The sequence below is a fragment of the Medicago sativa genome, chromosome 8 (assembly GCF_051527215.1).
Source record: "Medicago sativa cultivar Bolivia chromosome 8, Bolivia_mono, whole genome shotgun sequence".
NCBI lineage: Eukaryota > Viridiplantae > Streptophyta > Magnoliopsida > Fabales > Fabaceae > Medicago > Medicago sativa.
In genome coordinates, this window is record NC_140756.1 from 31,533,659 (window position 1) to 31,603,205 (window position 69,547).

Sequence of the window (69,547 nt, forward strand, 5' to 3'; positions counted from 1 at the left end):
ATATTTGAAGTAAAGAGAGATAAGTAAATTGTAATCAACTAAACCACGCTGCTGTAATTCTCATAATTGTATAAGCATATCAACTAGGTCGAATTATCCATTCCTATTGACCTTACCAGTTCTGATGCTTCACGACCCTCTTGAGACTCTTTGAATCAGAGAATGATTCGACTAGCTCATCTTCGATTGTTCTTGCTTTGAAAACGATAATTAAACAAGAACATAAGTTTTCTACCAAAATTCTTAAAGTATTTTTAATCTAACAGATTAGTCCATGAATTATCATTCTCATTCCCATTTTTAAAGCAACTAAAAGATTAACTCGATGGTTTAACAATAGTTATTTTACTACTTACTATAATTTTATGGTTGGTGGGGTCAAATGAAGAGGTAGTTAGAGATTAAGTTGAACGTCTATGTCACATAAGTACTTATGAGAAGGTAGAAGGCTACAAAAAAATTTGATAAGGTGGGATGCATGTTTAAACCCATAATTTTCTATTTCTCTGTATTCAATGCGTGTGATTTTTGCTGTTAACATTTTCCTTTCCAAAGCACTCTCTCCGGTCACATTTAGAATCAAAACAAAACTTTTTAGGTTCATTGAATAACTAATGTATTTGGTGTATAATTGTGACTATATCCATTAATTATTCCATGAACCTAAAAAATTGTTTTTTACTTATAAATGTGCCCGGAGGGTGTGCTACATTAGAGTTTTGTTAAATAACGATATGGTATACATAAAATTAATTTAAAATGTATGATTAAACATGTCCTTCGTCCTTACATTTTCACCATACAAAGTAAATATGCCCTCCACTTTGTAAAATTTTTGCTATTAGTCCTTCTATTAAGTCCAAGTTAAAAAAAAAAAAACAACTATTGAGACGTCAAGTACTTTTGAACATTTAAATGTCATCACCCATAGCGAGATACCCGCTAAGCTAAAAGATCAGGACAGTTTTTCCATACCATATTTACTTTGTGATGATCAAGGGGGCGTTTGTTTGAGGGTTACAAAATTTATTTCCAGGTATTTATTTTCTCAGGAATGTGAAGGTGAAAATTTTAGTTCCAGGAAAATATAGAAAAAAGTGTTTGGTTAATTTTTTAATTCCTGAGAATGTTTATAAAATAATTCCTGCAAATGTTCATAAAAAAATCATTTTGCTATCTAGGCGCTAGCGTGAGTATTTTTCCCTACAAACTTCACGATATTGAACACCAAGGGGATGATGAAAATATCAATAATCCTCAATAGGACATTCCTCGCTATTCTGAGTGCCATATTTTGAAGGTGAGAAAAACACAAGAAGGGGGGGTTGAATTGTGTTTTGAAAAATTCTTCGTTTCTCCTAAAAACTGAACACACTGATCAGAAGCTAAGTGAGACAGCTTCTGAAGTGATGATCAGAATCTAAAATGCAGCGGAATAAAAACAGAGAGAGAGAAGAAGAACGACACAAAGCAATTATACTGGTTCCTTCCACAATCCAGAAGTAGTCCAGTCCCCCTTACACTTCCAAGGAGATTTCACTAAGAGTAATATCTGATTACAATTGCTCAAGCACACAAGCAAGAGACTTCCTTTGCTCAAGCACACAAGCTAGAGACTTCCTTTGCTCAAGAACACAATCAAGAGACTTCCTGCTCAAGCACAACTGCAAGAGACTTCCTAACTAAACAAAATTACACAGAAAATTGTTTAAGGTTGAACACTTGATATACAATCAGAGGTGCTCACAATATAAATCAGATACAGACTCAATGGACTTAAGAATTTCTAAGATATGACTTTGAGACACAGAAATTCTAAGTGAATGCAGAACAATTTCAGCAGAGGTTTGACACTTGTAAAGATGTTGTGAGTCTTTCGTTCAGCGTTCTTGCATTACCAAAACTCTAAGTCTTCACACCTTTATATAGAGGTGTGAAAGAGACGTTGTGAAATTGCCAGCACACCAAAGAGTCGTTGTTGAAGCTTGATCTTTCACCAATGATATTTTGCCTGATTTGGTTGTTGTCCTATGAAGAACAAATTTAAAATACATTCCTTATCCAAAGGAACATCTTTGCAGTCGAAGCCGTATTCTGAAGCTGTTTTCTTGTCTTGTAGCGTGGACACAAAACAGAGTAGTGGAGAAGGTGGTTGTACAGTTCGTACAATAGTACAATGTCAACGCTTTCGTCCAAATTGCAAGCACATGCCTTAAAACACCTTTGAAATGACCGTTGCAATGTTCCACTAATTTTCTGCTGTGTTTTCGAATCCAATAGACAGCTTTTGCAATGTAGATTCTTCAATCTTGAATCTTCTGCAAATTCAGTTGATCTTCAGCTTCTGGTGAAATGACTTCTGATGAGGCAGCTTCTGATGATGCAGCTTCTGATGAAGCAGCTTCTGCAGCTTCTGATGGTGCAGCTTCTGATAATGTGGCTTCTGGACCTCTTGTCTTCAGGAGCACTATTTCTTCAGGAGCGCGTTTACTATCTTCAGGAGCAGCTTGACTTCAGGAGCGCTTTCCACTTTCAGGAGCGTATTGCCTTCAGAATCGTCTAAGCTTCATTTTCATTTGCTCTTTATTTGCTCATTCAGAACCAATTAATGATGTAACTTTTTAACTATGGTCCTGTACACTTGAACAAATATTAGCTAGTCCAATTTACAATTTTTAATACCTTGTTATCATCAAAACTCTTTGAGGTTCATTGTTAAACACATTTTGTTCCAACATATTTGATGTCAAGAAAAGGCACAACACATTTAACTTTGAAGATAAAATGGTTGAATTTGAACAAGACAGAATAACATATGACAAATTTCTATGGTATTGAATAAGTTTTGATTTTATACGATTTTTGGTTGACAAAATGCTATTTTGGTATTTTAGATAACTTGTAGGTGAGACAAAAAGTTGTGATGTGGTTTGTTGAGCTACAAATTTTTTAGTTTTTGTCATGTTCCTTGCCTCCAATTTGTTCCGTCCCTAAAACAATTTTACAAATCAAACACTGTATAATTGAAGTTGTTCTATTACATCCTTCATTTTTCAGCAAATGAAACGCGCCTAAAGAGGTTATCCTTTCCCCAAAGGGTAACCTTAAAAACCCTAAGGGACAAATATCAAGTGTAAGACATTAAACAAGTGCATTATGGGAGGAAATCCACATTTTTATGTGCTAGTAAAATATTTTGTACTTTTTGCGGTTGATGTATAGATAGAATCCACAGAAAAGCTGGAGAACGGTGGCCAAAAGACCAAAACCCCAAACCAATCCAAGACCTGTAAAAAAACATGCATGGAGCATTACACCAGTCGTACATGGAATTATGACTGTAACACTCCCATCACACCTCCAACCTTCAAAACAATTTCATCCTTACAAAACCTAGAGGTTGTTATCCGATACACGGCGCTACGACCATAACACCTCATCAGCCATCCGAAATATAAAAAAATGTCACCTCACTCAACCTTCACTACCTAAAAAATCCCAAACACATCCTTCCACCCTAAAAAATATCTATCTACATTTAAACCTAACCCATAAACCTAATATGGTGTCCATTTAGATTGTCCCAAAAGAATTGTCAATATATTATAATTACTTTTTGGCTCTGTTTGGTAAAAATAGCATATAAGATATATTAAAAAAATTAAGCATCTTTGCTTGAGACAAGATAAAGATATATTTTAAACTTCTTCTTAAATATTTTCTATTAAAATCCCTTATATGAAACTATGTGGAATGGACTCCTTCAATTTCAGTTTAGTTATTTTTCTTGTATGTCCTAAAAAATGAAACTCCTTCAAGATTGAGGTCCAGTCTGGTCCGGTTTAGCATTATTATAAAGAAAGTTACATTGCTCAGCTCAATGAATATATGATTATTTTAATCATGCGTAGCATCACAAAGAAATAAGAAATGAACAAATGTTTCCATCAACAAAAAAGAAAAAGAAATAGCCGGCTAGAACTCCACATGGCACTAATTCATATTATGTGACATAAACAATTAATTAAATTCCTTTTTGTCGTTTGTTACATCATGCATCATTTGAACACAAGAAATGGAATCAATGAAAGTAGAGTTCTTATAAATCCGGTGTGAGGGAATTGGAGAGCAAAACAAATTATATATCACCTTAATTTTTTTTAATATTTATTTAATTTTTAACTATATGTTTGTATATATAATAAGCATAGAGAATTAGTGGGTAGAGTGATTATTTTGGAGGATAACATGAAAGGTCGCGTAAATCGATTTGAATGTGACACAGAAGAGGAACTCTCTTTTTTCAGGGAATTGAAGAAACACCAGAATGAACATATTCCTAGCCTCTTGCTATGTGCTTCTGAAGACTATGAATGTGACACTAAATATGTTGGTAATGGTATGTACTCTTGAATTAATTAATGTTATTATGTTGTTATTTTCTTAGGTTTATTTTAATCTGTTCTTAGATTTGATATATTTTCCCCACAAGTTTTGTTTTAGTTTTTTTGAGGGAAGTTTTAATCTGTAGTGTGTTGTTTCATACATGCGAATAATGCATATGATGAGTAGGAAAATTGTGTTGAGACGAGGGAATTGTACATGAAATATGGCTTGAAAATAAGTATGAGTTAGAGATATATTTTTACCTTATCAGTCAAATTTTACAGGTTGAGGTTGAGGTAGGTATAACTCAAACTTTGCATGAGAAATAGTTATATGCTTTATTTAATATTTTGTCTTGATGATCAATTTTACATGTATATAATTTTTTTTAGACAAATTTTACATGTATACAATTTTTTGTTGTTGGTGGTGTCGGGTTCGAACCCCGGACCTCGCATATATTATGCATTGTCCTTACCAACTTAACTAAACTCACTAGGACATATACAATTTTTTTTACTCATTTGTATACAATTCTAATAAAGAAATGATATTTGAACAACCACTTTTAAATTAAATAACTTTTGTGACAACTATCTCTGATACTTTTTGATTGAACTTTTATTCTCTCTCTTTTTCTCTTTCTATTATTATTGTCCAATAAGAATAGAGAGAAAAAAAATATCACTAAAGTTCGTTAAAATTGGTTGTAGAAAAATCATTTCTCATTCTAATATTTTTTTTGAAGAAGCATTTCTCATTCTAATATTACTTTAAGGAATGTTGATTATCATTTTAGAAATTCTAACCTGTTGTTTTTAAAATCGTTTTTTAATTCAGACTTTGTGTATGTGCTCATGAACAGAAATTTGTTTTATGTTAATTTTTGTTACTTAAATTATGGAAGAAAAATAATTATTGCAGGAAAGTTTTCACTCTATAGAATTCCTTCAGGGAGGAATGAAAATGGACTTGAGCTTCTGGAAACAAAAAACAAAAGCGACTTTGATTGGTGAGTTTCATATAGTTTTGTGTAGATATATGTTAGTTGACTATTTGCTGTGGTCGGCAAAGCGACCCAGTCAACAATCATATTTTAGTGACTGTTTGATCAAGATTAATCGATTTTAATTAGAGCTTGACATTTTAGAAATTATAAATAAAAGGCAAGTATGTCATTTCTTGACTGTCCAATCAAAATCGAACGGTCACTAATATCTTGAGTGTGCGAAAGCGGAGAAAAGGTGACAACATTGAATTCGATTTCATGTATATTATGAATCATGGTGAGGGTCCGAAATCAGAATGATCCCCGTAATTTTAACAAACTTGCTACGGTACCAAACATATATTTAATCATTTTGTCAAAAAAAAAAACATATATTTAATCATCATACATTATACACTGAAAAATATATTATTGCTGAATGAATATTTGCTTTATTAAATAATTTATGTATAACATGATCATTATTTGCATGTGCTGAACAGGTTGAAAACACCACCAGCAACTCCTTTGTTTCCATCCCTAGAAATGGAACCCAGTCCCAACCTCGTCACTCAGAAAGAGCTACCTATTACTCAGTCTATCTCAAGAGTACGTCTTTGAACTCATTATAATGATGCGTGAAGAATTATATCATCAATTGAATATTTTAATTTAGACATAAAACTACCTAAATGAGAAGTGAAGAAAAAAAGTCTGCCAAAATGATTTTTTTTCTTTATATAAAAAAGAATAAATAAGAGTGTTATAATTTTTAAACAAATAAAGATTTGATGCACCTTAAATCAAATAATATCTCATTTACTTAATTTGAAAAGAAATTCAATTTTAAGCATCATCCATGAGTAATGTAACAATCTTTATTAGATGTTTTTCTATGTTTTTTTGACCAAAATGTTTTTCCATGTTTTTTTGGTGAATAAATGTTTTTCTATGTTTAAAACAACTACAATGCAACAATCTTTTTGTAATAATCTAGGGAGCCGAACTTCACATTTGAGTTAAAGTGGGGGAGTCTTACTGTAACTACAACTTAAATGGTAAAAGGTTGCTGAAACATTTGATACGTTAGGATGCAAAGTTGAATCTAGAGTACTTATCTTCTCGACACTTAGTGTAAAATAAGGGAGTCCAGGCTGCTAGAAAAGATTCTACTTGTCAAAATATATTTTCCTATATTTTGTTCTCAATTTTATTTTATAGTTTAATTTCTCAGTTATACTTTTGAATTTTTGTTAGAATATGCTTTACATGTTACTAAAATTCAAAGTGAATGACATAAATATTGGTTTCTTACAACAGGCACAATTTGCAAAGAGTGATGTGGAGGCACTAAAACCAAAGTCAAATCAAACCAACTCAACTAAATCATCAAAGCTTGCTATGAGATCCATAACACCAAGTCATAACAGATTGAGACCAAACATCATTAAAAATACAAATGAACAAAAATTAGTTACTCACCCTACCATCATCAACCAAATCAACAATGCCAAAATAGAACATATTGCTACCAACAACACTAAATATCCTAATCCCCAAAAACAAACAAACAATGTTGATTTCCTTGCTTTGAATCAAAAGAAAAACATTGAAGCAAATGAAACACCTAGAAAGCCTAGGGCTAGAGGTGTATCACCATCATTGAAATCAAAGGGTTCAAATATTGTGATGGAACTCTCAAATGAGACACCAAAAAATCTTAGGACAGATGATAAAAGGTCAATTTCAAGTACAAGAGGAAGAAGTGTTATAAGAGGGTCTATAGTTGGAGGGTTTCAAAATCAAGATCCTACTCCAAAAGCATGTAGACCATCAAGGTCACCTTCTCCAAGCATGTCTAAGAATGGTTTGAACCAATTTGAAAGAACACAGAAGAATGTGAAGACACAAAAAGAAGCGTTTACTTTAGCTGCAGGAAATAATGAAAGTAGATCACATTTTAAAGGAAGTAAAATGGTAGAGAAAGTGGTGAATGCAAGAAAGTCTGGTATGAATCATGCAGAGAGAGAATCAAAACTAAAGCCGGTTAAAGGCCCGTTTGTTTTAGATTCTTGAAAAATGGATTTTCCTTTGTATTTTTAAAAATGGATTTTTTTTAAAATTTACTTAAAAATAGTAAAGTTATTTCAAACTTATTTGATATAAGTTAAAAAGGAGATTTTGATATTCACTAACTTAAATATTCATTGTTTGAGATTTTACATAGTAAAAATCACATATTTTTTCAAAATGACATCTTTCAAAAATGATTTTTATGAAAAGCTATTTGAAATAGGTTTTTTTTTTTTAGAGATTTTATCAAAATTTTAGTATCAAAAAAAATTATAACCAAATAATGAAATACTTAGAATGACATTTTAAGATAAACTATTCAAACGGATTTTTCATTTGAAGCTTTCCTTGAAAATTTCTTTGTTAAAAAAATTATAACAAAATCACATTACACTACCAAAATCTATTTTGAAAAAAGTTATAACAAACGGGCCCATAGGGTATGATTCTCTTGTCTTTTATCATTTTATCAAGTTCTTTTCTTTTTTAGGAAATATGAATTACGAACTATGAAGCATTAGTATGTACACGGATACATGTCACATGTCGATATCAGTATTAATTTAAGAAAATAAAATATGGGAACAAAATTATATGTATTGGTGTTATGTGCAGACGACTTTGATATAAAATGTTGGTGCTACATAGATTAGTAATGTATATTATTTGCTAAAAAACTTGGTTAAGCACACTTTTGAATTTTAATTTTTAAAAAATTACGATCAAATTATCTATTGTTTCAATTTATGACACAGGAAAAATAAGGCAAGAATACATATTACGAAGGGGTACAAACAAGTGAAAAGGAACTTTGATATTGCGTTGAAGATCATATCCTGGTTATAAGGGAAATGTTAACAATACACCATCTTTATTAATGTAACAAAATGAGAACATGGCTCATTTTGAGAATTTTTTTTTCTTCTGATAAGTAGTTCCTTTTCCTTATTAAAGGTTTCTTTTTTTTTTTTTTTGTATGGTTGTTCCCCATTATTATTATTATCTTTCGATTAGACATAACAGTTTCTTTTAATATTTTTTTTTCTTTCGATTACCACATAGCAGCAGTTCAGTTTCATTTTTATTTTTATAGATTAAGCGGCCCTTGCGGTTAGAATCAGTTTCTTGGTGCACGCTTATTGCGTGTTAGAATATTAAAGTCTGACCTTTAAAATTGTTGATAATTATCATACTGATTCAGAAGATAATTTTATCACTAAAAACTTTACTTTTTAGTGTAATTTTGTCAGTCTCTTTGTTTCACCTAGATTATATTACTTGAAGTTAGGGGTGTTTGCGGTGCGATTTGGTTCGGTTTTAAGGCTAAAAGTCATCCGAACCGCAAGATAAAAGAACATGCGGTTTGGTTTGGTTCGGTTGACTTTTAAAATAAAATCTGAATCAAACCAAACCAAACTAATGCGGTTTGGATTGGATCGATTGGTGCGGTTCTTTTTAGACAATAATTTTTTTTGTTTCCAAATCAAATTAAAAAGTTAAAACACAATATATTTTCAGCAATGTTCCAAACTACGTAGACCAAATTAAAATAAGGACAAAAAGTAATTCAACTTTGTACAAAAGACTAGAAGTTTTATCATTCTCTAAGAGTTCAAGTAGCAAATAAATACATTTTTGAAAGAAAAAACAAAGAAGAAGCTTAACAAGAGAAAAAATATGTCATTTTACTAAAGTTTCCATTAAGTTTATATGAGTATTGCTCTAGGTGATATATGTTTAATTAGTGTTTTTCTTATATTGCGGTTTGGTTTGGTTGGTAAAATCAAAACCGCAAACCGAACCAAACTATTTGAGTAAAATAATGATCTGAATGCATTCGAACCAAATTGCGGTTTTTTGCGGTTTCGGTTTGGATTGGTTCGGTTTGCGGTTTTTCTATTGGATTGGTTGGGTTTTGAACACCCCTAGTTGAAGTTATTTAGTCTGACTTTTTATTTGCTAAAATCATTACTCTATATTATAACATTACTTTGTTTTCTCACTTTAATTTTTGAAACATGTTTGCTATTTTCAATTTGTTTATTTTAGTTGTTCTTTTAACATGAATATAATCAAATATGAAGGTTAATGTTATGCCCTAATGTTGGACCTAAAAATACTTATTCAATTCTTCTTTTCTTGCATTACAAGTCATTTGAACTGTCTCTGATCAATTGCATCTTTCTCTGCATTTTATTTCAATGTTATTTGCAAAATTCATGAAAAAGGGTATTTTAGTCATTTCCTGCATTCAACTCATTTTAATCCTTGAAAATTGTTTGAGTCTTTTAAATTGGTTTGTATAAGTCCTTGTTTCAATCTCATGTCAAAATTCATTTCAGAAAGTATCAGTTGAGTCATTTTTTTAGTCAGTTTAGCCTCTAGGGGCATTTTAGTCATTTCCCATGTTAAAACCCTGTTTAAATTCTAGAAATTGTCTCTGAGTCTTTTATTTCGCTTGTATGAACTCTTGCTTTAATCCCTTGTTAAAAAATCATTTTAAAATTGCACTTGAGTCATTTCGAGTCATTTTAGTCCCTAGGGGCGTTTTGGTCATTTCACATAATATTTCTGATTCATTTTAATCTGCTTTGTGTTTTTAATCGTCTCGCTTTACGTTAATTTTCAATTTACTTTTTCAATTCAATTTTAGTTTTAATTTTCATTTTGGTCCTCGTACTTTTGTTATTTACATTTTAATCCTTTTTAAGTGTGTTAAGTCCAAGTGCCACGTGTCCAAATGCTATTAGTCCACAAAAGTTTGTTAGATCCAAGTGCCACACGTCCCATTCCAATTGGTCCAAGGCTTACCACATCACCTATAAATGGGTCCAAGTCAAGGTCAAAGGGCACATTCAATTCTTGCAAAAAATCATAAAAAAATCAAGTTCTCTTCTCCCTCTTTTTTTTTCCTCACGTGTCTATTTCTTTCACCACCATAACAACCTTCTCTCTCCACCCTAACCAACCTAAACCACCACTCTAACCACCCTAACCAACACAAACCACCACCATCTTCATCACTCAACTTCCATAACCACCAATATTCATCACAAAACAAATCATCATCAATCACCATTCTTTCAACAATCACAATATTTTGCATCCCTTCCATCACAATAACAGCCATAATTCGATTCCCTTGCCCAAATTCATTCCAAATCACGATAGCATTATAGCACTGCTTCTGCGTTTTTCTTCTTTCATCAAGAACAACTCGAAGGCAACAACTCGGCTTCTATCTCATAAGAACAGGAACGAATCGACGCCAATTCAATTCAAGGAAGCAGAACCGAACCAAAGAAGGAGAAGGAAATCGAAGCAAAGGACCTGAATTAGAAACTGAAGAAGCACAGAACCGAACCAGTGAGAGGAATCGAAATCAAAACAGATCGGTCTGAAGCAAGAAGAGTCCAAGTTATTCCGTTCGAAGATTTCTTCCTCCGATTTGAAACTAGAGGTATCTCACTCTTTTATCCTTCTCTGTCGCGTGTTCGTTATTGCTTGCTGTTCCTCTTTGCTTTCAAAATTTTCGAAACTTAATAGGTAGATCTAGAGCATTCGTGTTGTATTTTGAAAATTCTGAAGCTGGATTTGTATTCTATGAGAAAAAGGATGTGTGAAACTACAAAAAAAATTTGAATCGGAGCATCTTCGTGTTATTCCGGCGGCGGCGCCGCCACCTTAGGGTGGCCGGCCACCGCGCCGGTGTAAGGTTGAAGATGAAGATCATCTTCATGTTCCTTTGTTTTCCAGAAATGTTTAGAGAGAGGGAAGAGAGAACAACACGTTAGAGAGAGAAGGAGATTGGCTAATGAGCTTTTCTTTCACGTGCTCTTGTGTTAAGAGGATCTTGTGCCAATTTTTATCCCATGCGCGTAACCACACCATAATGCCGTGCTCCCTCACTGTCCTGGTTTGTATGATGTTAATCATATGGTTCCTGTACACTCTGATATGGACCTGGACCCTTATGCTTTGGGCTTAGGGCCTGTTGTGTTGAATTTCTTCTTGCTGAATATTTTGTTGCTATTTTGACGCTGTTCGATACTTCTTACACCCCTGTGACCTTTAAAATTGCTTGGAAGAATTCCAAATGAATTTCCGTTGATTTTCTTGTTACTCCTTGATAAATTTTGGTGTATCTTGTATGTTGAATCTTGATCACAACATGTGGAAATATTTTGATCCCTTTTTAAATCCATATGTTAATTTCGGTTCAAATTTTGATAGAAAAATTCCAGAAGGTTTCTTTGAAATTGTTGTGATCAAGTTTCAGCATTTGACACTTGTTTGTGGAATGAAATTACCTATTGAGATGTGCTTCAGAAATATATGTGTTTGTGTATTGTTAATTCGTACATTTTTTTTATGTTCTTTGTGAAAATTGTGATGTTATTTCGTTCTTAACTTTTGATGCATAAATGTGGCCCTGAGTGTGAAATACTTGGAGTGAATTTGACTCTTAGATATGATGTATACCTACTGTTTTTGAATGAGTCTATGTGGATTTTGTGCTTGTTAAATAATGTGAAGCATACTTGTGAATTGAAGCGGATAAAGAAAGAACTTGCAACCTTTATATTCTTTGGTATAGTTAATGACCTTAATTCTCATGTTTTGTCCTCTTGAACTAAGTCACTCAAAATTTCTCTAATACCATGAGGATTTAGGCCTATAACCTTACCTTAGAATGGCATCAAAAGTCAAGTTTCTTTTACCACTTTTAGTTAATGTTGCTTGTTACTTCATTCTCAAGTTACATTTACTTTACTATGCTTTTAGTATATTGGTTCTATTTCACTTATGCTACTAACCTTTTCTTGTTTCATGTCCCATTTCCATAGCATTTCATATCATATTTTCGTCTTTTATTTCTTGCACTTTTATTTCTTGCAATTTAATTTTTGCCAAGAATTAGGATGTAAAGACCTAGGACTTTTGTATTTTACTTCATGCAATTTTAATTTCTTGCAAGACCATAGAATGTAATTAGGGCATGGTGTAATAAGGACAATGGACTCTAATAATGTACACCGACACAAGCACCGACACATGCACACACACCACTTTAGATATATGGTTAGAATATGCATGTTTAGATGTATGTTTAGGATTGTATGTTTAGATGAATGTTTAGGCTTTATACTTAGAAAAAATCAATTTCCCAAAAAAAAATATGAATAATATCACTCAAACCATTTTCTAATAAACCTTGGGATCAAAATCCCATTGTAGTTTTCCTTTTCGTTTTCTTAATCAAAATCATAAAGAATTATAATCATACATGACTTCTTTTGCAAAATGACTAATCAAACCTCACCCTTTTCTTAAATTCTCATGCCCTTGAGGCCTCTCAATCTCTATTCTTCAAAATCCATTTTCAATCTTAAAATCAACCAACAAAAACAAAAAACATTTTTTGGAAGAGAACTACGGTGGATTTGATCCCTTAAACGGGTACGTAGGCAAGGAACAAAATTCCTTCAATTCAGATAAAACAAAAATTCAAACACATTCTTCTCCCTCCAATTCTTCACTTAGAAACTCTTAGACTTAATATTTTCTTTCAAAATAGCATTTAAAAACAAAGCGCGCGCGTAGAAATTAAAGACGGTTCCTATAGGATACTATAGTCGTTATGGGTGCCTAACACCTTCCCGTAGCGAAAACAACTTCCGGACCTCGATTCTCAAGGGTTTTGCTTACTTTTTCCCTTCCCAAGAAAAAATAAGATATCACCGGTTTAAAAGGTTCAAACGTAATCAATGTTTGACACCCGAAAACCAAGATAAAACAGTTAAAAAAGAAGAAATTCATGGACACAACCTGGTGATATTATTTGTTAAGAAAATAGAGTTAATAGCTTAAATTGGTGTAACTTTTGCACCTTTTTTGTTGTTGCTTTTTGTAGTCGTTTCATAGCATAGTACTAAATGTATTTACAAGTAAAAATATAAGCAATTTGATACTTATATACAAAATTATATATATAAAAAACCCACGCATCGCACGGGTTAGAGTCTAGTTTATAATTATAATCCTACAAGTTCTTCCTTAAAATTTTTCCTCCACAACTCTAATTCTATTAATTAATCAGTAAATAAAGAAAATAGAAATTTAAATAAAAAAAAAGGTATATATCCCCACCAACTCACTTCACTTACACATACAATACAAAAAAAAAAAAAACTCATATTATCCCACTATCGCACCATTCTCATGATCAAATTATCCACAAACAACATCTCTGATAAACACACGATATATATGTGTAAATTCATATCCAACAATTTCTTCAAACCACAAACCACACCTACTCCTTTCTCAATACTTTTTTTTTTGTTATTTCCTTCTCTCTTCATGTATCATCTCATCTTTCTCGCTTCCTTATATTAGAGTTGTTGTTTGTTGATTCTTATTTTTTAGAGGCAACACTTTTAATGCATGCACACAATATTTGATGAAAAAGTTCAACAACTTCTTTACTCATTCTTATCTTATGGTATTATTTTCTATAATAATCTGCCCAAAAAAATAAAGAGAAACAATATTTGGTTTTTATTTTGCAATGTTTGGTACAATTTTAATCCATCTTTTTCCTCTTAAGTGATTTCATTTTGATTTTTTCATATTCCTTTTGATTTGATTTTAATATGTTTCATACAATCTTAACCCAACTCTTTTGCATAACTAAGAAACTCTTTTTCTATCTACACATTAATTACCATGAGATTTTAAAAAAAAAATTAAATAAAAAAAAAAAGGTAGAGGTGACGAAGACCATCCCAACTATATTTGACACCTACAAGTTCTACAGTAACTTTTCCTCCCTTTCTAAAAAAAAAAATTCATTTTTAGTTATAATCATATATGGGTCATGTTAACCAGTGCCCAGGGGCACCGGTTAACATTACCCTAATCATATATAGCTACCCAGCCTCCACAACTCAATTATTATAATCTCACAAGTTATACCATAACTTTTTTATTCAAAACTCTCATTTTATTATTTTCATTTTTTTAGTTTAATAATCCTATAAATTATTACATAAATAGAAAATCATTTGTCTTAATGTACTATTTAGTTGTGTATGTAATTTTTTTCATTAAAGTCATATGTTCAATAAAGTTATGATATACTAAAAGAATATTATAATTTGTAATTTATTGCATGATAAATATAGTATATTCTTATTTTTAATTAGAAATTTTTGTATACATGACAATAAAAATTCAAACGAGCTTGACAAATTTCATGATTTACCTTCTACCATTTGAAAAGTTTTGTTTTTTTTCTTCCTATTTTCATTTTACTATTCTACCTCTCTTCTACTTCATTTATTTTTCATTTATGAGTACGAGAAACATTAAATGTAAATGGTTTATTTCACTTATTTATTAATTTTATACCATTTTTATTTTCAGGATTCAAATAATGCTAAAAAGAATTTTAAAACAATTAACTTATGTTATAAAATGAAAGCAAAATCAATATAACAAACATTATATCAATATATTCTATAATTAAACTTCAATAATTATCAATAATAAGTCAATAAAACTTACAACGTTCAGTTCTTTTTATGGTTCATATTAGATGGTTCCTTAATTACAAGTCATTTCTATCATGTTTAAATATGCCTTTTATAAATACTACTAACTTGTCATTGATCGTAAAAAATTGAAGCTTTTTCTTTACAATATGAAAAATAAATCACCTTTTTGTGCATGTGTTTCATCTTTTTGACCTTCCTCATTTTCTTCAAATAGCTTGAAGTTGTGTCATCGTCAAGCAGAATATGACTACAAGACTGAAAAGACACCAAATTAGCATTGTTTAAGCAGAGTATTAAGAAACGCGAATTAATATTCAGACACTTACATAATGAAAATTAAAGCATGCTACATAAAATTTGGGGACAACTTGTGGGACAACCAAAATATACAAAAAATTATAGATATTAGCATAAAAACCAAAACATTAGATAGAGAAAGTAAAAACACAATGTGAGCATGAGAGAGAAAGAAAGTTGTCACAAAATGGTTGTTCAAATATTATTTCTTGTTATATCCTCTTATCATCCATCAAGTTAGTGACCACTAAACTAAATGGGTCATATAAGTTGAGTTATATAAAATAGGAAACCAACTTGTTGAGATTGATAATAAAAAACCAACCAAAATCTAGAGAGTGGGCGTGTAGACAAGAAACACCTGAACATATATTATAGATATCTTACATATGCACTTCAATATTTCCTCTACGATACTAAAATATCCAACATTGAATACAAGAGCAACTAGCAAGTATCCTTAGTGCCCTTGACAACTTTCAATGTCCCTAGAGCATGTTTCACACTTAAGTGTCTCATCATTAGGGCCCTGGTTTGCATGTTTGCTTCAAAAAAGTTGTTTGTTAAAGAGAAATTTATGATCAGATCAAATTAAGGAAATATCCTTCGAACACAGTGTATTGAATTTCTATTTCTATTTCGTACATTCCAGGTTAATTCGAATATAAGACTGTAACATACATCCATGGACTTAAAACAAAACAAAACAAGGGTCATTTGTTATAGATTAAAAAAGTGATTTTTTTCTTCTTAAAACATACAAAAAATAAAATAAATTAAAATTGTATACATTATTTTTAACTCATTTAATGTAAATTATCTAAACGTAATTATATGTGCCGATATTGTGTCGGGCACAAACACGTATCGAACAACGATACACCTTTGATAAGAGGTGTCGGTATTGACATGTCAACACCGTTAATGATTTGAAAAAATTATTTATCTAAACATAATAACATGTGTTGGTATTGTGTTGGACACAGACTAATGTCGAACACCGTTGACATCGATATAATTTGAAGAAAAAAAATCTAATTTTAATAACATGTGTCGGTATTGTTTCAGACACGGACACATGTTGAACACCGAAATGTCTTTGATCAAAGGTGTTGCACCGATAATAATTTGAAAAAATTAATTGTAATCACATGTGTCGGTATTGTGTTGGACAATGTTGAACACTGACATGCCTTTGATAAGAGTAGTCGACATTGACATTCCTACACAGATAATAATTTGCAAAAATTAATTATCTAAATGTATTAACATGTGACAGATACAAACACATGTCGAATAACAATACGTCTTTAATAGGTGTCGACATTGTCATGTAGATACCGATAATAATTTGACAAAATTAATTATTTAAACGTAATAACATGTATCGGTATTGTCTCGGACACACATGTGTCAAGCATCGACACACCTTTGATTAGTGACACCGATAATAATATGTAAAAAGAAAATTAATTATCTAAACATAATACCATGTGTCAGTATTATATTATGTCAGACACAAACACATGTCAAATAGTAACACACCTAGCTAACAACAAATGGATTTTAGATAGCAAGAAGATAATTTCAAAAGTGTGTAACGAAAAAGAAAATCGAGGGAAAGGTACTACCATATGGGGATCGCACAAGACATTAGGGAACAGTTTTCTTTCACGTTTGTAATCACCAGCATTCACCTTCGTAACTACACAAATTTCTTTCCTTTCTGTTTTGGATAGAGTGCAATATTTTATCCACTTTCTGCGATGGTGGAAGTAATGATTCAGACATGAATACATATAGTGCAAACATAGTCATATACATAAATACAAATAAATTATCACATTATTTATTGAACATAATCTTTTTCATCGAACCTTTGTTGTTGCATATCCATCTGGTTCTGAAATGGAATGTTAAAGTATGAAAGAAAAAAAATCAATCAAAGAAAAAGTTATTACAGAAACATAATGGAAAAATGAAAGAAAAGAAGTGAAAGAAGAATACTAACCTTTCAGAGAGAAAGAGAAAGAATTTTGATTCGCGTGACTAAAGAATGAAAAGTGTGATTGAAATAAGAATGAAGGATTATGAAAGATGAGAGAAGAAACTTCAGAACAACACTTTCATCATCTCTCTACGAGAGAAAGAGAGAATGAAAAAATTGTTACGAACCGCAGATGATTGCAAAAAGAGAGAAAAAAAATTCAGAAAAACGGTGTGATTCACATGAATAAGTTTTGTTCACGTCGGGTGCAACCTGATGTGAAAAGTCATTTTCTTCCGATGTGAAAGCCCTTTTTTTGTAATAGTGATATCTTTTACTAATATGTAGAACAACTTTTTTTATATATATTTGCTTAGGTATATTTTTTTCTGTGTTTATCGTGAGTAAATCTTATATAGTCACACGATTTACTCCAATATTTAGACACACGCTTAAAAAGATAAAGGTGAGAAGTGAAAAATTAAATTATATATATTTCTAAAAATATTAAACAACGTATCATTTATATGTCTGTGCTCAACAAATTATTATTTAGGGTTGTTAACAAACTAAGAATTTGACATTTGTAGTTTGAGGGTCCGGGTGTTATGGGTTTTATTTGGATAATCTTTTGTTTCTTTAACTCTCCGTGGGTAATGTGGTTGACATGCTTTTCAGGGGTTTATTGGTTTCTAAATGTAATGAGTTTGACTATTCCTTGTACTATATAACTTTTGAGAAATGGTAACCTGTGCCTTTAAAGTATAAGTTAATGATTCAAATATAGAAAAAACTTATTGGAATGTGTACATTGCATTTAATATTGAACTTTTTAATGATTTAAATGCACAAAATTTTAAAAAATGTTTCTTCTTTTAGGTTTCTTAACATGTACCTTAAGAGCACAAGTTAACACTACCCATAACTTTTTAATACTCACACACTTTTCTCTTTATTAGCACCTTTGTAGTTTTCATGTGTATTAAGAAAAGTATATACAATGTATCTATTTCATATAGGGTTATAAAAGTTAATACTCCTTAAAAAAAAAGTTATTAGTCACTATAAACATATCAAATTTCATTTTTGTCTCTTTAAAAAAATTCAAATAATGTTACTTTATATATTTTCTATAAGTATTTTTTGTCCCCGTTGAAGTCAATCAATATGTACCCTTCATATCCTTCAACAAAAAAAATATGTACCCTTCATAATTTTGAATTAGTTTTTGCAAACCTGTTTAGAATATCATATGATTCTCTCATACAAAAATTTAGAATATTTTTACAAAAAAGAATTAAATATGACTTTTAAGACCGAAAACTTTAAATTCATATTTAATTCATGTCGAGTTAAAAAATTCTAAACTTTTGAAATTTAGATATGAGGTACATATGAGTTGACTTAAAAACATGAAGAAAAAAATGTTGATAGAAAATATTTGAAGGACCATTGTTTGAAGAAAAATTTAAGAGAGACTAAGAACAAAATATCATATATTTACAGTGACCAAAATCTTATTTAACCCTTTTGTATATAGATGTATCTAAAACACCATTTTGTTTATGCACTCAGTCCAAACACATTTATAAGCAAAAATAACTAACCATGTACATGGATTAGCAAAAATTTGTACGATTTTTATGAAAATGATTAATTGTATTAACTTAATGGTAAAATCAATATCATTTACTAAAATATGTATCATTATTAATTGTAGTTAGTGTAGTGGTTAAGTTTGATGAAATTCAATAAATAAGAGTGTAATAATGAAAAAAATAAATAAATAATGCATTGATATTTTAAAATGACAATTATTATGAGACAGAAAAAAATGGTAAAGAGATAATTATTTTGAGACAGAGAGTAGTTAACTCTGACTTTTCTTTTTTTAAGGAAACTTTGCCTTTTCACACATTTAACGCTACTAAATTACAAGTTTTTTTTTCAAGCAAAAATTAGTAGTGTATTTAGAAGAAAAAGCAAGCTAGTCATTAGGGATGGGAATAGGCTAGGCCGAGCTAGGCTTTGCAAGGCCTAAGCCTGGTCTGCCAATTTTTTTTGAGGCTTAAGCCTGACATGCGGCCTGACATTGGCTTACTTTTTAGGTCTGAGCCTGACCTTCTGAAAGTCTTGTACGGCCTGCTAACCTGTTTAAAAGCCTATTTCATATGAACATCTTTAAATAAGCAATGTGATTGAAGTTTACATAGACTAGCGAACTAATAGATCAATTAGATTAAACCCACTTTTGATAATCAACATGAGTTTTTTTTATGGAATTTGACTATATATTGTATCATATTTCAATTCTAGTTTATAATATTTAAATATGCAAAAAATTAATGTATACTAATAAGCTTAAATCACCGCAAAGGTTAACAAATTTTTATTTTAATTTAAAGTATAAAATATAGTATAATAATAAATAATATTATTAAATTTACTTAAATAGGCCGGCCTAATAGGCCTGAGAGGCTTTTTGAAAGGTCTATGGTCTGCCCTTTTAAGTAAAATAGGCTTATAAAAAAGCTTAGTTCTTCTCTATTTAAGAAAAAGATGGTTGCTTTTCGGACGTTTAAATTGTCCTAGCAACACACGTAAAAGACCAAAAAACCCAGCGGCAGTTAACTGCCGCCGGTTTTTTTAGTTATAACCCTACGGTAGTTAACTACCGCCGGGGGTATTTTAGTAATTTACTTGTGTTATTAGGAAGTAATGAATGTCAAAAAACAACTTTCCAAGAAAAAAACCTAGTCTGGCCTGTTGTAAGCTAGATCGTAGGCCCCTGTAGGCTGGCTTGACCTATTCCCATCCCTACTAGTTATATAAAATGCAAATTATATTTAGAAACATATTTTTTTCCTCAAAATGTGCTTGTAAAAAAAAAGGATAGATTAGATAGAGTATTCTTTATTTGACAATAAAAATAATTATATCTTTATGACGTGTTTTTGTCAACAAATAAAAAACTTCTTCATAACGTGTGATTCTTGAAATTCAATATCAAATTTGTCCCCTGTTGGAACTTTATTCATTTATTTATGAAAAATGCTAGTTCTCGCGAGAGTTTGTTTCCCAAGATCCTGACGTGGAACTGCACATTTGCGTGTTACAACGTCTCTCTCATGAGATTGTTTTCTTAGAGCATATACAATGGAGACCCTCACATATGAGGTCTTAAACGGGTCTCGCATGGACACATCACTTTTTTATTATTTTTTAATAATAGTATCTGTTTTGGACCGGCCAAAAGGATTTCTAGCCCATTACTTAGGCCCAATATAATCCAAAGCCCAAACTCCACGTTTGGCAACATTACTTGCGACACACCACCTCTCCGCGAGGGGGGTGCACGGAGCGAGCGAGACCGGTTCAAACGAGCCACAACGTCTCTCTGCACGTTCCCGCAATAAACTCTCTGGCGGTTACACTTCCCACAATTTCATAACCGCTAGAGACAGGTGTGCTATTACAACGGCTCTGCAGCCCTCCACCTCTATAAATAGGGGACTCAATGCAGTCCCCAAGGTAGAACTCTCTCTTCCTTCGAAACCCTCACTCTCTGATTTCTACTGACTTGAGCGCAGAGTGCCTGCAGGTACACACCCCCCATCCGCTCCAAGAAGCATTCTGACGCATTCCACCATCGTCACAACCACCTCATTCAAAGCACCGGTAGTCACCTTCTGACCAGGTACGATCAGTGGCGCTGTTTGTGGGAAAATATAAGCTCTCCCCGTTTTTATACCCCTAAAAACCAAAGCTTTCCAAAAACTACCATGACTGCCAACATTGCCCATTCACAGATACGAATTGAGATACGCATCCCTCAATGGGACGGGATGACATCCTCACCTTCACCTGTGGATACACCCAGGGAGGAACCAGCTCAGATAGTTCCTCTCCAGCAAAGACCTCTGCAGGGTCCCTTAACACCTACAGAGACACCTGAAGATGCAACAACGACGGGCGTACTCATTGGTAACCTGATCTGCACGGTTCAACGACAGACGTCGTTAATCGAGAACAAAACCGACGCCTGATGGATCTGGAGCAATCGCGCCCACCAGTCCGAACCAAACGGACTCCTTCCCCAACACGTAGCAGAAGAGGGGGAGACCTCGTCGATCACGTTACAGTCCCCCGCGACACTCGGTGAACATCAGATCTCCATGTTACACCAGAAGGTCAACAAGAAGGAGGCTCCAAGTTGCAAATTATATTTAGAAACATATATATTTCCTCAAAATGTGCTTGTAAAAAAAAAAGGATAGATAGAGTATTCTTTATTTGACAATAAAAATAATTATATCTTTATGACGTGTTTTTGTCAAAAAAAAAAAACTTCTTTATAACGTGTGATTCTTGAAATCTCTATCTCTATTATAAATATTTGCCTTATTTTTTTTTTGAAAAGTACACTTGGCACTCCTTCTTGCTTCATCTCATTAATTGCTTGATCAAAGATTCAAATCACCATATATTTACTCACATTCTATTTATGTCATTTGCATCACTCACACAAATTTAATTTATTTCAATTAATTTATTAAAAAGCAAAATGGAAATTATAAACATTTTAATAGCCTTATCATGAATATGTTTTGTATTATCAACCAATAAAAATTGACCATGATTCATGATTTAAATTATCAGCCAATCATGATTCATGATTAAAATTACCAATCAATCAAATTTGAGCATACATGTCATCCTTTTAACTTTTACTTAGGTTTTTCCCCCCTCTATATAGTTAATATATCTGTCATCATTTTCATCTTCATCGTAGCACACACCCTCTCTCTCTCTCTCTCTCTCTCTCTCTCTCTCTCTCTCTCTCTCTCTCTCTCTCTCTCTCTCTCTCTCTCTCATATGTTTATAATTTTATTTGTTTTCGTCTCCTTTATTTTTCGTTTTTTTATTACAACAATTCTTTTTAAATACGAAGAGACAACTCTCTAAATTTTTGTAACGTCTTCCATAGTTTATGCAGCATGAAAGGAATGATATGGTACATAATATGTTTATACACATTTTTTTTTTTTGTTACACATTAAAATTAAATAAAAATATATTTGGTCAAAAAATAGTGCGCGTACGTAGATGTCAAATATATGGTTATCAATAAAATAAAATTGTCAAAAAAAAAAGTTATCAATAAAATAAAATCATTTGGTTTGAATTACTACGATTTTGTTTCTAAGATCAAATGCACCAATTGATGATTATTAATGTACAATTTTTTTTTTCCGTTACAGTATGCATGAATCAAGCACTTGATTATTTTGGTTACTTTATGTCTTTGGCTATAAATATCCGTTTTGACTCTCACACTTTTCACACCACTCTCTATTCACAATTCATATTATTGAAAGTCTTCTATGAACCTCTATTTTCTCTCTTTGTTACAATGTCAATTTTTTACATATTTCTCTTATTAATGGACATGACCCATGTATTGTAACAACTTATTTGATTTCTTTGATATATGTAAGAGAAACACGAGTTTTGGTAATTGATATTATTGAAAGTCTTTTCTGATTATGTTTTTTTTTTTTAACAAATACAATGTAGTTTTTCTTCTTCGGTATAAAGTTGTGTTGTTGAATATTTTATAACTTTTTTTGTTTGTTTTGACTTTTTAACTTGCAGAAATTATTCATGAATAGACAATATTCATGAAGATTGAATTGTGGAAAGGAAAAAAAAAGTATAGTTGAGATCCAAAGAGAACAAAAGACATATGTGCTTCTTTATTCTTTTAATTGAAACTTTTTCTTTGGCATTGAAAGAGATAATTATGAAAGTAGCTATACTACCATTTCAGTTGTAAGATAGATGTCAATTATAATTATAATAGGTGATGACGTTATAAATTGAATCATTGTTCTATATTTTTAGGAAATTGTCTTAAGGATGTATCTAGCAAGGGCAGGAACAAGACGATAGAAGACAATACTACTATTGTAATTGATCACACATTAATATGACAATTGATTCTTGCACTTAAATTCATGATCAGAATAAAACCTACTTACTACGTTGACTACCTTGCCTTAACTATATTAGAGTAAATAATTGTAATTACTGTTTATTAGGGTATTAAATTATTTTGATATTGATTGATTTACATTTATTAATGTATATCTTTTCATTAATGTGCACTATTTTTTTTTTAGAGACGGAAATTTGTATTAATGATGTAATTGTATTATTATTTTTCTTAAGCAAAGAAAATATATTAAATAAAAGCAAGTATAAAAGCTGAGAGTATATAAACTTGACTTAGCAACCACGAAAACAACCTTAAAAGGATATTAAAACATATGATAAACAACAAATTGTATTGCTATCAATATTGATTAAACTCATAAAAATAAGTAATGTAGAATAAATTGATTTTGATATATCATGAACTAAATTAAAAACTAATTATTAACATGATCGTAAAATAAATCAAAATTAATCAATTTAAGAGTAGTACTCATCACTTTGAAAAAAATGTAGCACAATTGGCAAAAACAAATGTAACACTCATCTGGCATTTTAGAGTATCCTCTTTGATGGATAATTTTCAAGTATTTGTATAAACGATTTTTGAATCATGAGACATGTTATGATCCCGGTGAGCAATTGAGAACCAAACTCATCTACATTTTTTATCTTTAAAGAAAATGTATTGTTTAAATTTAAAAATTTAAATTTCAATATTGGTCATTGAAAAGCCTAAATTTTTTTATCCAAAATGAAAGCCTTAATTTTGATATTCTAAAAAAAAAGATTACTCAAGAACATAGAAAAGTCATATAATTATAGAAATGTAATAACAACAAGAGTATAAGGAAGAGTTGAATGATACCCAAAATTAAATTTAAGCAATAAATCCATTAATTTTTCAAATTCCAATTTTAGTTTTTTTTCTATAAAATTGTCTTAAAAAAATTAAAGTACATCGTGTCTTTTAGTAGGATTTGGATTCTCTACATTGAAAATTCTCTCAAATTTTCTCCAGTGTAATCTCAACAATTAAACACGAGAAAGAAGTTGAGAATTAAATTATAAAAAAATAATGTTTGTATTTTAATCGTGTAGATTGGAAATGGATAAAAATTGAGAAAATTTTCAATGGAGATAATCCAATTCCCTTTTAGTAGCATAGTGCACATAAAAGTCTTTTATAATAAAAATAATAATAATAATACATTTATGGTTAATTTTATAAAGAAAAATATAAATGGAATAACACCTTAATGATCTTTGCGCCGTAATGATTTTTGAGGTTTAACATTTAATGTCGTTATTTAAATAAAATCAAAAACCACAATGAATTTATTTCTACCAAAACCATACAAGACATTAGTTATATTGGTCTCCTCACTTATATGTTGCTCAAAATATACTTTTGAATTTAATGTTGAACTTTAACTCATACTTGACACGTCAACATCTTTCCCTTTAGTGTGAGACTCTTTATGTTCGTGCTATAAAAATATAAACAAATAAGATCAGAGAGAGACACAACATGCTAAAAAAGGTGGGTTAGTTGTGTTTTCATGCAAGAAGATTTTTGTTCCTTTCTTTTATGAGAAGAGGGAAATAAACTTAGAAAATATAACAAAATGACAAATGAATTTACAGCTAAGAAAAATGAAAAAGGAAAAAAAAGAAGTGTGTGATATGAGTATAGGAAATAGCGTGAGTTGCTGGTAATTTTATGAATTTGTCGAATAAACTCGAGATTTACGAGTAATTATTTTAACAAAAAAAAAATTAGACTCATTTAGAAAATGCGACATCATTTTGAAATATCTAATGAGCATGTATTTCGTCAAATCAACATCATATATATGCCTCTTTCCATTTTCACGTTCACCAAAGACAAAATGTGAAAGAATTTGAACTAATGGAGGTTAAATAGAAAAAAAAATAGCATAAAAATGAATGACATTGAAAGACTTGATTTTAAGATAAATGAATTTAACAAATGATATACAATCTCACTAAGAAGTCATAATGTTGGGGCTTCATGGGGAGCCTCGATCATCATATTAGGCTAAGAGCAATCACACAAGTGAGATTAATGCCTAAAATGTCTTATAAACATGTATTTGTGAATTCAGCACAACACAACTACATTTTGCCATTGTCAGATCCCACTACATATTAATAGTGAAGAAATTTGAAATAATATAGGTTGAATAAAAAAAATAGCATCAAAATCAATGACATTCAAAAGCTAAAATTAAGGCGATCAAATAGAGCATGTTCTAAAAGGTGGGCTGGTGGTGGTTTAAAGGAGGGAGGTTTATGTTCATTCTTTTCAAATTAAATGAAAATAAACAAATATGAAAAAATAATTTAAACATGAGAGAAGATAAGGGAAATAAAATTAGTATTGTGTGTTTTGTTTGCAAGGGTATAGGGAATAATGTGAGTTGCCAATAATCTTATAGGTCTGTCGAAGGAGTACGAGATTTTTAGGTAATTATTTTACCAAAAAATTAGATCTAATTAAAAAAGCCTCACATTATTTTTAATGTCTAATAAGCATATATTTTGTCAACTCAGCATAACATGTCTGCAATTTTCCACTCTCATTTGCCACCAAAGACAAAAATTGAATGAATTTGAAATAATAGAGGTTGAATAAAAAAAATCACATGAAAGAGGAAGACATCAAAAAACTAAATTAAAAAATAAAATATACAAATGTCATCCAAAAATAAAAAATAAAATACAGTTCATCGTAATGCTGAGACTTTCAAGGGATGCTACATTGAAATTGATCATTACATTAGACTAAGAAAACCCACTTAAGTGAGTTTGATACCATATATTCATCCTAAACGTTAAGACATTAGGTATATAGATCACATCACTTATGTGTCGCTCAACATACACTCTTACCTCCAATATGAAACTTTAACTCAGACTTGACACATTAACTTCTATCCCTCAAGTATGAGACTATCCACTTCAGGGATCTACCACTAGGAACCTCTTTTGCTTCCTCATAGTCAAATTGGGATATGATGCCATCGTTGAACCTTATGGGGTAGTCAACACTGGTGTGCATTTATCCATTGAACAAAGATCAACCACACAAATGAAAATGATACTAGACTATGCTTGGAGCAGATGTTCATACTAAAGAATAAACATTTAACTTACCAAAAATTGAGGCTCGATTAACAAAAAAAATGCACAACATTTAAAAGTGTCTAATAAACACGTATTTTGTTAACTCAACAAATCACATAAGAGTTTATCCATGATTAAATCCATCAAAAACCAAAAGTGAAGGGATTTAAATTACTAGAGATTATTTAAAAAATATTGCATGAAAGTGAACAACATCTTAAACCTTAAATTTAATATAAAACTTAAACATCTACTCTTATATTGGTCATCTTTTTTTTCTTTTTTTTTAGCAGAAAGAGGTAGCAGGATGACTGCTAACCATTAAACTTCATTAAGGAAAGAGAAAAAAATACAAAAAGTGACTTGATGCATCAACTATGAAACTTTATTGGTCATCTCACTTATATGTTTGTCAACATTTACTCTTGCATCAACTATGGAACTTTAAGTCAAAATTGACACATTAACATATTTCCCTTATGTGTGAGACTTGATGCATTTGTGATTTGGTGACATAGGCACAACACGGTAAAAAAGGTGGATTGATGGTGGTTTATGTTCCCATATTTAATGAAAAGAGAGAAAGGAAATTAGAAAATGAAAGAATATGAAAAAGCAATTTGAACATGAGAGAAATGATAAGGAAAAAAAGAGTTTGTATTTTGTCTGTGGAGGTGTTAGGAATAGAGTGAGTTATTGGTAATTTTATGGGTTAGTTGAAGAAATTGGAGATTTATGAGTAGTTTTTACCAAAAAAATAGATTCAATTAAAAAAGTCCCACATCATTTTAAAATGTATCTTTGCCAACTCAACATAAAACATTTGTATTTTTCATTGTCAGATTACACGAAAGACTAAAAGTGAAGGTACAATAACAACCAACAACAACCAAGTCTTCTCCCCACTAAGTGGGGTTGTCTATAGAGATTATTTTTTTTTTTTTTTATGTTTGTTGTAGATGCTGACACAACCTTCTTTTATTTTATTTGGGATTGGGACCAAGGCTACCATAAACAAGATTAAAGTTCAAAAGTGGATGTATTTGAAAGAACATAAGTTGAATAAAAGCAATTGCATGAAAGTGAGCGTCATCCAAAAACTTTTATTTAATATAAAAAATTAAGCAAAGAACATCTAAAAACTAAGATAACAATTTATCATAATGTATGGAGCTCTGAGGGAGCCTGTAATGACTTGGATCATCACATTTGGCTAAGAGAAACCCCATAAGTGAGATTAACACCACATCTTCATCCAAAACCTTGAGACATTAGGTATATTTGTCATTTAACTTATTTGTTGCTCAATATATACTCTTGCATTCAATGTAGAAGTTTTACTTACAAATGACACATTACCATCCCTCCCTTAAGTGTGAGATTCTTTGTGTCTATGATATGGTGAGATAGCAAAATAAGATAAGAGGAACATCATGGTAAAAAAATGTGAGTTGGTGGCTATTTCATAGAGGGGTGTCTTTGTTCCTTTCTTTAATGTGGAGATAGAAAGTAAATAAGAAAAAGAAAGAAGAAAAAGAAATTTGAACAAGGGAGGAATGATAAGAAGTAAACTAAGGAGAGTGTGTTTTATCTATGACAATATAATTAAGAGATTCAATTGTTGGTAATTTTATGAATTTATTTAAGGAATTGGAAATTACTGGGTAATTATGCTACCAAAATAATATATTCATTAAAAATGTCGCATCAATTTAAAATTTCTAATAAACATGTATTTTGTCAACGTAGCAGAACACATCTACATTTTTCCTTTATCAAATCATACCAAAGACCAAAAGTGAAGGAATTTAAAATAATAGAGGTTGAATAAAAAATTGCTTGAAAGCGAATGACATCCTGAAACTAAAATTTAAGATAAAAATTAAACAAATGACACCCAAAAACTAACAAAACAAATCATTATAATGTTATGACTTCCATTGGAACCTACATTGGGTTGTATCATCATATTAGTCAAAGAGCAACAACACAAGTGAGATCCATATCACTTCTTCACCCAAAGTCCTAAAGCATTAGGTATATGGATAATCTCCCTCATATGTTTCTCAACGTTTACTCTTGCATCCAATGTCAAATTTTAACTCATAATTGACAGATTAACATATCTCCATTAATAGACTCTCCGTGTCTGTGATAGACCACCAAGAAGCACTCCATCCGCCGTCCACTATGTTGAACCGAGATATGATACCACCTCTGGGCTTTATAGGGGAGTCAACATTGATGTGATTCAACACATTATAGAAAGAGAAACCACACAAGTGAGAACAATACCGCATCTTCTTCGAAAAATTGAAGACTAAAATATGAGTTTTATTAATTTATTTGTTGTTTAACCTCCATTTTTTTATTCAATATTGAACTTTATTCGACACTTGATACATCAGAGCATTTTCTCCCTCAAATATGACGAAATTCTAGCCCCTGCTTGACACGGGTGTCCATTTGGGGCGTTTGACACTTGATAATGCATCGTTATTGTTTTCAGGCGTTTGACCGAACCATGCGCGATATAATATCTTATGATGGTGTCGATAATACAGACAAACCATTTGGGCGTCTTTCTGTGGTTTTGGACGGTGATTTCAGACAAATTTTGCCAGTGATAAGAAAATGATGCAGAAAAGACATACTTGCTTCATCCATCAACTCATCAAAGTTGTGGAGTCACTGTAAGGTTATCACACTTACAACAAATATGCGTTTACGTGCTTCAACCGTTCGTGTCGAGCAAGATGAGATAAGAAAGTTTGTCGATTGGATGCTTTCAATTGGAGATGGAATAGGATCCACCAACGAGAGTGGATAAATTAACGTACCCATTCCTGATGAGTTGTTGATAAAAGATTCCTCTGATTTGTTGCGTTCTCTGGTTGATTTTGTATATCCGAATTTTTTCGCAAAACATGAAGATCTCGGATTTTTTTCCAAGCGCGGGGGATACTTGCTCCCACGCTGGACGCAGTTGATCACATAAAAAAATTTCTTCTATCATTGGTTTCAGGAGATAAAAAGGAATATACCAGTTCTGATTCGGTTTGCAAATCAGACGAGAATAGTGAGGTACAAAGCGAATGGTTTACCACCAAATTCTTAAACAATATCAAGTTTTTTGGTATTCCAAACCACAAGTTGAGATTTAAAGTTGGATGTCGAGTTATATTGATGAGGAACATTGACCAAGCAACTGAATTGTGCATTGTAACTAGGTTGATTGTAGACAATCTTGGGAAGAAATTTATCGGTGTAACTGTTATTACCAAAAAAATGCTGTGAAAAAGTAATTATTCCAATACTGAACTTAGTTCCAGGTGATCTTGAATTGCCTTTCAAATTTACTACGAGACAGTTCCTGTTGGCTGTGTGTTTTGCAATGACAATAAATAAAAGTAAGGGTTAGTCGTTGTCTCATGTTGAAATCTATCTTTCCAAACCAGTTTTTACTCATGGACAGTTGTATGTCGCTGTGTCGAGAGTCACTTCCAAAAAGGGATTGAAAATGCTTATACTGGATGAAGAAAATCGCGTGTGTACTGAGACCACTAATGTTGTGTACCATGATGTTTTTTGGAATGTTTAACCTGTCGTTCTTGATGATGCTGGTGGGTTTGCGTTTTTTTTCTCTTTTAAACTTCGTTGTAATATATATTTTTTATTTGGATATGAATTGGTTGTTTCTACTTGCAACCATTCTAATAGTTGCATAAAGAAAGAGTAATGGATTGGTCATGTAGATAAACTACAATTCTGGAACTAACAATTAAGATCACACTTCTTATTTCATTGTATAAAATCCAATGATATTATTGTTGTGCAAAGAACAGGCCGAGTGATCAATTTGTTATAGGGACTAATATGTTACATGGAGTAATATTTTTGATCATTTTTGACAATATGTTTGGTCTCATGTACCTTCAGGTGCTGTCTGCTTTAGGTGAGGTGATGTCATTCAGATGTACACAGGCTGATGTTAATGGAATTTCTATGGCATTCAAATATCATTGACCAATTGCAATAGGTGCAATGCCTTCTCTTCGACTTCAAAATTTGCCTGATACATTAAGGTGTTTATCTACTGAGACTTCGGTTTTTCTATTATCTGGTAGAGCAACTTCAATATTCTCATACTCAATTTAATTTTATTTTTAATATCAGTATCCTTCTGATCATTCTCATTTTTTCTAATGTAAGCCGTACTCTTTCAGTGACCATATTATCAACTATATACTCTGCTTCATTTTTTATACAATCTGCTATATATCCATCTTTTTTTTTCTTTGTTCTTTGGATCGCCTATGTCTATGTGCATGCACATGACAATTTTGTAGTCCTTTTTCAAGCCTTTTTTGTTGTGTTTTTATAATATGCTTAGTTGAAAAATGCGATGTCGTTGTTTTTTATACTTATTTGTTACACGATTGAATAATTACAAATTCGTGTTGGATGTTAAGACGAATCAAGTGTATGCACGATATTAACTTTGTATATATAAGGGTATCCGCTATAGAAATCATGGAATTTGAAAGAAACTATATATAAGGGCATCTGATAGAAACGATTCGTTGGGTAGGGCCAATTAATTGTATATGCAGCGGTAGGCCTCGAGACTCCAACACCCCCAGTTATATGCAGAACATAAAAAAAAAAGACTCATGTCTCCGTAATAAATTTTAGCCATCCATGTCAAATATTCCGGCATTAAATACTAATATTTCGACGTTGCATCCATTAAATCATTTCTGTTTAACGATACGAAAATCCAAATAACTATATACGCGTTGATATTTGTATATATAAGCAATCGAAAATACGAGAACAATGCGTTCTATTTATATATTGTGTATAAAATAATGAATTTGCTATTTAATTAGATTTTATATAAAAAAAATAGTCGTAATTCTAGCCCGTGCTTGGCACGGGTTTCCAAACTAGTTATAAATATTTCCCCTATTTTTTTTTAAAAAGTACACGTGGCAACTTAATAGTGAAATGCTCATTTAATGTTGATGTACACACAAGATATTTTTTTTTGAGAGGAATAAACTTATTGCATTTCATTTATCAATATGTGTTCAATACAATGTGGTATTGTTACCAATAATTGGGAACTAGCTGACAACAAGGCCGCTTTAGCTAAATTATGAGCGACCTCGTTTGCTTGTCTCCGCACAAACTCAACACTTGAGTTTTCATAGAAATTACTAAGGAGAGTTTTACAATTATTAATGATATTTCCAAACTCAGTAGCATCACTATTCTGCTGTACACACAAGATATGAAAGAGTTTATAATGGGAAGAAAAAAACACAATTTGGTGAGTTAACCGAAAATGTTCTGTGCAAAAAGTCAGAATTTGAGAGGAGTGTTTAATGCACCAATGTTTTCTTTTATGTACACAATAAATATAAAAAAATTTATAATAGAAACAACAATCATAATTTGGTGAGTTAACAGAAAATGTTATCTCTATGGAGAATTTAATGCACCAGGATTTCAATCAAAAGTTTACATATGAAATTAGTTTCATGTGCTAAAATTCGGAGTAATGATTTACCATGATTTCAATCGAAAAAATGAATAGAATTTTACGGAAAAACAAAAAAAATGAGTACATAATGCTTATCTCCTTAACCGATTTGTATTGATGCATTGACATAAATAATAAAAAAGTTATTAAAATTAATTCATGTCATTTGTAAATATTCCTCCAATATTACATTGACATGTGTCAATGTCATTTTTTTAAACTAATCATATTGCAATATGACACACCTCCTTTCTCACAGGATATGGTTCTGATGGATGCCTTAATGTCTAAATAATAGAAAAATGTCTTCTACAGATAGTTGGTGCTATTTATTTTGATGTGAATCATTTGTTTTAGTCATTTTTGTTTTGATTGATATGTGTGTATAATGTTGCTGTGAAGTAAAAGAGTTTTAAATTTTGAGCATCTAATGCTATTTTTTCGATCAAACATTCCATATTTATCGGTGCACCATCTCCTCTTAATGATTTTGTTTTCAATGTTGCTATAAATGTGTAATAATCGACCACATTCAAAATCAATAATAAACTCAATTAAGACAAATACTTATTGTCCCCATGAGCTTAGCTCATTTGTTATGGGATAATGCACAATTTGTGCAGGGGCTAGGTTCGAATCCTGACACCCCACTTATCTTAATATTATAAAAGAAGCAAAGTTCTGCTTATTTGCCCTAGCCATTCCTTATGCAAATTCAACCAATTTGTACTGCAATCTCTCTAGGCGGGAAAAATCTAGGGTTCCAATTTTCAAATCGATTTTACATCCTTGCCCTTCTGAATGTTTTTTGTACTGATCCATACATCTATTGACAAATTGAATCCTTCAATGAAATTTCTTGTGTTCACATCTCCATCAGACCTAACATGAATCATAAGTCTTCCATGTGGTTCCATTTTCATCTATTTAAGTGCACAATGGGAAAAAGAAGCAGACATCAATTCAAAGAAAACTAGACTTTAAGTCAAAAGGTTTGGTTTTAGCTTTGTGCAAGAGAGGTTGATTCTTGGTTGTGGCCGGTGCACACTGCACAAGAGCTGGACGGTTCACACTCCAGAATTGACAAATTGTTCCAAAGCTTCTTCTTTTCTTCTCTCTCTCCCGTGACAAATTGCTCCCATATCAGTATATTTCTCTTTCTCTTCTCATAACCAGTTTCCTTTCTCTCTCTCTCTCTCTCAATGAGACAAGGCAAGCATTCTCCTCCCTCGTCCTCTTCTTCATCCAATCCTCTATCTTCTCATGTGGGTAATCATTTTTTTCAATTCTTACTAATTCCTTAATCCTCTCTTTAATTCTCATTCCATCTCAGTTTTCTAGGTTTCTTCTATTCAGATCGTCCCAATTCGTAATCTTGTGAAAGAAATCCAGTGAAAGTGTGAAGATCAGGTTCTTCTTCCTCTTCTCTCAACCCATTTTCAATTTTTCCTTCTCAAACCCAAACTCCCTCTCTCTCTCTCTCTCTCTCTCTCTCTCTCTCTCTCTAAATTTGATTGCGCAGGTTGTAATATTCAAGGAATGGATCAGGTGGTGGCAAGAGTGAGTGGCTACCATGAACCGGATTGAAGATTCAAGGAAGGAATGTAAGATTTAAAGAATTTAACTCTTTGATTGTTGTGTAGTAACATTGATTATAATAAACTCCTTTCTATCAGACACGAGAAAATTGAATGGATGAGCTTCCAATTGAAGAATTTTGTTCTAATTATAAACAATTGAAGGACAGTGTTCCAATTAAGGGATTTTTAGTCATAGATAATTAGCTGTGAGAAGTTTGTGTCCGATACAAAATGAAATGGATGAATGAGTAAAAACAATGGAAAATTGAATATCATAAATTAGTTGTCTTCTTCTGCTATTTAGGAAAAATTGATTTGCGAATTAGGTAGATATGTGAAGGATTTTGTTTCCATATTGTTTAGTACTTTCGTTTCTCCAATCCCCCCTCCTCATTTCCATTGCTCTTCTGATGTGAAACATGAAAGTAGATAACAAATAAACGACTTTTAAGTTGACATAACAAATATGATGAGATAATATATGTGACTGATGTATTGTTTCTCGTCCTGAACATGTTTGTGTTTGTCTATGCATGTTTTTATGGCTTGACAATTTTATGAAGTGTTGAGTTTGTTCTTTTCTTGCTGTTAATTTTGTAAAGAAAGATAAAGAAGAAATTTTAATTCATTATGAACATTGATATCTCGTGTTGTGCTTGAATAGGTGGGCTATCTATCTGCATCAATAAGAAAAGTAGCTGATGCCAGAGTGGGTGACACGATCACTCACCATTTTAGAAAGGCAGACAATTCACTCCCTGGATATGAAGAAGCCACTCCTATGGTGTTATGTGGCCTGTTTCCTATTGATGCTGGCCGGTATTGATTTCTTATTTGCATTTTTTTTTCTCTTTGTTGAACAAAAGAATTGTATTGTATTGTTAATCGCTAATGTTGCTGGAGTTAATCAATTTTTTTGGTTCTGTTACCAGATTTCCCAAGCTACGAGATGCACTTGAAAAGCTTCAACTCAATGATGCTGCACTGAAGGTGGCATTATATACTTATATGTTGGAAAGTAGTGCATCTTTCGTTTTAGGCATTTGGCAAGGGGAAATAATTTGCATTTTTATGTATATGCTATCATCTTTCAGTATTAGCTTGCTCTTCATCATTAAAATTATTATTTTAGTTAGAATAGATTTAACTATCAATTCAACTTTTCTTTAAGTTGTTTGGCTTGATATTAAGTTAATTATTGTGCTGCACTTTTGACTTAAGATTCTTTCATGAAAGAAACGTTGATGTCAAATCTGCTAGGCATAAAGTTAACTTTAATTATGACATGCACGATCTGAATGTGTGGTTTTTTTTATTTATAGCATCTTTATCTATCTCAACAAAGGGTCGGTGTTCTAAAGTTGTGATGATTATTAACGAAGGGTATAGTTTCATTCACATTTTTGGCATTCATTATAATGTAACTTATAGAAGAGAGAAAAACTATAACAGGATGTTTTTGAAGATATTTTGGCTCTCATAGATACATTCGAGAGAAATACCTATGTCATTTTTATTCTATATATGTTTTCTCAAATTGGGTTTGATAACATGTGCTTTTTCTTTGCCTAACCCTTTTTTTGTTTTATTATATAAATTTCCTTTCAGATGGTAAAGTATGATGATTTTTTGTGAAGAATTTGACTAAGGTTATGTTGATCGATGATTGTAGGAATAGGTGGGACTGCTTGCTTGATTGGAAGCATCTATGTGTTCCTCAGAGATTTTCAGAAGGCGCCAATATCAAACCTGGTGTTCGAAGACCTGGCCAAACTGTGTGTTTTAGAATCAATCGCAGCAATGTTCTTTCTCACCTTTGTAAGCCTCTCTCACTGTCCCTTCTCTCTCTCACCCTCTATATGTTTTCATATACAATTATTGTGCGTAACAATGTGTGTTTAAGTATTATTTTGGGTTACGTAGGTTGAAACCTCGCGCATAACAGTTGAATCACCAAACTTGGCATCCCCATGTTGAAGCCTGCGACGATGATCCTCTCCCTAAATGGGTTGCTACTGAGTTTAAAGCTCTAAAAAATGACATGTCGTGCAGGTAGCTAATTAATTACAAATTCATTACTTTACTTTCGTGGCTGAGATGTGTTTGAAAGTAATGTTTAATTGTTTTAATGTGAACTATATATAGTTCGGTACATATTTAGGCAGGAAGTTCTAGGACTATCATGGCTGAGATGTGTTTAGTTTAGCTATGACTGTTTTGGGCAAGGAATTCCAGTAATTTTTTTTTTTGAATTATGTGTTTGACTGCTTGAGCATGGATTTATTTTAAGAAATTTTCCTAATTAGATTTTTCAGATAACAGTAGTTTTACACATAACAACATGCTGCAACAACACCTAAAAAAAAAAAAAAACATGCTGCAATATGGATATAAAGGCGTGTCTTATGCTTTTAATGACATGGAACTAAAGTAGAAAAAGCTACATAGCAAATTAGGAAACTAATCAATCTCATTCTTAAACTATTTTTGAAGCTATTTCGGAACTATTTTTGCAGCTATAGATTACCTATGTTTTCTTGAACTATATTTTACAATAGTTAAAGTAATGAAAACCTGAAGTTTTGATCTGCATTTAGAGAATGCTTGAAATTAATTAGTTTCCAAATTCATTGATTTGCGCAGTTCAACATCCAAATGGAACTTACCAATTCCAATTTGAAACTATGTCAAGTATAGTGAATTAACATTTGTTTTAACTCAGGGAGTGCACATCATTATTTGAAGTTAATATGTCTTTCAGATTCAAAAGAGTAAAAAGTAAAGGCAATATGTCTTTTAACATAGTAACATTAAAAAGGCTCTAAAAATACTTTTTTTTGCATCATTTCTATATTATCAAATTCTTAATAACAATTAGTTTACGTCTATATTAAATAGTTTGAGTTTTTAAGCAAAGTTTGGTAGTTTGAGACACGAGTGGTTAAATATGATTTGGTCAAATTAGATTTATAATATGTCAAAGTTGACAATACATGTTATTTTTGCATTAAAATTTTGATTAAATTACTCATAAATGTTGTGATTAGTTTTGCTAAATGTAATTGTACTCCGTTAGGGCCGTTAGTGTAATTTTATGTGATTTCTACATTCTACATGTTCAAGTGTAGAATCTATACCAAATGTTAATCTCTTTACCTTGAAAGAATGAGTTATAGGCGTTGTTTTTAAGATCAAGGGATGCAAGAAAACATGTTGATATGGTTATGTGAGATACTAGCTGCACCACTTCACTGTAATCTTTATGATAAGAACTAGAGTTTTATCTCTATATTGATTATGATATATTGATTATGATGTATAAATTCATCTCATCAAAATTCACTATGATGGAGTAAATTGTTAATTATTTATTTCAAACCATCATGTTATAATATAAAAGAATTTTCCTCTGTTATATATGATTACATTTTGACAAATCTTTCTATATATATTCTTTCAGATCCAAAAGCATGTCTATGGAAGGGAGAACGAGTTCAAGTTTTATCGTAAGAAACCTTGAAAGCAAGCTGCTGCTCAAAAGTTCTATATCTATTATCTACTGTCCGAAAAAGAACCCACTTTTTAATCCATGTCATTTTTAATTAGTGCCTTCATTCTTTTTTTCTTGATTTTTGAGGAATTAGAATGCAAACATGAGGCTTCAGCCTTGCAATTTGATGTTAATAGATGTATTATATTCTACACATTTGTTTTCAAAACTTTCAAATATCGTCAAAACTATTAGTTTTTGTAATGCAGCTATTTAGTATACATAAAGGCTACATCTAAGATAAGAAAACAATGTTTTCGTTGTCATCCTATACATAAAAGCTACATCTATACATAAATATGTGCATTGTTCTATGCACTTTACATAAAGGCTACACGGTAGACTTTAACTTTAGTTAGAAAAAATGACAATATTTTCAGGTTTAAGCTTTTAATTTATTGTGTTCATCATTGACCCGTGCGAAGCACGGGAGCGCGATCTAGTTCATCTTAAAGGTGAATTTTTCTGGCCACTAGGTTACTTGACCAAAAAAAAGACACATACTTATTACTATAAATTTTTTTTAGGGATTATTACTATAAACTTGAACAAAAAATTCACTACACATTAAATAAAATATTTTTTCCTGTAAAATAAAAGTTCATATTTTTATTTCCTCTAAAAATAAAATATTTTTTCCTCTAAAATAAAAGTTCATATTTTTATTTATAATAATTCATATTAAATAAAATATTTATAGGGAAATTGTACACATTTTTAAACGACACACCAATTTCTTAAGCTTAATTATACTCTTTATTTTTTATAGTGTAAGTTTAATTTTTTTTGAAGGATTTATAGTGTAAGTTTAATTGTTACAAACGACACTCCCACAATAATCTTATTCTCCTTCATCTTACCATTAATGTGATTTAAAAAAAAAATGGATCATAAGACACATGTTATTTTTTTTCTTCTTAATATCATTAATTGCATTCGCATATCAACACAGATTTAGTTTCTTACTTTGATCAATTTCTCTTATTTTTCGTTCAATTTTTTTAGTGTATCAAATCAATTTATTTTGGTTATTTGAGACGTTTGATTGTTTCATACGAAGAAAAACTATAAAAGATTGATGCGAGTGACGATGAATCAAAAGTACACATGTCATATTAAAATTATAAAGAGCGTTAATATCTTCTCCATCTCATAAAAATGTCTACACATGTGATCCACATTTCAAGTCAATGTACATGTAATCATGTCTTTGTTGCACGACAATCTCTGTTAAGCTGCTACCTTAATTGTTGTTTTTAATTCTACCTTATTCAATGCCAAAAAAATCATATAGTTAAAATCATACATATTACGAGTATTTAAAAAATTCATTATAGAAAATTAATATTTGAATCTTTATCTTTACATCTTTATAATAAACAAATTACTTGCACATTTTTTCAAGTAAACATGGTACTCCCTATTTCTAAAACAAATGACTTGCACAGTTTTTTATGTACACATGGTACTCTTGATTTCTAATGAGCATTAAAAGTCTACTCCACCTCATAAATTATATTACATGACATCTTCTCATTTGGCATGAGAATGTCTGTATCTATATTTTGAATTATGGAGACCGTGTTCAAAAATGATATAAATTAAAAGATGTGATGTTAATGAAAGAAAATGTCAACTCTATTATGTTTATCCCCTATACAAAAACTATGTTATGTTTAAGAAAGGAAAATGTCTTTTATTGCTATTCCAAAAAGAAAATGATATTTATTGTGATGAAGCTTTCAGAATTAATTATAATTTAACTCAATTTAACCAGTTGCATCATTAGACAATTAAAATAAAAGTTTCTAATCAGTTATAGTGTAACATGTGCACTATTTACATAGATAAACTAATCGGATTTTGCCGTTTAGTTTATTTGTGTATCATAGTTTTTGTATTTGTACAAATTGTAATTTATTTATACCAGCATCGATTTTTTTACAAAATTCCAAAAAATAGTTTGCTTATTTTTTTACTACTATAGATATTTTTTTTCCAAATGTTTTTTTTTTTACCAAAAAAAAGAGGTGCAGCAAAGGACAATTACCTCAAAATTATAGATAGAGAGAAAACACAAAGGAGGGGGACATAAAACCAAAACCTCCTAAAAATTAACAAACCTAAAATTGGGTAAGCCAAGTCTATCTTGACCATAAAAGCTTTGAATACAGACAGGGACCTCCATCCAAATAGTGATACCCTGAATATTTAGACCCATTGAAGCAAGCTTATCAGAACATTTGTTCCCTTCCCTAAAGATATGACTAATGATATAGTTCATGTGCTGGAGGATTAAGAGACAATTTTTCCATCTGTTTCTAAGGTCACAAGGAATCAAAGTGATATTTTTAGCTGCAAGCACCACTAAGGAGGAATCAGTTTCCAAAGGTTGTTCCAACCTCTATGATGAGCTATATCTATTGCCCTCATGACAGCAGAGAGCTCAACAATGAACGCATTCCCCCCTCCCGAGTTCTCTGCAAAACAAGTCAAGAAGACCGAGTTTGAGTTTCTGAAAATGCCCCCACAAGCAGATGTATTAAGAGTGGAGGAGCCGTCCGTGTTGCACTTGATCCAATCATTAATAGGAGGAGACCATATTACTTCTTTGATAATAGGAGCTTTGGGGGGTTTGATTTTGATGTTGAACTTCTTCAAGATTACGAAGTCTCTGACAGATGAGGTTGAAGCTTTGGAAGTATTATTCCATGACAAAGCTACTGCCGAAGTGATGCTATTAATTGCTAACCTCCAGTTTGGTTTTTTTGTCATTAAACCTGCATTTGTTCCTGCTGTACCAAATAGTGCTGATGATATTATGATAGATGCTTGGATAACAATCTTACATTGAGGGGACCAACCTCTCTCACAGAGAGTCCAAATGTCTGGGATAGATTGAAAATGCAGCGGGAAATCCACAATAGAATACAAATAAGTAAACAAATCAAATTTTATGACTTTGTCATCTTTTAATATGTAAACCAATGTCCCCGTGAACATAGCTTTGTTGGCAGGGACAATGCATTGTTATATGCAATAGACACCTCAGTTGTTCATTTTATCTATATTTGACCAAAAAGTAAGGAGTGTAAAGGTCCCTCTAAAAAAATGTAAATGTCAAATAAATAGAATCAATATCATAAAATCGTGGTTTTGAAATTCCGTGATTTTGTTTCTAAGTTGATATGTATGAATTGATGAACATTAAAATATTTTATTGTTTTTCATTTATTACATCATGAATAAAATGAATGGTTATTTTGATTATGATGGTTTTGGCTATAAAATATTGGTTTTTGCTCCCATACTTTTCACAAAACTTTTGATTCAAAATTTATATTGTTTAAAGTTTTCTCTAAAATTCTATTTTCTGTTATTGTTACATTGTCATTTCTTTACCTAATTCTCTTGGTTATTGTCTTTCTTTGATTTAAGTAGGAATTGCCCATATTTTTCATTTCTCTATTATCTACACTTCATTTACATTTTAACTTATAACAACTACTTTATTTTGACTTACATTTTTATTTAGCTTTATTATAGAAAATATCATCTCCATCATGTGTCCCTTAATTGTTTTTGAATCACCAGTAATTGATGTACTTAATATTGTGGTTTATGTCATTTTGTTGCATTCATTGATTTAGTGATTGTTTTTTAGTGAGGAAATGATGGATACATGCGATTAACCAAATATACTCCTTGAAGCATTTTTGAAAAGATAGGAAGAAGAAAAGTTATTTATATGAGAAGATGATACAAGGTTATAGATATGTATAGTTACTATCATTAGTCACTGAGAAATACATTATTAAGTTAATGAAATTGTACTCTATTGTCAGTTCTTTTTTTCTTTTCTTTTTTAAATTTATTTATGAGGGCAAAGTAAGTTTTTGCACACCTTGATTTTGTAGTTTGCTACCAATCTATGTTTGACTTTGAGTTTTCAATCCAAGAAAGATAATGCATACATTTTAATGTTAAGCCTCTTTTTGTACAAGTGAAGTAGCGTAAACAAATACAATAGTGCATTGAACATACTCTTAAAAAAAATGCCCTGGACATTGTTTGTTGCGATGCATTCTATAATCTGGACTTTATTGTTTCCTGAGTGACAAACATTATGTTGGTGGGCATCTCTTTTGTCGAATACCTACATAAAATAAAATAAGCAATTTCAAAATCTACATTTAAATTGATTCAAGATTGAATTTCTTTACATGCATTAAACCAAACCATATTACAGTTGTAATTATAATCAAAATTGATACTATTGTTGATAAATTTTATTAGATCATAGAGTTGATGATCAAAATAGATTTTTGGCTTAATTGCATGTTTGGTCCCTTATGTTTATTTTAGTTTTCAAGTTGGTCCCTTATGTTTTGAAAGTTTCAAGTTGGTCCCATACGTTTATTTTAGTTTTCAAGTTGGTCCCTTACGTTTTGAAAGTTTCAAGTTAGTCCCTTATGTTTATTTTAGTTTTCAAGTTGGTCCCTTATGTTTATTTTAGTTTTCAAGTTGGTCCCTTATGTTTATTTTAGTTTTCATGTTGGTCCCTTATGTTTTGGACCGACTTGAAAACTAAAATAAACATAAGGGACCAACTTGAAAACTAAAATAAACATAAGGGACCAACTTGAAACTTTCAAAATGTAAGGGACCAACTTGAAAACTTTTAAAACGTAAGGGACCAACTTGAAACTTTCAAAACGTAAGGGACCAACTTGAAAACTAAAATAAACATAAGGGACCAAACATGCAATTAAGCCTTTATTTTTTATAGTAAAAAGTTTGGATAATGGGAAATTACTATTATTAATAACAATGTCGTTGATTGTCATTTTTCTATTATATATTAATCGTCATTTTACAATTCTTAAATAATGAATTTGTAGTCAAATTTCTACTACTGCGTTGACACTTCAAGAACAAAAAATAGAACCGATGTACACTATTTTCTTTTTTGGTTAAATCAATATTTTTTTTGGTGAATTCCTATATCTATATCTATAATTTATGATCAACATTTGTCTTAATTCAAATCAAAAGTATATGCAACATATTCACATTCCCCATCTCAATTAATGCATTTTTATTTATTTATTATTTTTTTTTGAACAAATCAAAATGAAATATATGCTCAAAAGCGAAGTGATTCACCCCGCACAAGGTGTGCTAAAAGTGATGAATCACCCAATGTCAGGTACAAAACACAAGCACCTAAAGAAGATGCTACCATGTCATACCCCATTTTTTGACCTAAGATACCACTGACACGTGTCGTTGTACCCTACCTTCGTATGTCGTTTAACCCGGACCAGTCTCCGATTTTCAGCGAAAATTCGGCAGAGAGGTATTTTAAAATACCTCATATTTGGTTCCGAGTCGGGCTCTCTTTTGTTTATTATTTTCTAGTCTTTATTTCCATCTTTTAATTTTGTTTTAATTAGTTAATTTTAACATTAATTTTTTAATTTAGTCATTATTTCTTTTTATCATTTTTTTAATTACCTTTTAAAGATAAGAGTCTGCAGTAGTCATTTTTTATTTCATTACTTATTATTTTATTTTTTTTTCCTTTTATTATTATCTGATAAAATCCAAAAAAACATGCATATTTATCTTTTGTTTTATTTATTTTTATTCATATTATTTGATAAATCCAAAGTTGTTCCAAAAAGTAGTCCTGATACAAACATAGCCAGTCACGCGCCTAATCCAATTCACGGCCTCATCCATCCAGTTCATTTCATCCAAAATCCAGGAACAGACTCGGCTGATCTTCCCCACAAGCCAAGGCATTCGATTGCTTTTAAAACCCTAATCCTAAACACTATAAAAGGAACCGGCAGAATCACAAGAAGGCAGCCAATTTTCAACGCACAGACGGGGGCCGATTCATCTACAATGCCAGAGCCGAAACTCACATGTAACCTGCCAGAGAATCACAGTTTCACGCAAACAAAATTCCCACAACAATTTTCACAAACTCATTTCAACGCACACATGAACCAGTTTCAACGCACACATTAATTCATAAAATCCTAACAACTCATCGAAACCAAACAACAACCTTTCAAAACCTCCAAATGTTATAGCAGAGCCGTAACCAAACCGCAATCAACCACAACCGTTTCAAGTCCAGCAAACCCAATCGAATCAATCACTAATCCACAACAAAACAAAATCGGCCAGCATCACTCAAGCCACAACCGATTCTAACTCAAACCGTCACGACAGCGACGAACCAGTCCAAAGCCAGAATACCGCAGGGCCATCCTCACAACGAAACGACACACGCAGACGATTACTCACTCACAGAGGAAAGTAGAAGGTGACGATCTCGGCACCTATACAAAGAAGCAGTTTCAAAATACCGTTCAAACCAGATCCAAACGTCAACACAAAAGGAGCCGAATCGAAGTCAAAAAGGTTGTTCTTTCTTATTCATATCTGTTTTTGCGTTTATGTAGATCTAAGGTGTTGGGTTTTTTATTTGGGGATTTTGGTTTAAGAATAGTGTAGAGGAGGGAGAGATAAACAGAAAGAGCAAAAAATATAAAAGAGGAATATTTCTGCGGTGGCGCCGTCGTCTACGACGGCTAACCGCCGCACCGGATTGCCGCCGGCAAGATCGCTTCTCGTCGGAGAAGAAGGAAACCAGAAGAGAGAGGACAGAGCAATATTTCTTGAGAGAGAGTAGGAAGAGAGAGAAACACATGGTTAAAATGAAGAAAATCTGGCCACAGCCTATTTATAGGCTCGCTATAATCAGGTGGGCAAGGGTGCATGGCCATACCATGCACCCACGCACTCTCGTCCCTTGCTTTTCAATCTGATGGTCCCTGTCGCCTTATTTAGTGATTAAATCGAGGATGTCGATCAAATCAACGGCCTAGATTACTCCCTGGTTGAATCCTCAAGGCCCCACGCGTCCAGCATCTGTCTGAGGCCCAATTCCTTTTTTCTTTCAGTTCTACACCCCCTGAATATTGCTGCACCCCCGACCTTGTGATTGAACCTCATTTTATTTCAAGTCATGCATTTTATTTTTTATCTCTTAGCATCATAATTGATTTACATTTTCTCATGCATATTTTAGGATTAGGGTTGATATCTTGTTCATATAGTTATTTATGTCATTTATTTTAAAGCAAGACTATTAGATTGTAAACTAGGCTTTAATGTAAATAATTTATTCTTCTTGTCATTTACTTTCCGCAGACCTTAGAATGTATTAATAGGTATTTTTGTAATAGTTTAGGTGCATGGGTGCGTGCGTGTGTGTATGTCTTTATCTCTCTTGCTAGTTTAGGTAAAAGGTCCCCGTGGTGGTCCAACGCCACCATAAGGTACCTACGCTTTACTTTTGTGCTCCGTTAGTTTATCATTTAAAAAAAAATAACATGCAAATAGTTCAAAAACACAAAAATATTTTTTAAATAAACCTCGATCTTAAATTGAGTGACCGTCTTTCTTTATTTTCTTTCCTTAATCAAACATCAATCAATCTAATTTTACTTCAAGTCCATTTTCTTTAATATTAAAAACACAAACAAATACTCATTTTCCAATTTGGCTTTTCATTTTAAAATCTTTTCAAAAACATAAAAAACACTCAACCAATCAAACGTCGATTTTTACCCCGAACTACGAGGTTTTGATCCCTCACGGGTACGTAGGCAGAGGACTTTGTCCTTCCAAATCAATAAAATGTAGATAATTAGGTCTTCCTTTTTTAATCATTTCAAATTCTTTTTTTTCAAGAATAAGCAAGTTATAGCACACTAATTAAATAAAACCAAGAGGTTCCCGTAGAGTACTACGGACATAAAGGGTGCTAACACCTTCTGTAACACCCATACCAGACGTATCTAGAAAGTCTGGCACGTGTGTTAATATTAGTACTGGATACATTAAAATATACAACATAAAAATTTTACGAATGAATAATATTTACATCAAGTCACGTTCGTATAAATCATAATACAATACAACTCATCCATACATAAAAATACATCCTTGATGTCCATAACGTCCTGCAGCTTTACGAACGAACCCTTGAAGTAATATCCATCCGGCTCCAAGCATGCATAAACATCCTGTTTATCTGAAACAAATAAGGATTGGGATGAGACATAATGTCTCAGTGAGTTCCCCTAAATCCTAGGCTATAGGCAACCTCGAGGGGAAACCTACGGTCGCCACGTGTCTACAATACAACCTGAAGGTTGATTATACGTGTGTGGGGACTTGTATGCTTAGACGGTAGTGCATACTAGAGCCATCATAGTCATATCTTACTTGTTATAGGCTTCTCACCTATACATGTCATGGCGGTTGAGGGAACCTAAACCGCATTGCCAAGTGTACGCTATACGTAACAAGGCCTAAACATAAATAACATAGCATATTCATGACATGATTCTAATCCGGACGATTAGGGAAACCTAAGGTCGTCACGGGCATAGCTTTCTTTACTTGTCCTATACATATCTTGCTTTCATCTAATAGCATTTCATGCTCTTGTTCTTAAACATAAACGTGCATGAATTCATTCTTACATAAACATAACATCAACATATCGTGCATAAACGTATCTAAGTTCATTCATTAGGTTAGCGTTGAACAAACAGTTATTATCTTGATTCATTTTACGGATAGTCCCGGGTGGAGTAACCCCGAGATCAATCCCATACATGACCGATGTACGTACATCGGACTCCCTCGGTGTCGTGCGGGTCCCTTGCGGCTTAAACCGTTCCCCTTAGGTCGAGAACCTCCCGTATCCCCCTAGCATGGATAACAAGAGACACGAGCACCTACGTATTGCTTATTTCGGTGACATGCGGGTCCCTTACGGCTTGAATCGTTCCCCTTAGATCGAGAACCTCTTGTATCCCCCTGATGTGGATAACAAGAGACATGCCACCTACACATATTAATCATGGTCTTGTCGTGCATATAAGTTAGACATAATCATACATACATGTTTACCTCGGAACCTTGATCGATCCGATTGTCGGTAACTCATACTTGCTAAGGCATACTTGATCATATGCGAAGAGAATACACTTCGCGTCTTATCATTCGGGGAAACATATCCTATACTTGTCATACTTATCATTCATGCTATCTTTCTATTTCTCGACTAGCTAAGCCGAGGCTCTATGTTCATTCCCTTTCTTAGTTCATTGCTACCCCATCATGCTTAAACTCTCTTGAGCCATCCTTGTAATACATGCTAAGATTGCCACGATTATCGATGCAAGGATCATTGGATGATGTGTGCAATTTTCAATAATTTCTAAAGACCGAAAGTGCCGAAAACCCAATTCCAAGCCGTTTATAAATCTTATGATTTGACAAAGCTAAGTTTGTTCCAGTAGAAAAATAAGTGAAAACAGTCAAAGAACACTTCGAAACGATCGCTACGGACCCCCACGCGACTGCCCCCAAGCACCCGAACGCAGAACAACGCGGAGGTTGTCCTGTCTGGGGCGCCTGGCGCCAGGAGTGGGGCGCCTAGCGCTGGCTCCCTGTGTGTGGGCGCCTAGCGCCCTTGTACAGGCGCAGCGCTGCGAATTCTGCGTTTTCGCGTGTTCCGGCCGCGGGTTTTCGCCATTTTCGACCCAAAACTCGTCCAATTCGACCCTGTAATGCACCAAATACATCCAACAACATATATAGACTTATTTAAACATATATCATGGCAACTTTAACCTATAATCACCTAGGATTGGCTTGGGGTACTAAAGTTACATAAAAACTATACTTAGCATAAATCATGATTTTTCTACAAGATTAATCAATCCCAAAGGTGGGTAATCTATCTATGGAACTCACCTCAATTGTTTGCACTTGATTCCCAAAGCCTCCAAGGCCAAGCATGACAACTCCCTAGTTCTTGATTCAACACAAAACCATGGCTTAAGCTCATCAATCCCACTTCTTCCATCTATCTCTTTGTTTCCTTGCAATATAAAGCTTCATGATCCTTGCTTGATCATTTTGTTCCAACCCAAAGCTTCCTCACCAAAACCCTAACTTATTAATTCAACCAATCTTCCAAACCCTAAGCCAAACCAAGCTTTCACATGACCATGTTATCTTGAAAGGACAAGGATTAGAGCCTTGCTAATTGAGGAAGAAGATTTGCAAAAGATTGATGAAAAGAAGAAGAAAGGGGGCGTGAGAGAGAAGAGGGAAGGAGAGAAGAAAGTCTTTGGCATAAGAGAGAGAAAGAAGATTGGAAAATAAGATATTTTGGTGCCTTTCCAAATAAATATCCTTTCCCGCACAATTACCAAATTGCCCTTGCCTCAAACGTGCTACATCCGTCTCTGATACTTAACTCGTATTAAGCTGACATATCATAAAATATTTCCATTAACTTACTTTCCATGAACATCATTCCTCTGATACACTTAGCAGGTAAAATTTCCATTAGCTGACGAGTGGGATGTTACACTCTACCCCCTTAAAGAAATTTCGTCCTCGAAATTTTAGAGATCGACTACCAATCATCATAACAAAACTTACTATCTATGGTCTAAACCATACATATTCTATTCATACTTATTCATAGAGTTTTTCGTATCATGTCCTCATCTTGTTTCTTAACCCGCATGCATCTGAACATAACCTTCTTGATCCTAATATCGGTCAAATTTAGAGTTTTCTTAGTATATCATGATTCAGAACTCACCTTGCCACACATAGACGTATTGTCTCAGACTTGTATCTTACATGCTTAACATAATCTATTCATAATGGTGTCTTATCATAAACATGGACACTCAGGATTTGCCTTTTAACTGGAATCCTACCAGAAACCAGGTTTGCCCTGCAGTGCTTACTTGTAACGTTAAAACATCTATTCATGTATACATAATCCTATCGTGTAACGTATAATTCATACATCAGTCTACTTAGTGTACCTTGAGACATTTTCCTCACTCCAACATTACTTATCTTGACGATTCTACGAATCTCTTGTCTCTTTTCAGAGTCTTAAGAAATCTTTCGATCTCATTACCATTCCTATTGCACCCAAATTTATGGATGACTCATATAACTTGTCATAAAGAGGTGAAATTAATTACGCCTATACATATAACATTCATCAACCCATCTCGTAACTTACATGCTCTTAAAACTTCCGAGTTAAACCTTTTGCATTTGAATACTCTTATCATATACTTGTGCGCTTCATAATACTTTTTCGAGCAACTTTGTTGGTTACATTAACACATCTTACTCACCATAACAATCGCATACTTCCTGATGTCGCTTCTTGTTAAATCATAACGATACTCGTTCTAACATATTACTTTAAAAAGTTTTCTAAACATGAGTATTCGGATCCTTGGAACGAATAGAGACATAATCTTTTAAAAGAATTTTTGAAAAAAAAAAAAAATTGTCATGTTTAAATAATTTCGTTTCCAAGTCTCTCAATACCCATTTTGAATTTAAGAGTTTTTAAATCATAGTTCGAAATCTTCATAGCAAGTATCGTGATCGTTTAACAGGTCTGACATAAGAGAGTATGCACTTAATCGTGCATAACTCATGATTTATATCTCCATCCAGAATGAAATTCTTGAACTTTAAAGTAACTTCTTTCTTATTCTTTCTTGACTTACATGCATATCTTGGAGACTCGCATAATTGCATAACATAATTCATATAGGATCCTTGACCCTCATAACATTATCTCATCTCCTCATTCTGAGAACAAATAACGTGAATCTTCAAAACATCATATCCGGTTATGTTCACACAATGTCACCTCATCCTGCATAACACTTCTTCTTTTAATACCGGCCTCACACTTGATAATTCAATCTTTAATTTGAGTTGCCAAAAGAAACCTTTCGACTCTTACCTACATTTTTTTTCTTGTCATATCACATATCCTTACATATATCCTTCTTATCATACTTAAATAAAGTCATATCCATTATGCCTTTGTCATATTCTTCGCTGACCGGATCAGTCTCATTACTTATTCAATATTCCGAGAACTCCTCGCTTGTTCCATAATACCTCTTAAGAAGACTCTTACTTTCAAGTTCCATGGTTACTGTCCGAAACTTTATCTATTAACTTTCGTTGCGCCACTCTGATTCCCACCAGTTAGCTTTAACCAATATTCTAATCCATTAAGACAACTGAAACTTTACATATGAGCATCATCTTCTTGAACTCTTGTCAAGACCTATCATGTGGTAACCAATGCCAAAATCTTACACCTTTCATTACCTTATAAGGTTGAATCTCACGGTAGACTTGTCACATCACCATAATACTTTACTTGAGGATAAACCCTACTTTCTCCTTAGTTGAGTTTACCTTATGACATATACTCATCGTACTTTAAACTTGTCTCCGAGCAATCTCGAATTTCCCATGGAAGACTCATCATAAATTATACATGCTTTTCTTGATCTTGCTTCATTGCATCCCTGTATTCTCGTATACTATGTTTTGCGTAATCAACGGATGCTTGCTCGTTAATTTCTTTCTTTAAGAAAACATTATAATACAACACACGGGTCATTGGTGTTGACAATATCTCTTTATATAAAAACGTAATAAGTTTGGCCCCAGTCGTTGCTCTAAAATCACGGAATAAGTTGACAACACAACTGTGTCATCTAACTTTAGTTCCCGTGAGTTTAGCCCACTCTACGTGAGTCGTAACAACCGGTACCTACAAAATTCCATTTTAAAATCTATAAACATCAACTCCAATCACCCATATGTGTCTACCTTTCTAAAATCTTGTAAACTTTTGAATTCAACATTTAACGGGCTTTAGCAATTCAATTAAGCAAAACATAGATCCGGGGGTACTCATGACTTCATAAAACCTGAAAATCTTGTGACATTCGTATAATTCTCTACCACTTTACTTTCCATCTCATGTCTTTGCATCCACTTAATCCGTTCCATAAGTCAAACCTTAAAACTCTTGACCCAAGTTCTTCGCCAGCTCCTGCCACGTTAACTTCTAATGTTACCTTGAACCGGATTGGTTCCGTTAATAGTTGTCCATGCATTTTCTTCCTTAGAAATCATAGGGTGCGATGTGCATCCGATACTTGATGTTATAGAGAGTGTTTGTTACATAAAAGATTGTGAAAACAACCCCCAATAGCTACTAAAGCCCTAGAGACGAAATGACAGTTTTTGGAAAAACTGAAAATTTTCGCCCCAGTTTCGCTATTAGTGAAATTTTTCGCTATTGGCGTAATTTCTAAAAATTAGTTTCCCGAAAAAACATAATTTACATAAAAATCTCATTTTCTCAAGTAATCTAATGCACATCATTCCTTCTGGTCATCATAAAAAAAAAAAAATATTTCATAATTGTTACATGGCAAGCATTAACACCAATCCATTCAATTCACGGCACATTAAAACTAATGCCTTGTTCATCACCTCACTTATCATAAAACTTCCACATAATACTTCAACTTCATCCCCTATGAACAGCTTAACTTATTTCTCTGCTAATTCATTCACTGCTTAGAACCTTTACTGAACATATAAATCTTCTGTTCTCGTATCTCAATTCCTGAGAGCTTACTAATCCCATCAACATATGTCGACTTCTCCTTAACTTTTAGTCTTGTACTTACGTTCCAGAGTACATTTCCTTTGCATAAAATAATCCCATTCCAACAACAATTCTTACCGAAGCTTTCGGTCATGCTTATATATATATATATATATATATATATATATATATATATCCACTTCTTCACTTACGGATACATGAAGTATCACTAACATCTTACTAGAATTTGTCGGAACGTTCTTTCTTAACATGCCTTACATTCCCGGAGGATTCACACTTGTGCTTGCTTAGTTCACCGGCCACCTTTTGGCACGATCAAACTCTTACTAATACTTATCCGTGTTCTTACTTATGAATTCACACTTTCCAGTGCATCTCCATCACATACTTCATTCCTCCTGGGTCCTATTCAGCTCTCAGGCATCCATTCCAATAGTCGAATGCTACATTGAGTTGATCAGGCTCAACTAACAACAACAATTAGAACTTTTACCCGGAACCCAATAGTCCCACTACTTTAGTTGTACTTTAATGACCCAAGGCACGGTCTGAATCGACCTGCTCTGATACCAATTGTAACACCCATACCAGACGTATCTAGAAAGTCTGGCACGTGTGTTAATATTAGTACTGGATACATTAAAATATACAACATAAAAATTTTACGAATGAATAATATTTACATCAAGTCACGTTCGTATAAATCATAATACAATACAACTCATCCATACATAAAAATACATCCTTGATGTCCATAACGTCCTGCAGCTTTACGAACGAACCCTTGAAGTAATATCCATCCGGCTCCAAGCATGCATAAACATCCTGTTTATCTGAAACAAATAAGGATTGGGATGAGACATAATGTCTCAGTGAGTTCCCCTAAATCCTAGGCTATAGGCAACCTCGAGGGGAAACCTACGGTCGCCACGTGTCTACAATACAACCTGAAGGTTGATTATACGTGTGTGGGGACTTGTATGCTTAGACGGTAGTGCATACTAGAGCCATCATAGTCATATCTTACTTGTTATAGGCTTCTCACCTATACATGTCATGGCGGTTGAGGGAACCTAAACCGCATTGCCAAGTGTACGCTATACGTAACAAGGCCTAAACATAAATAACATAGCATATTCATGACATGATTCTAATCCGGACGATTAGGGAAACCTAAGGTCGTCACGGGCATAGCTTTCTTTACTTGTCCTATACATATCTTGCTTTCATCTAATAGCATTTCATGCTCTTGTTCTTAAACATAAACGTGCATGAATTCATTCTTACATAATCATAACATCAACATATCGTGCATAAACGTATCTAAGTTCATTCATTAGGTTAGCGTTGAACAAACAGTTATTATCTTGATTCATTTTACGGATAGTCCCGGGTGGAGTAACCCCGAGATCAATCCCATACATGACCGATGTACGTACATCGGACTCCCTCGGTGTCGTGCGGGTCCCTTGCGGCTTAAACCGTTCCCCTTAGGTCGAGAACCTCCCGTATCCCCCTAGCATGGATAACAAGAGACACGAGCACCTACGTATTGCTTATTTCGGTGACATGCGGGTCCCTTACGGCTTGAATCGTTCCCCTTAGATCGAGAACCTCTTGTATCCCCCTGATGTGGATAACAAGAGACATGCCACCTACACATATTAATCATGGTCTTGTCGTGCATATAAGTTAGACATAATCATACATACATGTTTACCTCGGAACCTTGATCGATCCGATTGTCGGTAACTCATACTTGCTAAGGCATACTTGATCATATGCGAAGAGAATACACTTCGCGTCTTATCATTCGGGGAAACATATCCTATACTTGTCATACTTATCATTCATGCTATCTTTCTATTTCTCGACTAGCTAAGCCGAGGCTCTATGTTCATTCCCTTTCTTAGTTCATTGCTACCCCATCATGCTTAAACTCTCTTGAGCCATCCTTGTAATACATGCTAAGATTGCCACGATTATCGATGCAAGGATCATTGGATGATGTGTGCAATTTTCAATAATTTCTAAAGACCGAAAGTGCCGAAAACCCAATTCCAAGCCGTTTATAAATCTTATGATTTGACAAAGCTAAGTTTGTTCCAGTAGAAAAATAAGTGAAAACAGTCAAAGAACACTTCGAAACGATCGCTACGGACCCCCACGCGACTGCCCCCAAGCACCCGAACGCAGAACAACGCGGAGGTTGTCCTGTCTGGGGCGCCTGGCGCCAGGAGTGGGGCGCCTAGCGCTGGCTCCCTGTGTGTGGGCGCCTAGCGCCCTTGTACAGGCGCAGCGCTGCGAATTCTGCGTTTTCGCGTGTTCCGGCCGCGGGTTTTCGCCATTTTCGACCCAAAACTCGTCCAATTCGACCCTGTAATGCACCAAATACATCCAACAACATATATAGACTTATTTAAACATATATCATGGCAATTTTAACCTATAATCACCTAGGATTGGCTTGGGGTACTAAAGTTACATAAAAACTATACTTAGCATAAATCATGATTTTTCTACAAGATTAATCAATCCCAAAGGTGGGTAATCTATCTATGGAACTCACCTCAATTGTTTGCACTTGATTCCCAAAGCCTCCAAGGCCAAGCATGACAACTCCCTAGTTCTTGATTCAACACAAAACCATGGCTTAAGCTCATCAATCCCACTTCTTCCATCTATCTCTTTGTTTCCTTGCAATATAAAGCTTCATGATCCTTGCTTGATCATTTTGTTCCAACCCAAAGCTTCCTCACCAAAACCCTAACTTATTAATTCAACCAATCTTCCAAACCCTAAGCCAAACCAAGCTTTCACATGACCATGTTATCTTGAAAGGACAAGGATTAGAGCCTTGCTAATTGAGGAAGAAGATTTGCAAAAGATTGATGAAAAGAAGAAGAAAGGGGGCGTGAGAGAGAAGAGGGAAGGAGAGAAGAAAGTCTTTGGCATAAGAGAGAGAAAGAAGATTGGAAAATAAGATATTTTGGTGCCTTTCCAAATAAATATCCTTTCCCGCACAATTACCAAATTGCCCTTGCCTCAAACGTGCTACATCCGTCTCTGATACTTAACTCGTATTAAGCTGACATATCATAAAATATTTCCATTAACTTACTTTCCATGAACATCATTCCTCTGATACACTTAGCAGGTAAAATTTCCATTAGCTGACGAGTGGGATGTTACACCTTCCCTTTATGTAACTAACCCCCGAACCCTAAATCTTTTCAAAATGTGGGGTGTTTGAACTTTTTTCCCTTTTCTTAAAAATTAAATGTTCAGTCGTGAAATAATCAAGTGAGTCAAAAGCTAATCGAATAGCCTTGATCTCCGAAAAATGACGCGACAGAAATGGCGACTTCACTGGGGATCCCCTAAGAGGGTTGAGCCTAACTTGGTCTTATTTAATTTTTGTGCTATAACTTGCTTAAAAAAATCAAAAAATAAAAGATGGAAATATTTGTATATATGTTCTCCCTTCATCCTCTTCTTTCTTCTTTCTAACGTGAGTGATGAGATAAGTTCTAACCCGGACTTGAGAGAAATATAAGATAGGACGGGGTATAATCATAGTGTCATACCAAGAGCATTCTTGGACCATGTGCACATGTGATAACCCTACTCGGTGGAGGCCTCGCGGAGGGTAGTACTCTTGTTGTCATGAGCATTCATGTCGACGTTATTACTTTCAATGTGAGTGTCCGTCGAAGCCGTGGACCATAGTAACCCTTAACCCATCTTGGCCTTTTTAGGACGTAGTGCGGTGGCTAAACCAAGAGCATTCTTGACTTTAGTTGTCACGCGATACTACACTCAAACTAGACTTCCTTGTGGATTATATTGGACTAGGAGCATTCCTATACACCGATATATTCATAAGGTTAGTTGTAATTTGGGAACTTGGTAGAACCTTTGTTACAATTACAAATGAAACCATAGTCCTTACCTAATGGCGTTGTTACCCTTGACTCCAACATGTGACTTAACCTCACCATAATTTCACCATTTGTGTTAGCATAATCATGCATACATGCATTCATTCATAAAACAAATTCTTTTTCTCATTAAAAAAAATATCGAAGGACTTAAACAAGTTTTTTTGTAAACATTGTAGACATGACTACTAGGAGTATTAAGAAGTATAGCTTCCAAAGCCAAGATCTGGAAAGCTTGAGGAGTTTAGGAGATGTCATCACTAATCCAGCAGGTTTTCAGGCTCATCATGGGAAGTTGCTCAAGATTCTCAACACAAAGTTCGATGAAGGGATCCTCAAGACTTTGGTCCAATTCTATGATCCTCTCCTCCACTGCTTCACCTTCCCGGACTACCAGCTTGTCCCCACCCTTGAAGAATATTCCTATTTGGTCGGTCTACCCATACTTGATATAGTACCTTTCAGTGGTCTCGAGGGGGCCCCTAAGGCATCAGATATTGCAAAAGCCCTTCACCTCAAGATATCCGACATAATTGATAACCTCACTACCAAAGGGAAAGAGAAAATCCAGGGGCTAACTTCCAAATTCCTAATCAGTAAAGCCAACATTTTTGCTGCATCAAAGAATACCATTGCTTTCGAGTCCATCCTGGCCTTGCTCATCTATGGCCTTGTGCTTTTCCCCAACGTTAATGGTTTTGTCGATGCTAATGCCATCCAAATTTTCCTCACCAAAAACCATGTCCCTACTCTCCTTACTGATACTTACCACTCCATCCACCATAGAACCGATAAGCAGGGCGGAACCATTCTTTGCTGTGCACCTTTACTCTATAGGTGGTACATCTCACACCTACCTCAATTCTACCTCTCCAAAGACAAAGCTATATACTCCGAAAAAATCATGTCCCTTGCTCCAGCTGATGTAGTTTGGTACAACCCAGCTTACGACACCGGAACCATCATTGACTCATGTGGAGATTTCGGTAATGTGCCTCTCCTCGGTATACATGGGGGAATCAGCTACAACCCTATCCTTGCTAGACGCCAATTCGGGTATCCTATGAAAGAAAAGCCTTTCAACATTGCACTAGAGGGCACATTCTATCTTAACCTCACCGATAGCAAAGGTATGAGAGACCAGTTCGTGAAAGCTTGGCGTACCATCCGCAGGAAAAACAGCAATCAATTAGGGGACAAGTCAGACCTCACTTATGAAACCTATACCCAATGGGTAATCGATAGAGCTGCTGAGTATATGATGCCTTACCCTATACCGAGGTACTTGTCCTCAACCACTCCAATAATACCTTTACCCCTACCCCTTAGTACCCAAGAAAAGTACCAAGAGAAAATGGCTGACTTAAACCGTGTGTGTACCACTTGGAAAAGGAAGTACGAGGAAGCTATGTCTGAAGTAGGGGATAAAGATGTGGAAATACTGCAACTCAAGCATGAGCTCCTTAACAAAGAGCGACAATTGATCGAGAAAAATGCTCAGATCCAAGCCCAAAGTGCGACGCTTGCGCAATTTATCAGCAAGAAGGAGTGCATGGATTTCTTCGCAGGGGCACACCCAGATTTCGAGGAGTAGTCTACTACAAGAGCTCAAGAGTTTCCCACCTGTTTCACCACTTTATGTTATTTTCTAGCTTTTTGTGATGTACTTTGGAGTCCATCCCTTGGCTCAGTTTTGTTAAAAGGGAATTATCTTGTAGTACTTTAATTAGTCAATGAAATTTTCAATTATGATGTTTACAAATTTGCTTTTATAAGTCCTTCAATAAAAAAAAAGAGTGTCTATTTTTGCATAAGCATCATGCATCATTTTGCATTTCATAGTCTCAATTCTGAGTCTCACAAAATTTCTTTTCCAAAGAGGTCAATCTGCTTCAAAAGTGGTCCGACTGTCCTCGCCCAAGGCCAACTCGCACCTACGACACTCGTGCAAACAAGAAGGGAAGTGTGGACAAGAGATCACAACTCTCCAGGCCGAGTCAAAGCACCCGCAGTTCCAGCAGGGGCCCGAACGCCAACATCAACAACAGCCTCGACAACAGGCTCCAAAGATGCAGTTTGACCCAATCCCAATGACGTATACGGAGCTGCTTCCCATCTTGCTAATGAAGAACCTTGTCCGAACTAGAAAGCCTCCTCGGGTGCCTAACAAGTTGCCGATTGGGTATCAACCCGACTTCTCATGTGCCTTTCATCAAGGAGCACCCGGCCATGACGTCGAGCACTGTCTATCTTTGAAGATTGAAGTCCAGAAGCTGATTGAAGCCAATATGTTGCTCTTTGAAGGTTTAATTCGGATGTGCAAATTAATCCACCACCAAATCATACTGCCTAATATTGTGACACGTGGAGTAGATAGCTGCAATTGTGTCGTTTTGATGTTCCTCCTACTACTTATTCATTCAAATAATGTTTGTTTGTTGCTTTTCGCTTTTCAAAAACAACCCTTTCGTTCTGCCCGAGACGAAAGTGAACTGGTGTAGGGCTTTTTGCTTCATATATTTTCCATCGTTAATAAAGAGGTCGTTTTGATCCCGACTTTCATTTTATCTTGTGCTTTTTCTGGAAAAATGGTAATACAAAAAACCAAAAAAATATAATCATTCTCAAATATCTGCATAATCATGACTTACACTTGTCAAAATCAATAATCAAATCATGCATTAATAAACCCGTTGAACACGTTAACCATGTACTCTCTTCCAACTTTGAGTTCCCTGTGTCCGAAGCTGAAGAAGGAAAATGAAGAGATTCCCGACAAGATCTCTCACATATTGGGGCATCTTAGCCATTGAAGCTGCAAACAAAATATCAAGGAGATTGTCCAGAAGATGACATTCAATTACAAAGACTGGCTCGGCGTGCTACCATTCGCTTTGCTCAAATATCGTACTTCAGTACACATTTCAACAGGGGCAGCCCCCCTCCTTCCCCAATATACAACATGGAGGTCGTGCTTTCCGTGAAGGTCGAAGTCCCGTCAATAGGAGTTCTGCTAAAGTCCAAGCTTGATCGAATTTAAACACATGACGACGTTGTGCAAACATATCAAAAGAGGCTTGAAACAAGCTTCCAACAAAAAGGTTCGTCCTCATGAATTTCAAGAAGAAGACTTTGTGCCCAAAAAGGTACTATCCTTGCAACCAGACTCCAGGGGCAAAGGTGGATACCTAACTATGAAGGCTCGTGTGCTATGACTTTCGCAACTATGGATTGTGACAAACTGACATGTCCTATGAACGATGATGCAGTCAAGAAATACTTTGTCAAAAATGAAAGCTCGATGAGTCGCAAACATGAAAAGGCGACTTAGGCAAAAATGAGCGTCTCGGTGGACTGAAAACCCGAAAGGGCGGTCCAGGCAAAAGTTAGAGACATGAACAAAAATGATTATCCTGCTAGATTGAAACCCAAAAGGGCGATCTATGCAAAAATTAAGGATCATGACAAGTAACTGCATCAGCCAACACAGTCCTCTTGGGGCACCCAGTCGTCAAAAGAACCTCCATTCGAAGCATCTGCATATCAAAGACTCGGAACTGGGGCATTCAAAGTTGTTAGGGAGAATAACGGTTATATGTGTTCAATGTACCTTTCCTTTATATTTACCATTTTCCAAAATTTTCAAAGATCCGTGGAGCCACGCCATTGGTAGGCCGCCACTCAATTCATCAAATTTGAGCCTGTGCCATTTACTTGGAACTCTCATTTATTCTGTTTGCAAAATTTCTTCTATTTTTAATGGCAATACTTGAAGCAAAAATTTTTCAAATACAAAACTTTTTTTTTTTACATCTTTTGAAAAGCGTGAACAACAAACACACTCTCTTTGAACTCGTGAGTAGTTGAAGCGTACATCAACATCCGCCTCGAAGACGGCTACACTCCAAAAGGGAAACATGGCCAAGCACAACGCAGAGGACATCTGCTTTCAGCTGCATGCTGTCACAGTCCAAAAAAAAAATATAAAAAAAAAGTACAAAAATAAAAGCTTGCTAAGTTGAAAACCTGAAAAGGTGGCTTAGGCAATAGAGAGCGTCCCGGTGGACTGAAAACCCGAAAGGGGCGGTCCAGGCAAAAATTAGGGGCACAAAAAAAGGAATATATTCCCGGTGGACTGAAAACCCGAAAGGGAAGTCCAGACAAAAGTTAGGGATTTTCAAAAAAATAGTTACAAAAAACATAAAAAACATGACTGTTGAAGCATGTCAGGAGAAAAGTACTCTGCGTCGGTTTACAAATGGCGACTTCTTCCAGACTTTTGGTTAAACAATGGGCTTTCTCCCCAAGAGGCATCAGTTGCTACCTTGTGCCGGGTTTTACACCGCCAACGGCTCGATTTGTTCACAATAATATCATCTCCAAGGAAGTTTGCCGAGTGTTTGTACTGCGATGTCAGTCCGCCTCCCATCTCACCTATCTTGTCTCATTTCATCAAGTCACCTGTCATATAAAGTTGTACAAAGTTACATTCATACATTCATACAATCATACAATCATACATTCATACATTAATACTTTCACTCATTCATACATTCATACATATCATATACGCGATATCAATTCATACATGATTGCATTAGTCACCAAAATCTTGTTTCGGTCATGTCTTTTCAATTTGGTCTCTACTTATCATTATGTCAAGCCGCAATTTTTCTACGCATGAACATCTGACATTTACCTTCTCATCATCAAAAGTGTCATCCCAGTGTGTCTGGTCAGGAGATGTCACCCGTCAATTTCAAGTGGCAAGTCCTATACAACGGACAGCTTGAGTCTACCTTTATCTTATTTCAAGTGGCAAGTCCTAAACAACGGACAGCTTGAGTCTACCTTTATCTTGTTTCAAGTGGCAAGTCCTAAACAACGGACAGCTTGAGTCTACATTTTATCTTGTTTCAAGTGGCAAGTCCTAAACAGCGGACAGTTTGAGTCTACATTTTATCTTGTGTCAAGTGGCAAGTCCTAAACAGCGGACAGCTTGAGTCTACATTTTATCTTGTTTCAAGTGGCAAGTCCTAAACAGCGGACAACTTGAATTTACCTTTATCTTGTTTCAAGTGGCAAGTCCTAAACAACGGACAGCTTGAGTCTTTTTTATCTTGTTTTAAGCTGCCAGTCCTAAACAACGGACCGCTTGAGTTTACCTTTTGTCATGTTTCAGTTTGGAATCACATTTTATTTTCTTCAGTGTCATCCCCAGTTTAGCTGTTCAAGTGATGTCACTAAAAAGTTTTGTCTTCATTAAGCTATCGTTCCAAACCGATACGGTAGTAGACAGTCTTTTCCCCAGTAAAACTACATTTCCCCTAGCGGAATCGGATCCCATTCTTCAACGAATTTGGGTATCTTGTTGTTATTTCTCGTCTCAGTCAAGTCATATTGCATTCATAATTGCATCATAAGCATTTCATAGCATCTTAGGTCAAAAATTGGTGCACTTTTGTATTTAAGTCTCTTCGGCCCGTCAAATCAAAGATTTCATCTTCAAATCTCCGGACGAAGAAACTTAAATAGGGGCATCTGTCATACCCCATTTTTTGACCTAAGATACCACTGACACGTGTCGTTGGACCCTACCTTCGTATGTCGTTTAACCCGGACCAGTCTCCGATTTTCAGCGAAAATTCGGCAGAGAGGTATTTTAAAATACCTCATATTTGGCTCCGAGTCGGGCTCTCTTTTGTTTATTATTTTCTAGTCTTTATTTCCATCTTTTAATTTTGTTTTAATTAGTTAATTTTAACATTAGTTTTTTAATTTAGTCATTATTTCTTTTTATCATTTTTTTAATTACCTTTTAAAGATAAGAGTCTGCAGTAGTCATTTTTTATTTCATTACTTATTATTTTATTTTTTTTTCCTTTTATTATTATCTGATAAAATCCAAAAAAACATGCATATTTATCTTTTGTTTTATTTATTTTTATTCATATTATTTGATAAATCCAAAGTTGTTCCAAAAAGTAGTCCTGATACAAACACAGCCAGTCACGCGCCTAATCCAATTCACGGCCTCATCCATCCAGTTCATTTCATCCAAAATCCAGGAACAGACTCGGCTGATCTTCCCCACAAGCCAAGGCATTCGGTTGCTTTTAAAACCCTAATCCTAAACACTATAAAAGGAACCGGCAGAATCACAAGAAGGCAGCCAATTTTCAACGCACAAACGGGGGCCGATTCATCTACAATGCCAGAGCCGAAACTCACATGTAACCTGCCAGAGAATCACAGTTTCACGCAAACAAAATTCCCACAACAATTTTCACAAACTCATTTCAACGCACACATGAACCAGTTTCAACGCACACATTAATTCATAAAATCCTAACAACTCATCGAAACCAAACAACAACCTTTCAAAACCTCCAAATGTTATAGCAGAGCCGTAACCAAACCGCAATCAACCACAACCGTTTCAAGTCCAGCAAACCCAATCGAATCAATCACTAATCCACAACAAAACAAAATCGGCCAGCATCACTCAAGCCACAACCGATTCTAACTCAAACCGTCACGACAGCGACGAACCAGTCCAAAGCCAGAATACCGCAGGGCCGTCCTCACAACGAAACGACACACGCAGACGATTACTCACTCACAGAGGAAAGTAGAAGGTGACGATCTCGGCACCTATACAAAGAAGCAGTTTCAAAATACCGTTCAAACCTGATCCAAACGTCAACACAAAAGGAGCCGAATCGAAGTCAAAAAGGTTGTTCTTTCTTATTCATATCTGTTTTTGCGTTTATGTAGATCTAAGGTGTTGGGTTTTTTATTTGGGGATTTTGGTTTAAGAATAGTGTAGAGGAGGGAGAGATAAACAGAAAGAGCAAAAAATATAAAAGAGGAATATTTCTGCGGTGGCGCCGCCGTCTACGACGGCTAACCGCCGCACCGGATTGCCGCCGGCAAGATCGCTTCTCGTCGGAGAAGAAGGAAACCAGAAGAGAGAGGACAGAGCAATATTTCTTGAGAGAGAGTAGGAAGAGAGAGAAACACATGGTTAAAATGAAGAAAATCTGGCCACAGCCTATTTATAGGCTCGCTATAATCAGGTGGGCAAGGGTGCATGGCCATACCATGCACCCACGCACTCTCGTCCCTTGCTTTTCAATCTGATGGTCCCTGTCGCCTTATTTAGTGATTAAATCGAGGCTGTCGATCAAATCAACGGCCTAGATTACTCCCTGGTTGAATCCTCAAGGCCCCACGCGTCCAGCATATGTCTGAGGCCCAATTCCTTTTTTCTTTCAGTTCTACACCCCCTGAATACTGCTGCACCCCCGACCTTGTGATTGAACCTCATTTTATTTCAAGTCATGCATTTAATTTTTTATCTCTTAGCATCATAATTGATTTACATTTTCTCATGCATATTTTAGGATTAGGGTTGATATCTTGTTCATATAGTTATTTATGTCATTTATTTTAAAGCAAGACTATTAGATTGTAAACTAGGCTTTAATGTAAATAATTTATTCTTCTTGTCATTTACTTTCCGCAGACCTTAGAATGTATTAATAGGTATTATTGTAATAGTTTAGGTGCATGGGTGCGTGCGTGTGTGTATGTCTTTATCTCTCTTGCTAGTTTAGGTAAAAGGTCCTCATGGTGGTCCAACGCCACCATAAGGTACCTACGCTTTACTTTTGTGCTCCATTAGTTTATCATTCAAAAAACAATAACATGCAAATAGTTCAAAAACACAAAAATATTTTTTAAATAAACCTCGATCTTAAATCGAGTGACCGTCTTTCTTTATTTTCTTTCCTTAATCAAACATCAATCAATCTAATTTTACTTCAAGTCCATTTTCTTTAATATTAAAAACACAAACAAATACTCATTTGCCACTTTGGCTTTTCATTTTAAAATCTTTTCAAAAACATAAAAAACATTCAACCAATCAAACGTCGATTTTTACCCCGAACTACGAGGTTTTGATCCCTCACGGGTACGTAGGCAGAGGACTTTGTCCTTCCAAATCAATAAAATGTAGATAATTAGGTCTTCCTTTTTTAATCATTTCAAATTCTTTTTTTTCAAGAATAAGCAAGTTATAGCACACTAATTAAATAAAACCAAGAGGTTCCCGTAGAGTACTACGGACATAAAGGGTGCTAACACCTTCCCTTTATGTAACTAACCCCCGAACCCTAAATCTTTTCAAAATGTGGGGTGTTTGAACTTTTTTCCCTTTTCTTAAAAATTAAATGTTCAGTCGTGAAATAATCAAGTGAGTCAAAAGCTAATCGAATAGCCTTGATCTCCGAAAAATGACGCGACAGAAATGGCGACTTCACTGGGGATCCCCTAAGAGGGTTGAGCCTAACTTGGTCTTATTTAATTTTTGTGCTATAACTTGCTTAAAAAAATCAAAAAATAAAAGATGGAAATATTTGTATATATGTTCTCCCTTCATCCTCTTCTTTCTTCTTTCTAACGTGAGTGATGAGATAAGTTCTAACCCGGACTTGAGAGAAATATAAGATAGGACGGGGTATAATCATAGTGTCATACCAAGAGCATTCTTGGACCATGTGCACATGTGATAACCCTACTCGGTGGAGGCCTCGCGGAGGGTAGTACTCTTGTTGTCATGAGCATTCATGTCGACGTTATTACTTTCAATGTGAGTGTCCGTCGAAGCCGTGGATGACAACCATTTTATGGCCTTGAAATTGAAGGTTGGTTGTCCGATTCCTCCCACTTCCGCTCTATGGAGACAATACCATCGAGAGGATGCAGACACCTGGCCCGATAGATATGTCAGCCGGATGGCAGATTATAATGAGCTAAGTCGGGCGACGGGTGTAGCGGTCGTAGAAGATGATGAAGAATTGTACATTGTTGAAAATCTTGATCCCGATGAGAGGGTTGGTGCTGGTCCTGCTCCTGGTGTGAAGGTTGAAGTGGATGGTAGTCCCATTGATCTTTCGGCGCCATAGATTAGATATATATCATTAGTTTAGTTGAAATGTATATCATTAGGGTGAAATGTGTAATGATATAAATTCAACTTTTTTTGGTATAATGATATATATATATATATATAATCATTTTTTGATATAATATTTAAGTTAATTGTCTTTTATACAAACATATATAATGATTTATTGAAAAAACAAATGATAAAAACCACAATGACATGCAAATCTGTTTCAGTTTTGTGCACTGGTGCATTCCGGAATATATAATCCGGAATGTCCCGAGGGTAATATTGGAAAAAAAATAGGGCGTGAGGAAATGCATAGGGTGGGAAAAGTAATACTCTACATACAATTCAAGTAGAGAAACGAGACAAATTACTAATTGAAGTAAAGACCAAAAGAAGCAGCGGAGATTACATCAAATTAATTTGGCACGGAAGGTTTCATTAGTGTGTTGACTAAGGTAGGGTCTTAACTAATTGGTCTTTGCCTCAACATTCTTGTAGTATAAAATACTACATAATCTTTTTCTTTTATATAGGAAAATGCTAGTTGTTAGTAGTATATTGTTAAAAGAAAAAGAAAAAATGCAGCAGAATTCGAACCCTACACCTCTTTTTTAAACTCCTTCAACACCCCCAACACTTTAATTTTAGATTGTAAACTAACTTGTATGTCATTGTGATTTTTCTAAAGCCGATATCCAGTGAAGATTAGTTATTATCACATTTTATCTCCAAAAAAAAAATATTATCTTTATATTTTCTTATTTTATTACACTGATTCCTCTTATTTTTTCACACTTATTTCTTTCATTTTGTCTAATCTCTCTTTGCATCATATATTAATATATACGTTCACCACAAACCTTCTCTCTAGTTTTTTCTCTTCATTTTATACTTGTCAAAAACTTAAATTATATTAATATATACGTTCACCACAAACCTTCTCTCTAGTTTTTTCTCTTCATTTTATACTTGTCAAAAACTTAAATGTATGATTAATTTCGTTAACCTAATAATAGATATTAAATTTGTCAAAAAGATTTTTTTTCTTCAGGTTTACTCCAAAGAAGAGAGTATTAATTTATATTTCTTATCCTGTTATTTATAATAATTGAGAGTAAAATAGGAAAAATAATTAAATATAATTTGGTAAGGAAAAAATTTATAAAACTGAAAATAGTTCCATAAAATTACACAAATAAGTTTTTCAAGTGTCTTGTGTTAAGTGACACTAACAGAAGTTGTATATCTTTTTGTTTTACTTTATTTACTATGGGTTAATTATTCAAATTGTAATATACATGAAGTCTAAAACATGAACATGTAAAAATAAAATTACATATTCTAACTTTATAATTTTAAATTTTTTCTATTCTTGACTCTGTAATATACGTGAAGTCTAGAAAAGTGACTTAGAAGTTGAATTTCTCTATGAATTTTTGCAAATATGTTTAAGACATTAAAATATGGCTATCCAAAAAAAAAAAATCTAACAAGGGAGAGATTAATTATGAGTTTTTAAAGCGCCAAAAACTAAAAAAACAAAACAACATAATCTTGACTTATAAATCGAGTTTTGAGACGATTGTTTGAAAATACTTATGTAAGAATACATAGAAAGGATATACAAATTTTCATAACATTTCGAAGTCGTTTCGATTTATTTTGTTTTTTCAACCAAAACATGCAAAATTGCATTTTTGTTCAGAGTAAACATATAATCACGGGTAAAATTTTGTTCACTAATTTTTTAGGCATGGTTGGAAACCTTCACCATGAAATTTTAGACTTTTTAAACGATGGACGAATTAATTATGAATTGTTTAAGGAATTCATAATTAAGGGGAACGAAAATTTACCGTTAAAAATTTCCTTGTCGGAAAATTATAATTTTTTTTTTGTGGAAAGTCATATTTTTAACATCCCAATCATACTTGAAACAAATCATGAAAAAATTCAACTTCTAAAAAACATTTCTAGACTTCGCTTATATTACATGGTAAAAAATAAAAAGAATATCAAATTACAAGGTTAGTTGATAACTTCTTTCCCACTTATAAGGTCATTTTCATAAGGTCATTTTCAGACTTTGAGTATATTACAGGGTCAATTTGAACAATTAACAGATTTATTAGTTGATAACTTCTTTCCCACTTATCAAGATTGGTATGTGGTTATTGTTAGACAATAAAGTCTAGCACATACGTTAATGCCAAAATTGTTAGAATGAATTTCAACAATACATGTAGACTCAAGACACAAAGGAATCTAGAACAGTGAGGCCTTGATGCTGGGTGCTTTTAACAAGACTATTCCTTAAAAAAGACAAGTAAATATACAATCATCGAAAGAGTAAACTAGAACAACATCAAAAACATACGAAAGCCTAAGGCTATGTGCTTCAACCTCCCTTTACCACTAAAGCCATTGAGCCATAAAGGCATCAACGACTTGGGGGTCAACTATTCTGGACCGGTCACACGACCACTCCCACAGTTACACGTGGACTATGATGCACCACCTTAAGGCTCCACACTCAAAGAAGCATGCCAGCTTGCCTGCACCGTACCACACAGGAGCACGCCTCCTTGCAGGGGTCACGCTACACGTGTTCCCTAACTGCCCTAATCATATGCCGCGTCTCACAGAGACGGTTATGCTCAATGCGCGCCTATATATGGATGAACTTGCTTCACCCTCAAGGTACACATCGCTTTTCACAACACTTCCTCCACCGTCCCTCCCAGTTCCATTACTGACTTGAGCGTCGGGGTCATCGCCACCATACCGGAAGCCGTTACCGATTCACCGGAGCATTTTCTGCCACCGTTGCGACTCAACCATTCTCATTGAACAGATCACACACATTTTATTTTTTATTAATTTTGTAAAGGCATGCCATACAAACATGCATGTTCAGCCATTGCCACTAAAAATATAAAGTTGTTGACCGTCATGCAAGGTTCGATAAGCGAACTAGAAAATAATTTGATAAGTGTCATTCTTTATGAAAAAATTGGTTCTTTGTGGAAGAATTGGTAATGTCATTCTTTGTTAATTTCACATGGTCCTTGTAATTAAGTGGTAATGTTTTATATTTTTTTGAAGGAAGTGGTAATTTATTATTAATGACATAACTTCTAGAAAAGTAACATATCCAAATGCATGACCAAATGAACAAACACAACATGTTACGTGACATGTAACTTGATCAAAATAAAAATAGTCAGTGTTAGAATTAAAAGCTTATAACACTAAGTTTATAACGCTAACATTAATTTTTGTATAGGCATTCTATGTGAATATGCTTGTTCAGCCATTGCATGGATGCGACAAAGATCAGAAGATTATTGTCATGGGTGAATCACATTTGGAAGCATACAATGCGACATACAACTTTTCTGTTAGACGTGCTATTGAAGGTGAATAATATTGGGAGGCAACTGACTATATTAGACCGGTTCCCGCACCAATTAGGAAGCGTTCTTGAAGGCCCAAAAAAGAAATTAGAAGAAAAGATGCAAATGAAGAAGCAACATCTTCTCGAAAAACAAAAATTAAGAGGACATACCAAATCATTCATTGCTCTAGGTATGGTCTTGAAGGTCATAACATGAATAGATGTAGTGGTCAAGTTGTGGATCCTATGCCACTAAACTGGGTAATCATTTCTAAAAGGTATGGTCTTCAAGGTCACTGCATAGATCTGTAAATATTTCGTAGCCTTTTGCATAAAAATATTGAACAAAAATAACAAAGATGAATACAAAAATACATCTAAAAATTTCATTAAACAGATAGCCACCTCAGTTGACTCAATCATGCTTTCAATTGTCATTCGGTTGGTGTTCAATATTTTTATGCAAAAGGCTACGAAATATTTACAGATCTGTCAAGGTTCGGTGCTTGCCACTATATGTGAGCAACTCGCAAACACATTTTGAGGTTCTTTCTTCCTCCATAAACAGCTGAGATTGGAGTGTATTTGGCAGACATCATTGGCCAGTTTTTTCCTTTCCAAGAAAGAGAATGCTTGCTTAGATTGAGAAGGTATGGCTAATAGGTTATGATGTATTTATAGAAAAAGGTGCAATACATGTGAGTAGGATATGATGGTTGAGCAATAAAGAGTATTACTTATCACGTTAAGCACAAAATAGTGGAACAAAATTAGGAAATGACCAACATTTTAGGATTAATATGATTCAGCCTGAAATTAATATTGACATACTGTGTTTACTAAGGATTGGCATCTTAATAAGCATTAAAGATTAAAATACTCGCTATTTTTAGGAAATAGCATAATTTGTTATGCACATTGTGTTGACTTCTCTGCATAAAAAATAGGCGATTTTGTTTACTAAAGATTGACATACTGATAAGCATGGAAAAATAGGACATTCTGTTAACTAAAGATTGACACATTGATAAGGATGAAACACATGACACAAATTAATATGAAAGAGTTTTTGCGTAAAACAGAAGAGATAATAAGGCCAATTTGTTTCGGAAGTAGAGATAAATATGAAATAGTTGTTTCGGAAAACAGAAGAGATAAATATGAAATAGTTGTTTCGGAAAAATAGGGCTATAGATAAATATGAAATAGTTGTTTCGGAAAACAGAAGAGATAAATATGAAATAGTTGTTTCGGAAAAATAGGGCTATAGATAAATATGAAATAGTTGTAGGGCCAATTTGTTTCGGAAGTAGAGATAAATATGAAATAATTGTTTCGGAAAATAGAAGAGATAAATATGAAATAGTTGTTTCGGAAAAGAGAAGAGATAAATATGAAATAGTTGTTTCGGAAAATAGAAGAGATAAATATGAAATAGTTTATTTCGGAAAATAGAAGAGATAAATATGAAATATGATCAATGGCTAAAATTGAATGGCGCCTAAATGTGCAAAATCCAATGGCTTAGAAAAGTGGAGGGAAAAATGGGGGGAAAATATTAGGGTTAGAGTTAGCTTTAGGGGTTAAGCTTTAGTAAGTAAGATAATAGATATTAAGTAATTCAATAATAAAAAGAAATTACGGAAAATTTATTAATAATATTAAATTTGTCAAAAAGTGTTTCTTTTTTGAAGTTTACTCCAAAGAAAAGAGTATTAATTTATATTTCTAATCCTATTATTTATAATTTACAGTAAATGAGAAAAAATAATTAAAGATAATTTGGTAAGGAAATAATTTATAAAATTGAAAAGAGTTCCATAAAAATACACAAATAAGTTATTCAAGTGTCTTGTGTTAGGTGACACTGACATAAGTAGTATATCTTTTTGTTTTACTTTATTTATTAAGCGTTAATTATTCAACTTGACATTGTAATATACACGAAATCTGAAACATGAACCTGTAAAAATAAAAATACAAATTCTAACTTTATAATTTTAAATTCTTTCTATTTTTGACCGTGTAATATACGCGAAGTCCGGAAAAATGACTTAAAAGTTGAATTTTTCCATGATTTTTTGAAAACATATTCAAGACATTAAAATATGGCTTTCCAAAAAAAAAAAACTAACAAGGGACAGATTAATTATGAATTTTTAAAGCGCTAAAAACTAAAAAAACAAAACAACATAATCTTGATTTATAAGGCAATTGTTTGAAAATACTTCTTTAAAAATACATAGAAAGGGTATAAAAACTTTCATAGCATTTCGAAGTCATTTTGATTTATTTTTATTTTTCAACCAATATGTTCAAAATTGCATTTTTGTTCAGAGTAAACATAATCACGGGTCAAATTTCGTTCACTAATTTTCTTGTATTTTTTTGTATGCTTTCTCTTATTTTCTTTCCTACCTTTTTGTTCATTAATTCTTCATTAGCCTTGCCAACGTGTGCACTTGGGCACTCTTTAAGAATGCTAGGTTAAGAAATTATTCTTTAAAAAAAGTCAAATACTACAATTTTTAATGTATTGAA

General features: G+C 33.6%; 2 protein-coding genes and 3 long non-coding RNA genes across 6 annotated transcripts; 3 read left to right on the forward strand and 2 right to left on the reverse strand.

The window, feature by feature from the left end:
• Window positions 1–4,126: 4,126 nt before the first annotated feature.
• On the forward strand, window positions 4,127–7,465 carry LOC146898422 (uncharacterized). Its single transcript, XM_085737380.1, has 4 exons — window positions 4,127–4,399; window positions 5,311–5,398; window positions 5,878–5,983; window positions 6,695–7,465. Exons 1-4 carry the CDS (start codon window positions 4,249–4,251, stop codon window positions 7,448–7,450), a joined length of 1,101 nt encoding a protein of 366 aa, XP_085593506.1. The 5' UTR covers window positions 4,127–4,248; the 3' UTR covers window positions 7,451–7,465.
• Window positions 7,466–32,945: 25,480 nt separating this feature from the next.
• Window positions 32,946–37,281, forward strand: LOC146898423 (uncharacterized). 2 transcript variants are annotated; one of them, XR_015022823.1, is made up of 7 exons: window positions 32,946–33,247; window positions 33,316–33,392; window positions 33,505–33,586; window positions 34,227–34,381; window positions 34,495–34,552; window positions 35,235–35,380; window positions 35,486–37,281. It is a non-coding gene; the product is annotated as an uncharacterized LOC146898423 (long non-coding RNA). The 2 variants fall into 2 exon arrangements; XR_015022822.1 differs by having other exon boundaries at window positions 32,949–33,247; window positions 33,324–33,392.
• Window positions 37,282–44,972: 7,691 nt separating this feature from the next.
• LOC146898424 (uncharacterized) lies at window positions 44,973–48,190 on the reverse strand. Its single transcript, XR_015022860.1, has 2 exons — window positions 46,965–48,190; window positions 44,973–45,228 (listed from the first exon to the last, which is right to left on the reverse strand). It is a non-coding gene; the product is annotated as an uncharacterized LOC146898424 (long non-coding RNA).
• Window positions 48,191–51,283: 3,093 nt separating this feature from the next.
• LOC146898425 (uncharacterized) lies at window positions 51,284–53,898 on the reverse strand. The gene is made up of 2 exons (XR_015022435.1): window positions 53,276–53,898; window positions 51,284–51,539 (listed from the first exon to the last, which is right to left on the reverse strand). It is a non-coding gene; the product is annotated as an uncharacterized LOC146898425 (long non-coding RNA).
• Window positions 53,899–53,948: 50 nt separating this feature from the next.
• Window positions 53,949–56,409, forward strand: LOC146898426 (uncharacterized). The gene has a single exon (XM_085734849.1). The coding sequence runs from the start codon at window positions 54,829–54,831 to the stop codon at window positions 56,239–56,241; it is 1,413 nt and encodes a 470-aa protein (XP_085590975.1). The 5' UTR covers window positions 53,949–54,828; the 3' UTR covers window positions 56,242–56,409.
• Window positions 56,410–69,547: the final 13,138 nt, after the last annotated feature.

Excerpts from the sequence above, each read along its gene's own strand:
- LOC146898422 (XM_085737380.1), top strand. The coding sequence starts at position 4,249 with ATGAAAGGTCGCGTAAATCGATTTGAATGTGACACAGAAGAGGAACTC. Across the intron at positions 5,399-5,877 it reads AACAAAAGCGACTTTGATTG|GTTGAAAACACCACCAGCAA; the intron begins GTGAGTTTCATA and ends TGTGCTGAACAG. Across the intron at positions 5,984-6,694 it reads TTACTCAGTCTATCTCAAGA|GCACAATTTGCAAAGAGTGA; the intron begins GTACGTCTTTGA and ends TTCTTACAACAG.
- LOC146898426 (XM_085734849.1), top strand. The coding sequence starts at position 54,829 with ATGACTACTAGGAGTATTAAGAAGTATAGCTTCCAAAGCCAAGATCTG.